The sequence below is a fragment of the Heterodontus francisci genome, chromosome 39, assembly GCF_036365525.1.
Source record: "Heterodontus francisci isolate sHetFra1 chromosome 39, sHetFra1.hap1, whole genome shotgun sequence".
Lineage (NCBI taxonomy): Eukaryota > Metazoa > Chordata > Chondrichthyes > Heterodontiformes > Heterodontidae > Heterodontus > Heterodontus francisci.
This window is the reverse complement of record NC_090409.1, coordinates 27,027,001-27,099,089: the sequence shown is the minus strand read 5'-3', so window position 1 is coordinate 27,099,089 and position 72,089 is coordinate 27,027,001.

The window sequence follows — 72,089 nt, the reverse complement described above, 5'->3', positions numbered from 1 at the left end:
ACTCTCCACTTGCCTGGATGGGTGCAGCTCCAACAACACTCAACAAGCTTGACACCATCCAGGACAAAGCAGCCCGCTTGATTGGCACCCCATCTACAAACATTCACTCCCTCTACAACCGACGCACAGTGGCAGCAGTTTGTACCATCTACAAGATGCACTGCAGCAATGCACCAAGGCTCCTTAGACAGCACCTTCCAGACCCGCGATCTCTACCAACTAGAAGGACAAGGGCAGAAAATGCATGGGAACACCATCACCTGCAAGTTCCCCTCCAAGTCACACACCATTCTGACTTGGAATTATATCGCCGTTCCTTAACTGTCACTGGGTCAAAATCCTATAACTCCCTTCCTAACAGCACTGTGGGTATACCTACTCCAAATGGACTGCAGCGATTCAAGAAGGCAGCTCTCCACCACCTTCTCAATGGCAATTAGTGATGGAGAATAAATGCTGGCCTGGCCTGCGACGCCCACATCCGATGAATGATTAAAAAAGATACAATTCCACTTGCAGCAGAAGGCTTACAATTTCCTGGTGTACCTTGCGTGTTATTGCATGTTCAGAAAAGGCAGAAACTTCACGCCCTTTCATGACTTTCAATTCTGAGGCAATCAAATTCTGGATGATAGGTGTTATCCCCAATAGTGAATTCTGGATTTCTAACGCTAAACTGCAACAGTGCGGTCACCAGAGGATGCTGTGTGATATATTCCATAATGGCCTTAATTTTATGACAAAATAAAGCTGTATGTTTTTGTCTCACTACTTCACATGACATTCCTGTCTACTCATGTCTGTATATTTCTGTCCATCAACATATATACTTCTGCATCGCTGTCTGTTTAAATACATATCTCTCTGTCTAACAGCTTATCGATGTGTGTGCTTTTGTCCCTCTGGATCCCTGTCTCTCTTCTTATTGGCCTATGCATACGTCTGCCTCTCTTCATTTCATATTAGATATCACACTGATTCTTTGTTCCTCGTATTATGCCTGTCTTTTTTTCTGTCTCTCGAATTTTGTATCTCCCTGACTGATATCATGGTCATACTTGAGTTACTCCATCCTGTTTGTGAAATCCAGAAAAGAGCTGGACAGAAGGAGGGGTCAACCAAGTCGGTTACATGGAATTCTGATCTAGATACTGGCTGGGAAGATTGATGGTGCCGGAATTCGGTGCAATGGGTTTGCAAAGGGGGTCGGGGGGAATCCGTTTGGGCGACCAATGGTGGAAAATGAGGGAGGAGGCCGCCTCACTATGTTTTTGTGGGATGCCGGTGGCTCCCGGACGGTCCTGAACCAATCTAAAGGACTGGACGACACTGCTTATGCTTTTGTTTTGAGAACGAAATTGTAATTGCACAAGTGTACTACCTAAGAGTGCGATCCCTTGGGAATAGCCCTGCAGAATCAACAGCGGGACTGTAGACCCAGTAAAAAACACATATAGCAAAAACACATAAAAACTTAGTTAAAACAAAGAGGCTAGTCACACAACGATAAATAATACGTTCAAGCATAGGGAGGAGGAGTAGAAAGGGGGCCACAGCACACGGATGGCCGAGGAATTGTAAACAGTAGAGATAAGACATATTGATGATACCAGACCCTGTCTTTGCAAGTAGCAGATAAAGGGGGTCGTCAAAGATACTAGATAATATTTGATTCATAGTAGATAATGGGAAACTGTGAACTTTTGAATAGGTTCTTACTGAGCCAAATAAGGAATTATCATTATGTCAGTATCACAGACCTCTATGAGTATGTAAGTGGGGAGGGTCTTGGAAGCAACATTTAACTCCTGACTGAAACTGAGGAAGGTACTAGAACCCCAGCGAAGAACACTCGAGAAGATACCCTGAGGCAGGTGCTCAGAGAACAGAAGAGCAGCCGCAAGTCCGAGACTGATCACCTTGTGTCTTGAAGGGTAGTATACTGTACAAGCAGTGAGAGCTTGTACTTTGATGAGTTTTGATACTGTACAAGTAGTGAGAGCATGTATTTGATGATATAGTGTGTGAATAAAATATCGATATACCTTTCACTAATCGGATTCTTTAATAGGAAGTGTGTATTAGGCACAACACATCTCCCTATCTCATCGTCTGTTGTCATACATTAAGGAGTGTCTTGAAGGATTAGAGAGAGGTAGAGAGGTCGAGGGATTTAAGGATGTAAGATGTAATTCCAGAGTTATGTCCAAAGCAGCTAAAGACACGACCAGCAATAGTGGAGTAATTAAAAAGGGGAATGCTCAAGAGACCAGAAGTAGAACAACACTGCTATCTCGGATAGTTGTGGAAGTACAGGATATTATTGACAGGAACTGTCAAAGCCAGGGAAGGATTTGAAAACAAGGCTGAGAACCTTAAACTCCTGACATTATTGACCCGGAGCAAATGCAGGTTGGCGCACACAAGGAGGGGGTGAAAGGGACTTGGTGCAAATAAGGACACGTGCAGCAAAGTTTTCCTTCACCTCAATTTTACTCAGAGTTCTGATGAAAGGTCATAGACCTGAGGCGATAACGCTGTATCTGTCCCCACTGATGCTGACAAACCTGATGAGTTTTAGCAGAATTTTCCAGTTTTATGGCCCAAACTGGCATTGGTACTTTTGCTTTAGCCAGTACCGTTATAGTGGAATTAAAGATGCTGGCCGTGAATGTGGGTTGGTTATTTTACTTTGATGGAAAGATTAAAAGAAGATAAGAGGCCAGTGAAACCAATGGAGAGAGAGCATGATGATCACACTAAATAACACCCCACCAGAAATGGTCTGCAAATACTGCTGCCGTGTATATACTGTCCACGGTGACAGACAACCTGTCCCTTGATTCAGAGCTTTATACACGCATAGGGAAAGCATCGACCACCTTTGGCCAACCTGCGAAGCGTCCATAGGATAATATTAAGCTGACCCTTAATACCAAGCTAATGGTCTGTGTTGTCAGAACCTTGCTGTTTGGCTGTGAAATATGGGAGACTCGCAGGTACCATGAAAAGAAGCTTAATAATTTCCATAATAAAAACAAGAAATGCTGGAACCACTCAGCAGCTCTGGCAGCATCTGTGGAAAGAGAAGCAGAGTTAACGTGTCGGGTCAGTGACCCTCCTTCTAGTTCTGAAGAAGGGTCACTGACCCGAAACGTTAACTCTGCTTCGAAGGAGAGTCACTGACCCGAAACTTTAACTCTGATTCTCATTCCACAGATGCTGCCAGACCTGCTGAGTGGTTCCAGCATTTCTTGTTTTAATTTCAGATTTCCAGCATCCGCAGTATTTTGCTTTTATTTTAATAATTTCCATCTTCGATCTCTCTGGCACATTATGTGTATATTCTTAGCAGGACAAAACCACAAATTCAGCTTTCCTCTCAATGGCAGACCTCGCAAGTGTGTTATCACTAATCAAACAGAAGTGGCTTCCATGGATCAGACACATTCGGGGGATGGAAGACAGTGGCATACCCAAGGACCTTCTCTGTCGTGAGGTAACCAGGATCAGACGCCCAGTGAGGCGCACAAAGCTCCACTTTAAGGATGCTTGCATGTGCTGTCCAAGGCTCAGTACACATTTGAGAGTGGCACCGACCCCGAAGACGCCTGCACTTCCTACAGTTCCTACCTCTTGCCACTCTTCCGGATAGCCACCCATTTGCAATGCGAAATCTTTCTTCATTTTGTTTTCTTTCATGGGATGTGGGCGCCAATGGCTCAAGCTGCCTTCTTGAATTGCTACAGTCCATCTGGTGCGGATATTCCCACACTGTTGCTATCGAGGTAGTTCCACGACAGTGATAGAAATGCGATATATGCCCAAATCAAGATGATGTTTAAATTGGAGAGGAACTTGCAGGTATTTCTATTCCCATGCATCTTCTCACCTTGTCTTTCAAGGTGGTAGAGGTCCTCTGTGATGTGACCTCTTCTTGGTAGGTACAGTCCTGGAAATTCATCATCCCTGATGCTTTGTAGTGACTCCAGTTGCCGTTCATGTTTCAAACTCTTGAACTCGAGGTCAAGCAGCTGGAGATATCCCTACACACATGGTCAGCTAAGGCACATGAAGTGTCCTGAAGTTCCCACATAGTGGAGGAATTGCAAGCAACATGTCTCAGCTGCCCATTCATGATCGAAAGACCTCTATTCCCTCTCTTCGAAACTAGTTAGTGCCATATTTAAACTGTTAACTTAACTTAATGTCCCTAGACCAGCTCTGTGCTAATGCCCTAATTATAACTGCACTTATTGTTGTTCCTATCCTAATTGAAACATTTTATTTTCTTTCTCCTTGTTCAATGAATAATAAGGCACAGTGATAGAAATGGAGAAATACATACCCATCAATTACTTAGCTGCTTTCTTGTGACAGAACACTTTGATTTAAATTGTTGTACTGGCTCTCAGCTTTCTTTCTTTGTATATCTCCGTTTCTGAATCGTTGTATCTGTATATGTCTATTGATATAGTGGATAGTGTTGCCAGCTATCTGCCTCTCAATGTAATTGTGTCTATGCTTCTTGGTCTACTGAAGTATTTTTCTATATCTGATTCAAAGCCCTGATTCTATGTTAATAATAGCGTTGGGTTTATCAACGTTCATCATTAATGGCCAGTAAAAGAATTGTTATCGCCTTTCACTTTACTTACAGACTTCTTATGGATATTTCAGTCGCAACGGTTCACACACAAACCTACCAACACATGCTCGCCCAGTTTCACAAAAAAGAAAACAAAAAAATATGATTGCCCTTACCGTCTTGGCTCTTCTTAAGTTCTGTCAGGCACAGTTTATCATAATTTAACAGAGGCTAATGGCAGCAAACTCAACTTCAGAAGTCAGCTTTCACAAAAGTTCCGGTCATGTCATCAGAAGTGGATCAAGCAGAACCAGACCTTCAGGTAACATGGTACAAATTAGCTTTGAGTGCCTCCCATGCATTTCTCAATCTCTCTCTCTCTCTCTCTCTCACGCACCTATCCTATCTCTCTACCTCTGTCTAAGCTCCCCAAAACTTCAGGATAACGGAACATGAGAATACAGTCTGCATTATTGTAGGCCAAGGAATCTTCAGTGCCACCATAGACGTTACTGTCTAGCCATTCCTTTTATTTCCAACCTGACATTGGAGACGAGATAATAAGATCCGTCCCAAGGTACGCACTTGATTTTCTTTCTTTCCATTTGTTTTTAAGCTGTAGACCATACTGGACTCATGAAAATCGTGGCTAATGATCAAACCGAATCAACAAAGGCCATACATTAATTTCCATTCATCCTTATTTTTCCTTGTAATTGTAAATCGAACTCCACACGACTCAGAAGCTACAGTTACCAACTCGGTTAATCCTTGTCGACAATGCTGCATCACCCGATCTCCTTCTATTTTGTGAAGTCTGCCAATCCATGGCCCCACTCAACACACGGATAACATCAACAAGTTATCCTTGTTATTGTATTTACCTCAAGATTTGAAATTGTATGGCCCACATTTGTAAGCCACTTCTATACTCTTCCCAGTTTTTTTCAACGACAACCTTGCTCCCTAGAATTTGACCAGCAGGTGTTCCAATCCTAGATTTCCTGATCCGGGATGGAATATCTTGCCGACAATGCTCCATTAGCAGTAACGCCAGGTTCCTTGCAGTAAACTAAGTGTCAGACTCGATGCATTACCTGCCCAACATTAATGAGTCAATATTTGATTCTGCATCATAATGTTCTCGTAGCAGGAGCAGGCGTTGACCATCTCAATCCATAGTGTTAAGGTGCCATCAACACTTCCATGGATCACTGCTTTCAAAAGCAGGTAGTTATCCGCCACCTATGACTCCATCTCAAAGCCTGCCTTTTGAGTGTCGCACATTAGAAGTGTGCGTTAATGACAGGAAAGTGGCCTTATAGCTACCTCTGGCGCTTTGCAAGTCTTTCAAAGGCCAGAGCTTTGGTTCCACGTCGGAATCTCGAATCATTTTCAGCCGAGTTTGACATATTAGGAAAGGTCTGATGTGTAATACCTGAATCTCTTGTCTGCCGCAATTCTGTCTCAAATCAACAGTTTACTGACTGACACTTTGCAATCGTGTTGAATTGTGATTATAAGGTCTCCTGCTTGGCATAAATTATCTGAGGGTTCCTCCCTTTTGAATAGCTCTATTGTCAGGCCGAGATGTTTTTTTCCTCCATTTGGCCTCCTGCCTTTTCAACGCTTCCTATCTCCATTAGAAATATGGATCCCATTCCTTGCACCACAAGATATATGGTCCTACAGTTTTGGGGCCTCCTTTTCTCCTTGAAACAGTAGTCCACGAGCAAATCCAAGTTTGTTTCATTGAATAAATTTCACAAGGCAAACAAAAGACTTCACAATACATCCTTCATCGACTGTTTTCCTGATATATACTAATAACATAGACTTGGGTGTGCCGGTCCACTTTTTAAAATTTGCAGATGACATAAAACTTCGAGGCATTGAGATGTGGGAGCAGGATAGTGATCGAATTCAAGAGGACAGAAACAGGCTGATGAAATAGGCAGACACGAGCAAGTTCAATCTTAATACTGGGAAGTGTGAAGTGATACGTTTTGGTAGGTAGAACAAACGAATGCAATATATAACAAATTATACTGTTAAACAGCCGACAAGAATAAAGAGTTCTGGGGGTATTTGTGCCCAGAGTATTGAACATGGCAGAGCAGGTTGAAAAAGCTGTCAATAAGCGATGCTGAGTTTTATAAAGAAGGGAAATACTAGGTATTTATGGCAGCATCTGTAGTGAGAGAAACATAATCTCAGCTTCAGGTCTGCTCTCTGAAAAGGTCACAGACCTGAAACGTTATCTCCTTTTCTCCCTCGGCAGCTGCTTCTCGAGATGCTGAGTATTTCCAACATTTTCATTTTTTTGTTGTTGTTGAAATTTCCAGGATCCACGGTATTCTGCTTTTCCTTTTTTTTTATAAAGAGAAGGATAGCGTACAGAAGCTCTAAAATTTCTGAGATGCTGTCTGGTCCTGAACTGGAGCATTATGTCCAATTCTGGACACCACACTTCAGGCAGGATGCGAAGGCATCGGAGAGGTTGCAGAAAAGATTTACGAGAATGGTTTTGAGGATGAGAGGCTTCAGTTATGAGGGCAGATTGGTCAGCTGGGCCTATTGTTTTTAGAGAGGACAAGTATCAGAAGATATTAAATATAGTTCTTCAAAATCATGTGTAGTATGGACAGAGTAGGTGGAGAGAAACCGTTTCCATTGGGGAAAGGATGGAGAACCACATGCCTTGAATTTAAACGGATTGACAAAAGAAGCAACAGCGACAGCAGAAAAAAATATATAACACATGGCGTCGTTATGATATGTGGTGCATTGCTTTGGATTATGGTGGCGACAGAGGCAATCTTGGTTTTCTAAAGTTAATTTGGATAATTATCTAAACAGAAAAATATACAGGGCTACGGGGAAAAGGAGAGGGATTGGGACTGTCTGAGTAGCTCTTACAGAGAGGTGGCTCAGACATGACGGGTTGAATGGCCACCATTGTTGATGTAACCATTGTACGATTCTCTGATTCCATGATTCTTACGGACATTTCAGCAGGGATGGTTCCCAGCATCACTCATGGCATCACAATCTCTCCTAGTTTCAGAGAGGAAGATAATGGTTTTGCGACTATCCTTACCGTCTTGTTCCTTCTTAACATCTGTAGGGCACAGTAGACCATAATTAGACATTCTCGCCAAGATATGTATGCAGGGGCATTTAAGGCAGCCGAAAATTAGCGAAACCAAAAACAGGACTCAGTTTTGACAGGAAGTCGGGCCATCTCACTTGAAATGAATGATTCAGCGACACAATTGCAAGAAGTGTTCATCTAACGGCAAAGAAGGGTAATCATTCAGTGCGAGGCGTTTAAAAGGCAGGAAGCAACACCTAAGAGAAACGGCCACAAACATGTTGCAGCTTATAAGCAGTATTATTACAGTATTTATTTACGAAAGGAATAGATTTTTCGCATATGCAGAGCTTGATACTTGCCAAATTTTGGATGTATTTATCCATGATGTCATTATCACTGCTCATACGTTTCAGTACCTTGGTGTCATATTAGACTCCTGGAAGACATTCCGCCCACATGTCCCGACCATAACAATGCCCACATATTTCTAGCTATGTAGCATTTCTCGATTCGAAACCTGCCTCAGCACAGGTACCAGAGGCATTGGTAAAGATGTTTACAAAATCCTTGAATTCTCAGAGGGGAGGTGCGCAGCTCAAGAATTTCCTGTATTTACGCAGGGGAACAAAACACACTCTGGAAATTATAGGCACGTTAGCTTAGTATCAATAGTAGGAAAAATTGAATTTCTCTAAAAGAGGAAATAGAGAATATATATATATATATATATATATATATATATAATGAATGGCCAGCTAAGATTTCAGAAGGGAAACTGTTGCATGACCAACCTTACTGAATTGTATCAGTAAATAATAGCTGTAGTAGTCAATGATAAAGCACGAGTTGCAATTTATCTGGATTTTCAGAAGGTGCCCCGAGATAGTAACGAAAAAATGCTGAGATTGCGGAGTCGGAGAATACTTGGCAGAATGGAAGGCATAAAGCAAGGAGTGGCAGTAAAGGTTTGTTTCTCAGAGCTGGCAGAATGTGGAAAGTGGTGTTCCACCAAAATCAGTGCTGGGACAATGTCTATTCACAATTTACATTAACAATTAGGGCTGTGGAATCAAAACAAAATGTCTAAATTTACGGATTACACCAAATTTCCAGGGGACAGCTCATTAAGTCAATACTCAGAACAATAGCAATGTGTTACAGGAGGACATTAATAAACGTTCAGAACCGGCAAACAATTGGCAAATGTAGTTCAGCACAGATAAATGTGTGGTACGGCATTTTGGTGGAAAGATTAGGGGGGGTCAATTATTACTTGTAAGGTGTCAAATTCGGTGGGATAGAACAACAAAGGAATCTCGGAGTACAAACACAGCACTCACTGAAAGTTGCTCCACAGGTTAGCAAGACGTTAAAGAAGCAAACCACGCCCACGTTTTAATTCTGTGAAGTATATAATGGGAATAAGTGAAGTTATGGTAAACTAGTATTGAACCCTGATTCGACTGCGGGTAATTCTGACCTGCATGTGACTCCAGACCCGCAGCAATGTGGGTGACCCTTAGTGTCCTTTAAAATGGCTTAGCAAGCCATTCAGTTCAAGGGCAATTAGGGATGGGCAATAAATGTTAACCCAGCCAGCGACACCTTCATCCCACAAACGAATAATAATAATAAAAAAAAAGTCGCTAAGGCTCTGCCACACCGACCTGGAGAGAGAAAAAAAGTTAACGTTTCAGGCCAGTAACCCGTCATCTGAGCGATGAAAAGTTAGAAATGTAATTATTTTAAGCAGCTGCAATAGAAACGCACGGAGAAAAAAAGAACACAGTGAAGGGCTGTACTAAGGTAGGAGGCAGGAGAGATTAAATACCAAAAGCATTGGTAGTTTACTTGCAAAGGGAGTCATATGGGGCAATTGTCCTGGTTTGGGCACTGTTTCACTCCATGGCCCCACTCATCATAACGGTAATGCCTGTAACTTTCCCGTTGTGTTTTTGATCTTATGATTTGCTGTTACATGACGTGCTTATATAAACAGCATTCACGAACCTGCCCTCTCTTCAGTGAACACCTGCTCCCTAAAATTGTATCATCTTTCAAGTTATCAACTATGGCTGCTTGGCAGTCACATTGGGCACCTGGGTAACGAAGCACATTGGAGATTTGTCCACTAAGAAGCAGACCACAATGACAGTGCATTGCTCTTGGATCCAACTCTGTTGCTCTGCACATCTATGACAGGTCAAACATTAAGACTCAAAGTTATGCTGTGGAGTCATTTTTCTGCTGAATTAGCTTGGTTAAGACACTTGATGCGGTGGTTGCTTGAGCCTCCATTCTGCCTCACTGCATTTTTAATTCAACTATTTCTGACGACTCTCTGCGACCTCATTAAATTGTGGTTCGAAGGTATGTAGGTGGACCTAAATTTTCGGAGTGCTGCTATCGTCCACAGAATTCTAGCTCTCTGGGCGGCTTCTCTGTACATTTCCTCTATGAGGCATGCCTTCTTACTGTCTCTTGCTATCTCCAGTAGAGACACGGATCTCACTCTATCAGCAGGTACTTGAGTACTGCAGAGCCTCTGAACCTTACACGCAATAATGCGAAAAAAATTTAAAAATCGATGTGTTGTTTTAAATTACATGCCAGGAGAAAGAGACACACAATGCATCTTGCTTTTCTTCATCTAGACAACTTCATTATGCAATGCTCCACTGACTTGGCAGCCATTATGGTAACACGCGGTACACATATCTTATAACTATGAGGTTTCCAAATGATCCCAATATTTGCTCTGAACTCTCAGGGAACTTAAAGAAACCATCAGCCTGCTCTTGATGATGAGTGCTTTGAGCATGTTTTATGCCGAGCTAAATGGATGAGCCCTCATGAACAACTGGCTGATTTAGCAACCCTTAACCATCCTGCATCCGTCTGTTATTCTGACCTGATTTCTCTCCCTCTCTATCAATGTCTTATACTAATAGATAGCCAATCATTCCTGTCTATATATCATCCTTCTTTCTACATTTGTGTATGTGTCTGTGTACGCACCAAAACATTTGTGTCTCTGTGTCTCTGACTTTCGATGTCCCTGTTTCTTTCTATCTCTCCACATATTTGTGCCTCCGTGGCTCTCGATGCTTGCGTTAGTCTCTCGCCTTGGCTATTTTTCTATCCATCTATATGTTTTTTTGTAACTCCTATTCCCTGTCCCTGTCTGCCAATTGACTCGTGTTTATAAATCTGTGCCTTTACAGTCAGTGGCAAAGCTATGGTGTTCGTCGTTCATTATGCTTACACTTAACACACAGATTTGTTTCTGACATGTCAGTGACAGCAGCCCCTAGCATCAGTCCCAACATCAAATAGTCTTGCACAGTTTGAAATAGAAGTACAATAAATTTGGTAAGGCACTTACCTTCTTGGCACTTCTTAAGAACTGTAGAACACAATAGAAAACCAAAAAACGTTCAGTCCAAATGGCTTTTCGTATGGGCATGTAACACAACCTCATGGCAGCTAATACAAGCTCTGGTGTCTGCGTCAATGAAAGGTCGGTATATCTCATCTCAAACGGATTATGCAGACAAAGCTTTCAAGTCCAATTTGCTCATTACTGAGTGAGCACTCAAAGACGGTCCTCCTTCATTAAGCGGGCCTGTCTCTGGATATTACATTATTGAATAGGGCTTTATAGTATTAAAGGCTGTGGAGGTGTGCTGTCACCATGGCGTTTGCTTCCTGCACATCTCCATTCACCTCCATTTTGTTCCAAGTGATGGGATAACAAATTGCAATCCAAAGCACATAGGTGATTCCCATTTTGTCAATTTATCTTGACCTGAAAGTCACGGAGGTGTCAGGAAAACTCTAATCACTCAACAAGTCGAGACAATAATCATCGTTTCATTTGTATTAACGGTTTTTATTACTGCAAATTAGAAACCTTTCTCCACAGGTCTCCCAAACTCGAGTAGCCAATATGGTTCTTCCCTCGTAAGTTCTGCGATTGGCAATGCTGCATGATTCATATTTCTCTTGGTCTCATCCTCGAATATGTTCCTTATATTCATGCAATCACTAAGATCATCTATTTCTACTCTCTTAACATCACCAGCCTTCAGCCATCTCTCAGATCATTTGCTGCGGAATCCCTCTTCATGCCTACGCTACTTCTAGGTTTGACAATCCCAAACCACGCCTGGATGGTCTCCCACATCAGCTCTCTGTAAATTTGAGGTCATCCAAAACTCTACTGTGTGCGTCTTATTTCACAGCAAGTCACGTTCCCCTATTGAACCTCCACTCGCTGAGCTACTTCGGCTCCCGGTCAAGCAACATCTTGCTTTAAACTTCTCATCCTTGTTGTCAAATCCATCCATGGTCACGCCATCCCTATCTCTGTAATCTGCTCCATGCCCACACCCCACAAGATATCTGCGCTTCTCTAATTCTGGCCTCTTGTGCATTACTGATTTTAATTGCTCCATCATTGATGACCGCACCTTCAGTTACCTACGCCCCAAGCTCTGGATATCCAGCCTCAATCTCTCTGGCTCTCCAGCTCGCTTTCCTCCTTTAAGGCACTCCTTAAAACCTACTTCTTTGACAAAGCTTTTGGTAATCTGACCGAATGTCTCCTTTTGTGGTTCTTTGTCACACTTTCTTTTATAATGCTCTTGTGAACTTCGCTGGGACTTTTTATTAGGTTACAGGTGCTGCACAAATCGAGGTGGCTGTGCCTATTTCTGTGTGGACAGCGTGTCACCCCATGGCCCCAACCATCGACCGGTGGCACTGGTACATGTTCCCTGGTTTCTTATTTACGCCACGATTTGCAGTTGTTTCGCCTGCAGCATAAAGCCTCCACGTTCGGCTCATCCGACATTTCACTCTCTAAAATGTTATCAGGCACTGATTCAGTGTTATTCTTTTGTCTCTGGTATAACCCAGATATTGGTGGCATGAGGAATATCAGACTAGTTTCCTTTGCAGCGAGTTGCCTTTCCACAAGTTCGATCTAAATGTAGCCATGTACTCCGTCCCGTGACTTACTGAATTATTGATCTGTGGTGAGAAGGCAGGCAGACAGTGGTCTATCATAAGAAATTCAACATCAATTGCAGTGAAGCAATTTCCAGGTTGAAGTCAGCCATATTTAATAATTCAAGCATTTGAACTAAGGGTGTGATATCGTTGTGGTTCGATGAGAAGTTCAACCACTAAAGTTATGGTGATGTCAACCCTTGCATGTATCTCTGCGTTCAAGTGCGGGAATTCAGCTTCCTCTTGTGGTTCAAGTGCAATGTGGAACTTTTGAGAATCGCCCGTTATGAAGGGCGCCAAAGTTCAGTGCACCGGTCACCTCTGCCTCACTGCATATCTGTTAAGGTCGAAGAGATATGGCTCCATGTCATTCAGTGGAGCCATTTACTGTTGAATTAGACGTTTAGGGTAAGTATAATCAGACTTTCCTGAACGTCCCTCCTACCCAACTTCTGCCTGAAATAAACAATCCCTGACTGACTCTGGCCAGCCCTGTTTAAGTGTGCTTAGGAGATCTGCTGCGGGTCCTTAATTATCCGAGTGTTCCTATTTTTCACAGAGCACTCTTTGTCTGGGCCAACTCTCGGAATCTTTACTCCACTGGGCTTGTTGTCTTTAACATTCTTACCATCTCCAGCTGAGACATGTACTCCACTCTTCACCTCACGTGCTGTATGATCCTATAGCCTCTCAACTTTATTTTCTCCTGTGAGCAGTAGTCCTCAACAAACCGAATTTGTTTTCATCAATCACACAAGACAAGAAAACGAACACAGATGCATCCTGCAAGTTATCTTTTTTTTTTCTTGAACATTATCCTCCATAGCGCTGCTGGGTGTTTTGAGAACCACTTCAGCTGTAAATAGCTTTTAAATGTTGATGATCCTAAAGAATGTATAAAATTCCTCGAAACCGTTTGGCTTCTTAAAGTGGCCATCAGATTTCTATGAAGATGATGTTCATTAAACTGCAATACCTGTACGCGCTTGGATCCAAGACCACATGAGCATGTAATTAATAGAACAGCCCTTGACGACCTTGCATCCGTCTGTCTGTCTCCCCTGTTTTCTCTATGTTTATCAATGGCCATAACTTATTGGCAATCAATAATCTCCGGATAATGCGCCGTAATCAATCTGCCAATTAATGCATCTATGTCCGTATATCTCTCTATCAATACATATGTGCCTCTGTCTCTGCGGCTATCGACGTTCCTGATTCTGTCTCTCAACGTCCCCATGCCTCCTTGTCTCTCGATGTTGACATGTGTCTCTTCTCCAAGTATTTCTGTCCATCGAATTGCGCCTGTATCTGTGTTTCTCGACTCCCTCTGTCTCTGTCATTTCACACTTCTCTGTGTCCCTGCCTTTGTTCCTTTACCTCTCTGTCGATGTATGTAAGCAGATTTGTCCCTCTTTCTCTCTGTCTTTCAATATTCTCTGTTCCTCTGTTCAGTGACAAATATTTTTCTCTGTCATTCTCTCCATCGATATGGGTATATTTTTTAGCTCTTTGTTACTGCATCTGCCTATTGATATATTTGATATATTTCTGTGTGTCAACATATGTGTCTGTCTGTCATTCTGTCTACCGACGTATCTCACTATCTGTCATGAATAGATGAGAACCTTCTGTAAACTATGTTTTACGCATTGGCATAGTAATGTAAACCTGTATTTTCATGCATCATGCTAGATTTTAGCTACATTCCACTTGATAAAATGATGGATCATGGGACAGCGACTTGAAAGTCTCTCGTTTTAGGACCCAGGAGACCCCTATCCAACCTGCCTGGACTTGAAACTGTAACAGTTTGAGAGTACAGCCTGTTTTCAATCAATTGCTGTCTTTTTGTCAGATTAGCACCAGTTACCTGAAGCGGCAAAGCTCTCTGTAAGACACAGTCTGCAAGAAGCCAGAAAAATTAAAGAAGCCAGACTACAAACAGCAAAGAAAATTAAAGACACAGTCTGCAAAAATAACAAGAAAGCCTGCCTTCTGCCAGCTTCCTCTCCATCTAAGAAAAAGGTGACTTCATTAAAATTAAACTACCCCATTTATATCTGAAAGTGCAAAAAAGAAAATATTTGTAAGAGAAGAGATATTTCCGACAGCTCCTACCCAATTCGACATTTCCAGTCGGTGACCTCCAATCTTTGGACTTTTTTTGATAATCTAAATGGACACTGGTTTAAACTGAAATTCATGTTAGTTTATAGATCTATTTAGTAAATGCTCTTGCCTTATTATACTTTTTACCTTACCCTGAATGTTTGTAAGTGTGCGTGGCGAAGTTAAGCCCCTTCCCAAGTTTAAGAGTCTGTAAATAAACCCTAAGTATTTGATTTATTCTTTAACAAAATTGTTCTTGTGGTCATTTATTATCAGGTTTCAAGAGAGGGAGAAATTCAGTCACTAATGTATTTACAGACATGGTGGTGGAAAAAAACAGAGACATTTGTTCAGAAAAAAAGATTAACTGCCTGTTTGTTACAGTCTCGCTGGCTCATGGCCCGGCTTCAGCTTTAGCGATAATGGTCAAGTTATCAACCCTCGTCATTCATAGCTGTATTTGTTGTAGCAGCAAAGGATGGGTGCTCACCATTCATTATTCTTGCAGTTGTCCACAGGCGTCTTGTGGACAATTCAACAGTAAAGGTTTTTGTGCATCAATGCTGCCATCGCATTCTCACCCAGTTTCACTCAGAAATACACCTATCTTCAGATACACTGTCCTCAGATACTTGGTCCTTCTTCAGACCTTCCAGTCAAAATGCATAATCCTTAAACATTCTGTCATGTTTCTCATCTGGTCTATTAACAGAGCTCAATGACAGATAACACTAACCCATTACTCAGCATTGATGAGGAGTCAGCCAGTTGATGTCAGCGATATCATTCGGAGAATCAACACAAGCCAAGCGGTGCACAGGGTCACACATAACGGCAAGGGTGGGCAATAGTTCAGCCTACGTCAGGCAGGAAACAGCAATAAGAAGCAACACAGCAGTAATATATGCTACCGTTTGTGCTATTTTAAGCACAGTATTAATTTTCAGAATAAATATGCTTCCTGCTGTCTGCAGAGCTTGGTATTTCACATGCTTTGTAACGGTTTAGCTTTGGTAATATTCATGACATTTTTCAAAACGTGCGACAACAAGCACCTACGTTGCGTATTTTGGTAGTGAAATATCCCAAGAAAGTATTCAGCCCACGCGTTTTAGGTTACTAATCCAGTAACATTACCACTATTGTGCAGTCTCCCAGGAACCGTGACATGAGATTTTGCTTGCTAATGCACACACGAACTGCCTTGGGGCGTTTTACTATGTTAGAAGAGCCACAGACATTATTTTCCCCGTTTTTGTTTGTTCTAAGTTTTCACATTGGGTCCATTAGGCTTCATCATAATGTGAATCTCTAACTATATTGTAAACTGGCGCAGCCTGGCCTGCTCAGGGCAGATCGTGAATGCAAGGTGGATCTGCCTGCATTTACATTCAGTCTTTTCACTGGGGAGGTGATTTTATCTTACTTTGTTGACAACGACAGTGCCCCCTGGCGGTTCCTCCATCAGTATAAGGACACCCATCACTCTCGACCTGTCCCCAAGACCATATATTTCCTGATCTTGGATGGAAGGGCATGTCGACGCTTGTCTAACACGAGAAACTGAATACATCTTGCAAAGGATTTAGTGAATGCTCCAAGCCACTGACTGGCCTGATTTAATAGGTCAACAATTTGAAGGAGGGTGCAATGTATAAACAGACATTAAGCCTCAAATGACGTGCCAATTTCTCACTGTTACACAATGCATACGCATTTTTTTCTCTTGTCACGCGGATAACTCAGTGTATTGCGATGTTTGTATGCTTCTGTATCTCATTCAAACCTTGTCAATCGGCCTGCATGCATTTCCATGCTTCTCCTGCTCCTGCTGTCATATCATTTGATTTCTTCTCTATGTCTTTCCGTCTCTCTTCGTATGCTTGTACATTTGTCTCTCTGCCTTTCAACCTATCAACTTCTGTCTCGAAGCAGTCCATCTGTCACTCAACATGTATCTCTTGGTTTCTCTCTCCCGCTCTCGCTTTCACTGTAGGACATATTAGTCTTTCACTCTCTCCCTGTTTATTAGGATATACGCAACAATGTGGAAAAAATGACCAAATATGCATGTCCACAAAACGTAGGATAAATCCAATAGGACAATTGCCACATCATCAGTCTACTATCGATCACCAGCAAATTTATGGAAGGTGTGGTTGACGGTGCAATGCATTAGCAGTTGCTCAGCAATAAGCTGCTTAGTGATGCTTAGTTTGTTTTTCTTCAGTGACCCTCAGCTTCAAACCTCATTTCAGCCTTGTTCCAAACAAGGAAAAAAAGGTGCGAACAACAGATGAGGTGAGCGTGACTACCCTTGGCTATCCAGGTAGCACTTGACCGAGTGTGGCATAACGGTGCCCTAGCAGCAGTGAAATCAATAAGAATCAGAGGGAGTCCGCAGGTTGGCGTCATAGCTACCCTATCATCTCAGTCCCATTATATCACTGCATGCATTCCACAGTGTAGTAACCTATGGTCAACATCTTCACCAACATCATCAATAATCTTACCTCCAACATAAGGTCACAAGTGGAGTTGTTCGCTATTGATTGCATAGTGTTCCACACCATTCGTGACTCTGACTCCTGATATGATGAATGAATGTCTCTGGTTCTCTGATTATCAGTATTCTTGCAAATGTTTCTCTCTATAACTTTCTCTCTCTCCACAAAGGTATGTCTCCATGTCTCTCGAAGTCTGTAAGTCTCTCTCTCTCTCATTGACGTTCTCTCTGATCAAAGTTCATCATTGAGATTCTCTTATACCTTTTCTACCTGCCTATTGAACCTTGTCTATGTTTTGGGTCTCCATTACTCCGTTTCATTGTCTGTAGACATATGCCTGCACATTTGACTCTCTGTCTTTCTGTTGAGCAACTTCAGTCTGTGACTAGTCCCCTGTCTCTCATCATTCCTGCATTTGTTTCTCCCTCTCAATCGATGTATATCATACTTCTCTCTTTCTCTCTCGAACAATGTAAGGACACATATTTTTCTAACTGGCTCTGTTTCTGTTTACTGACGTGTTTATATTCTCATCTCTCTAGCTGCGAACGTATGAGTATTTCTGACTACAGACTTATCTTTCTCCCTCTCTCTCTCTCGCTCTCCAACTCAAAGCCGGATTTTGCATTAAGAATATTGTTGAGGCTTTCAATAGTAATTAATCGCTGGTATTTTGCGGATAGCAGTGAAGGAATGTTGCTGGGCGTTCATGCTACTTGCACCTGCGGACAGACTTATTGTGAATATTTAAGTGGGAACGGTTCTTTGCATCAGTCCGACCATCATGTAGTCACGCCCTGTTTCACATAGAAATGCAACCATTTTGTTACAGCGCCCACATTATTTGCTATTTTGTAAGATCTGCAGGAAACAATAGAAAATCTATAAAATACTTTGTCCTAATTACTGCTCATATGGCCAATTAACAAAACCCAATGCTGGAAAACCAAACTCACGGACTCAGCTTTGACTAGATATTGAATAATCTTATATCAAGCGGATCATACAGACGAATAGCTTCAAGAAGCAAAATGAATGGGTCGGGCCGAGCACCCCCCCAAAGCACCTCCGTCACAGTGAAGGTCTTTCAATATCTCGGATTCTAGGACTTCATATCATTGTGGCGTGCGAAATTGCTCCATATTATTACTAGCCGATGCTGAGACATAACCTGTATTTTCTGGCTACCGATCTTCATCGCCAACATAACCTAGGCATTGGTGTAATGAAATGCAATCCAACTTCCGAGCTTGATTTCCACTTCGTGTATGTTGACTTGACTTACAGGCCCTAATTGGAAACGTTGAACCTGGAGTTTCTGAACAACCCACGTCATTATGGGCTGTAACCTCCTTTCCATTTCCCTTCATTATTCCTATGTAGGGGAAAGCGCCATCAGCAGTGCTCACAAACTACAGTACTGAACTCGGTTTTTTAGAATTAGAATTAGAATTAGAACATTACAGCGCAGTACAGGCCCTTCGGCCCTCGATGTTGCGCCGAACTGTGAAACCATCTGACCTACACGATTCCATTTTCATCCATATGTCTATCCAATGACCACTTAAATGCCCTTAAAGTTGGCGAATCTACTACTGCTGCAGGCAGGGCGTTCCACGCCCTTACTACTCTCTGAGTAAAGAAACTACCTCTCACATCTGTCCTATATCTATCACCCCTCAACTTGAAGCTATGTCCCCTCGTGTTTGCCATCAGCATCCGAGGAAAAAGACGCTCACTATCCACCCTATCTAACCCTCTGATCATCTTATATGTCTCTATTAAGTCACCTCTCCTCCTCCTTCTCTCCAACGAAAACAACCTCAAGTCCCTCAGCCTTTCCTCATAAGACCTTCCCTCCATACCAGGCAACATCCTAGTAAATCTCCTCTGCACCCCTTCCATAGCTTCCACATCCTTCCTATAATGCGGTAACCAGAACTGCACGCAATACTCCAGGTGCGGTCTCACCAGAGTTTTGTACAGCTGCCGCATGACCTCGTGGCTCCGAAACTCGATCCCCCTACTAATAAAAGCTAACACACCATATGCCTTCTTAACAGCCCTATTAACCTGGGTAGCAACCTTCAGGGATTTATGCACCTGGACACCAAGATCTCTCTGTTCATCTACACTACCAAGAATCTTCCCATTAGCCCAGTACTCTGCATTCCTGTTACTCCTTCCAAAGTGAATCACCTCACACTTTTCCGCATTAAACTCCATTTGCCATCTCTCAGCCCAGCTCTGCAGCCTATCTATGTCCCTCTGTACCCTACAACACCTTAGGCACTATCCACAACTCCACCGATCTTAGTGTCATCTGCAAATTTACTAACCCACCCTTCTACACCCTCTTCCAGGTCATTGATAAAAATGACAAACAGCAGTGGCCCCAAAACAGAACCTTGCGGTACACCACTAGTAACTAAACTCCAGGATGAACATTTGCCATCAACCACCACCCTCTGTCTTCTTTCAGCTAGCCAATTTCTGATCCAAAGCTCTAAATCACCTTTAACCCCATACTTCCGAATTTTCTGCAATAGCCTACCATGGGGAACCTTATCAAATGCATTACTGAAATCCATATACACCACATCCACTGCTTTACCCTCATCCACCTGTTTGGTCACCTTCTCGAAAAATTCAATAAGGTTTGTGAGGCACGACCGACCCGTCACAAAACCGTGCTGACTATCTCTAATGAACTTATTCTTTTCAAGATGATTATAAATCCTGTCGCTTATAACCTTTTCCAACATTTTACCCACAACCGAAGTAAGGCTCACAGGTCTATAATTACCAAGGCTGTCTCTACTCCCCTTCTTGAACAAGGGGACAACATTTGCTATCCTCCAGTCTTCCGGCACTATTCCTGTCGACAATGACGACATAAAGATCAAGGACAAAGGCTCTGCAATCTCCTCCCTAGCTTCCCAGAGAATCCTAGGATAAATCCCATCTGGCCCAGGGGACATATCTATTTTCACACTTTCCAAAATTGATAACACCTCCTCCTTGTGAACCTCAATCCCATCTAGCCTAGTAGCCTGAATCTCAGTATTCTCAACAACATTTTCTTTCTCTACTGTAAATACTGACGCAAAATATTCATTTAACACTTCCCCTATCTCCTCTGATTCCACACACAACTTCCCACTACTATCCTTAATTGGCCCTAATCTAACTCTAGTCATTCTTTTATTCCTGATATACCTATAGAAAGCCTTAGGGTTTTCCCTGATCCTATCCACCAATGACTTCTCGTGTCCTCTCCTTGCTCTTCTTCGCTCTCCCTTTAGATCCTTCCTGGCTAGCTTGTAGCTCTCAAGCGCCCTAACTGAGCGTTCACGTCTCATCCTAACATAAGCCGCCTTCTTCCTCTTCACAAGCGCTTCAACTTCTTTAGTAAACCACGGCTCCCTCGCTCGACAACTTCCTCCCTGCCTCACAGGTACATACTTATCAAGGACACACAGTAGCTGCTCCTTGAATAAGCTCCACATTTTGATTGTTCCCATCCCCTGCAGTTTCCTTCCCCATCCTACGCATCCTAAATCTTGTCTAATCGCATCATAATTTCCTTTCGCCCAGCTATAATTCTTGCCCTGCGGTATATGCCTGTCCCTGCCCATCGCTAAGGTAAACCTAAGCGAATTGTGATCACTATCACCAAAGTGCTCACCTACATCTAAATCTAACACCTGGCCGGGTTCATTTCCCAGTACCAAATCCAATGTGGCATCGCCCCTGGTTGGCCTGTCTACATACTGTGTCAGAAAACCCTCCTGCACACACTGGACAAAAACTGACCCATCTAAAGTACTCGAACTATAGTATTTCCAGTCGATATTTGGAAAGTTAAAGTCCCCCATAACAACTACCCTGTTACTCTCGCCCCTGTCGAGAATCATCTTCGCTATCCTTTCCTCTACATCTCTGGAACTATTCGGAGGTCTATAAAAGAATCCCAACAGGGTAACCTCACCTCTCCTGTTTCTAACCTCGGCCCATACTCCCTCAGTAGACGAGTCCTCAAACGTCCTTTCTGTCGCTGTAATACTCTCCTTGATTAACAATGCCACACCCCCCCCCCTCTTTTACCATCTTCTCTGTTCTTACTGAAACATCTAAATCCCGGAATCTGCAACATCCATTCCTGCCCCTGCTCTACCCATGTCTCCGAAATGGCCACTGCATCGAGATCCCAGGCTGCAAGCTCACCCACCTTATTCCGGATGCTCCTGGCGTTGAGGTAGACACACTTTAAACCAGTTTCTTGCTTGCCAGTGCCCTCTTGCGTCCTTGTAACCATATCCCTGACCTCACTACTCTCAACATCCTGTACACTGGCACTACAATTTAGGTTCCCATTCCCCTGCTGAATTAGTTTAAACCCCCCCGAAGAGCACTAGCAAATCTCCCCCCCAGGATATTGGTACCCCTCTGGTTCAGGTGAAGACCATCCTGTTTGTAGAGGTCCCACCTACCCCAGAAAGAGCCACAATTATCCAGGAAACCAAAACCCTCCCTCCTGCACCATCCCTGCAGCCACGTGTTCAACTCCTCTCTCTCCCTATTCCTCGCTTCGCTATCACTTGGTTGATCCATGTGGGCATTTCCATCTTCATCAATGCTGCATTACAGATCTCATCCTGGTGTCGGCAGTTTGCCACTCCATGGAAGACTTATCAGACCATTAATACTGTGTCCTTTCCCTGGTTTATTGTTCACCACAAGATCTGTCCGTACATGACTCGCAGCAAAGAAAAAAACACTTTCATGGCTTTTCCCGCTCTTCAGTGTCACCTTGCGCCCTATAATTTAATTAGCCCGGATTTCAGTTCTGTTCTTTTGACTAGGAAATGCAGGACATCTGATTTGTCATGCTCTTATGCAGTGATTTTCCTTTTTGCATACCGATCAACTCTTCGACATTGGGCCTGTCCCCATGGACTATAATACCCATGAGCTGGGATGGAAGGCCACGTAGACCATGGTCCACAGCAGAAACTGAACAATAATTGCATCACACTGGCTGTCAGATTGAAGCCATTCCTACACATTTTGCAATAAGTCAAACATTTCAAAACGAGGTGCAATGTCCACGTGATGGGACTATGCATTGAACTTAGAAACCCATAAAATTGTGTTGGTATTATCCCTTGCGTGATTTGCTGCATTCAACTGAGGGTACTTGGCTGACAATATAGGTCCAAGGCAACTTAGGCCTTTTGAATATCGCTTACTAAATAAGGTGACACAATGGCATCGCATTGGTCTTTTAGCTAGCTCTAATTTTCCTCTTGCTGTTTTACGTCTATGACCACATCTGTTGCTAAAAACCTTTGAAGTTGAGGTTCCTGAACGATCCATGCATTTACTCACGAACGTGAGGTTTTAGAAAGGAGACATCAGCTTCTCAGTGAAGTTTAGGTTTCTTAAGGTAACGGATGCTTATTCAGTTAGTTCATAATTGTCATTAACTTACACATGACAGAAAAATACTGAACCACCCTACGTCTAACTTTACCTCAGCCTGACTACCAATGTTTGGAAGTACAATTTATTAATAATTTCCATCTAGATATCCGTCTGTTCTTCGATGTACCCATGCATGTGTGACTCCTTCTCTGTCTCTCTGACTAGGAATACCCCCATTTTTGTTTGTCTAGATGTGGGGGTGCCACATATCCTCTCTCTCTTCTTGCATGTTTCTCTGTCGATTTGGCTCCCTGTACGCCGACATATATGTGTCTCCCTGCTTCTATACTGACTGTCTTTCTGCCCATCTACCCTTCCCTGTGCCTTTGTTTCTCCGTGGGTTTCTCTCTTTCTGTCGACTTTCAACTGTGCATTAATCTCCCTGTCTCTCTGAGTTTCATCTTTAACGTCTCGATCACTATTTCTATCGATGTGTGCATATTTCCCTCGCGCTCTCTTTTCCTGTTTTACGAACTATGAACACATTTTCTCTCTATATATACTCGTGTGTATTTCCATGGTGTTCTGTCTATCGATATATTGTATTCGCCTTTCTCTGCTTATCAATGTCTCTCTGCCTCTCAGATTATCGACTTATCTCTCTCTCCATCTGACACAAAGGCTGGATTCTGATTATGGATACTTTTGAGGTTATCAGCGCTCATCATCAACAGCTGGAATTTTGCAATCACAAAGGAAGGAATGGAGCATGCTGTTTTTTAAACTTACAGTTGTTCAAAGAATTGGTAAGGACCTTTCAGCGCCAACTGTTCCCAGCGTTGCTCTTACTATGACAATCTGGCCCAGTTCCACATGGTAATCGAACTATTTTCTTGTCGTCCTTACCATCCTGCTCCTTCTTAAGATCTGTAGTGCACAACAGAAAGAAAAATATTTTAAAAAATCTAATTCCTTTTTTTGGACAATTTACAGAAGCCAATAACAGCAAACCTAAACTCAGAACTTAGTTTGACTACAGTTTGGAACATCCAAGCGGATGACTCAGAAATACAGCTGCACGCCTCATAAAGCATCAATGCCACTGATATTACCCTGGGTTGGTCAAGCGTTCGGTCTCAGTCTTGAAAACAGCAGGGATGAGCAATGCAAATAAGCATGACATTTAAAAGGTGTACAATTTATGGCATTTTAATTATAGTGTTAATTTATTGCAAATCTTGATATTAGTCAAGCGTTATAAGGGTTTCGGTATGATGATAAACGAGTGCTGCAGAAGCTTGCAACGACAACAATAAGAAAATGAATGTATGCGACGCCTGTAACGTGGTAAAACTTCCAGAGGCTTCACAGTAGCCTTATCAACCAATTTTTGACATCGAACCAAATTCGTGATTTTTACCTATTTTTTGGGAAAGAGAAGCGGAAATGACAGGGAGGAAAGTCAGCGCCCGGGGCCTTGGCAGCAGAAGGCACGGACTCCAATACAGAGCTTTTAAAATCGGGAATGTGCAAATGACCAGATTTGGAGTAGCCATGTATCCTGGAGGATTGTAAGTTTGGAACATTTTAGAGGTTTGGAACATAGTCATGGAGGAATTTGTCAAAAATAATAATTTTTAGATTGATGCATTATCTAACTTCAGGCTTTTAATGTAGGTCAGCGAGTACAAGCACAGCAGAAGGACATTCACAACTCTATGTCTGTGCTAGCACTTTATAGGAGCTAATTAGCCCTACTGTCCTGCTATATCAACATATTGCGACGTTTATGTCCTTCGATACTTATCAAATTTATTTTGGAAAGAATGTATTGAGTCTGTATCTACTATCCTAAAAGCCAATGCATTCCGTATCGGAATAATTCACCACATTAAAAAGAATGAAATCATAGTCTCACTTCTGGATCTTATACCGATGGTCACAAATGCGTTTAATTTGTCAGGAGAATTTCCACCTGATAAAGACGTCTCGTAATGACATCTCTATAGCTTCCATTTCATTTAGTTGAGTCTTCAGCAAACACAATCCTACAGTTTATCCTAGATGTCTGGCCCCTAATATATCAATGTGGCATTCCTCTCATTTTGGCAGAGATCAAATATGCTTCGATGGTATACAACAGCCTCTAATTTGTACAACTGTGAAATGTTCTAGCATGTGCAACAGACGAAGCCATCATCCAAGTACGCTGCTGCATATCGGATATTTGGTGACAATACTTAGTGCATGTGTTTTTGGATGATAGTGAGACCCCTCATCATTGAAAAAGCATGGAGGTGTGATGGAAGACCGCCTCAAGATGTTCGAAGCATTATTCTGTATCATCCACTATTTTCAAGGGAATTTTAAAGGGAAATGCAATCTCATTTATTAACATCTAAAGTCCAAACGTGCCAGACGTTCCCTCTTCTCTCAACCAAGTAATGCACATAGTGCGTCAGGTCAGCATTGAACATGGATGTCTAATTTTGTTTCTGAAAGATGTCCTGGAAACGCCAGTTTCTGTCACAAAGACTTCCAACCTGTCACTCGACCCAATCCTGACAGACTTACTGAGCATGCAACTTTCCTTCCTGGTTTCCGTACTTCCTGATTAGGTGACATCCTTATCTCCCTTCAGGTGCTTTCCCACTCTCCAATACTGGCATCAGCATCATCATTCGCCCAAAAAGAAACAATTTACTTTTCTGTCCTTCCGAACTGCCACCATATGCCCAAGCTGCTCTTGCTCCCCAACACCCTTCAAGGTGTTATTGTTCCTTACAATCGTGTACATCTTTCTGCCACCCCATCTTTGAGTACTTTTGATCATGTTACTATGCCTGCCTCGGTATCAAGAGGTCTCTTTACAGACGCACAAATAATATCTTACATCACTGTGACAAAGGCAAACTATTCTTCTTAGCCTTTGAAGACCTATCTGCAGACTTTGAAACGATTGACCACACCATATTCTCCATCATTGTTTAATTGGCCTGGACAACACTCGCCTGATACCATTCTTATCTATCCCATCATAGTCAAAGAATAACCTCCAATGCCTTCTCTTTCACATCCTGTATCCTAAACTATAATGCCGGCATTGGTCTAATTTTGTTTCTCCCCTTCTATTTTTCATCTTGATGCTGCCCCTTGGAGACATCACTAAAAAAAATACAGCGTTATTTTCCAAATGTACACTGGGGACACAGAGATTCTCCTCACCTCAAACTATCTCGCAAAATTATAGATTCATGGAATTTTTAAGGGCAGAACAATGCCATTCTACCCGTCAGATCTGTACAGGCTCTCTGCAAGAGTAACTGACTAAATCACACTCTTCGGTTCTTCTCCCATAGCTCTGTAAGTTTAATCTCTTCAGGTGTTTATGCAATTCCCTTTTGAACGTCACGATGAAATCTCCATAAACCATAATCTCAAGCTGTGCTTTCCAGATCCTAACCGCTCGTAAAAAAGATGTATTCCTCAATCGCCGTTGTTTCTTTTGGCAGTCAACATATTTCATTGTCCTCTGGTTCTCCAGAATAACGGCAATGGGACCAGTTGTTTTTGCTGTATAAATTTTGTCTATGCATTCATGATTTTGAGAACTAGATTCGTGTCAGCTATGATTCTATCGAATGACAGAGCAGGTTCGAGGAGACGAATGGCCAACTCCTGCTCCTAATTCTTGTTTTCTCGTATTCATGTGATGTAAAGATCCTCTCAACCTTGTTTTCTCTAAGGAAATTTTCAAATCAATTATTTTAAAGTATGGTGCCCAACATTTAACACATTCTTCCAATTGAGGTCGAAACAATGACTTTTAAAAGTTCATCATATCTCCCACACCTGCATGCTCTATTCATCTAATTATAACGCCTAGGTTCCTGTCTACATGTTTATCCATTTCCTCAACCTTCCTTGCCATATTCAACGATTTTTGAAGGTATGCATCCAGTCCGATCTGTTTCTGCAACCCATTTAGAATTTCAACCTGTTTTACATTGTTTCTCCTCGTTCTTCCTACCAAAATGTATTATTTCAGATTTCTCCACAATAAATCTCATCTGCCAATTATCTGTCCATTACAAAAGCCTGCCAATGTCCTCTTGAGATCTATTACTATCCTCTTCAGAGTTCGCATCAAATAAAGTTTTATGTCATGTCTAAAGTTCGAAATGTTGCCAGGTCGAGGTCATTAATATAGATCAGGAAATGCAATGGCTCCAGTACCAATACCTTTGAACTGAACTACATATCTCATTTTAGTCGTCGACACTGGTACTCTGAGTTGCCTGTCACTCAGCCAACTTTGTATCCATGCTGTTGCCTTTCCTGTTATTCCATAGGCTTTATTTTGTTATAGTTTAGTTTAGAGATACAGCACTGAAACAGGCCCTTCGGCCCACCGAGTCTGTGCCGACCATCAACCACCCATTTATACTAATCCTACACTAATCCCATATTCCTATCACATCCCCACCTGTCCCTATATATTTCCCTACCACCTACCTATACTAGGGGAAATTTATAATGGCCAATTAACCTATCAACCTGCAAGTCTTTGGCATGTGGGAGGAAACCGGAGCACCCGGAGGAAACCCACGCAGACACAGGGAGAACTTGCAAACTTCACACAGGTAGTACCCAGAATCGAACCCGGGTCCCTGGAGCTGTGAGGCTGCGGTGCTAACCACTGCACCACTGTGCCGCCCCTTTAACAAGTGCCTTATGCAATTTCATTTATACCAGATCAACTATATTGCCGTCATCAACATTCTCTGATTCCTCAACAAAATTGAAATCAAGAACTTTAAACACGATTAACTCTTTAATAAATCCGTGTTGACTTGTCTTAATTGATCCAAACTTGTCTTGGCAACTATTAATTTTATCTTACGCTTTCCTTTCTAAATTTTTCCACACCGCTGAACTTAAATTGAATGCCCTGCTGCTGCTCGAATAATCCTTGCATACGTTTTGGACAATGGTGTAAAATTTTCAGTTCGCCAGTCCTCTGCCACCACCCCTGCATGTAATAGGAATTAGAAGATTGTAGGGAACATATTATCTGCATCTACCCAGTCCATCCCTTTAAGTATTCTGTAGCTTATAATGAGATCACCTCTCATTCTATGAAACTCTAGAGAATACAGGTCCAGTACCCCCAATCTGTCCTCAGAGGACACTTCCACCATCCCAGGAAGATGTCTGGTGAAATTTCGTTGCACTACATCTATGTCAATAATATCCTTCCGAAGGTAAGGGGACTAAAACACACACTCCAGGAGCGTTCCAATCAAGGTTCTATACAATTGAAGCAAGACATCAGTACTCCTGTACTCAAACCCTCTTTCGTTAAAGGCTAACATACAATTAGCCTTCTTAATTGCTTGCTGCACCTGCATGTTAGCGTTCAATGCCTTATTGCCAAGGACACCCAGGTCCCTTTGTACATTTACACTTTCTAATGTCTTAGCATTAAGAAGTACCCTGCAAATCTGTTCCTCCTGCCAAAGTAGATAACATCACAGTTTCCAACACTATATCCCATCTGCCACGTTCTTGCCGACTCACTGAGATTGGCAAAATCCCCATGAAGCCGCCTTGCATCATCCTCACAACACACATTCCCACCAAGTTTTGTGACAGCTGCGAACCTGGAAATACTACATTTTGGCCGACACATCCAAATCATTGACACATATTGTGAACAGTTGGGGCCTAGCACTGATTCCTGTGGTATCCCACATTTTCAAAGTCTGCAAACGCGAGATGATTCGTTTATTCTGACTTTCTTCTTTATGCCTGCTAATTAATCCTTAATCCATGCCAGTATAGAACCTCCTATTCCATGGTCTTTAATTATGCTAAACAACCACCTGTGGGGGACTTTATAACAGTCTTAAGAAAATACAAATATACCATGTCTACCAACACAGCTTTCTCAACTCTTGTTAATAACATCCTCAAACAACTCCAACAGATTCGTCAAAAATGATTTCCCATTCATAAGTCCATGTTGACTATGCCAATCACATCATTTATTGACGTGTCCATTTATCACAACATTTTGAATAGATTCTAGCATTTTTACAACGTCTGATGTAAGGCTTACAGGTCTGTAATTCCCTGTTTTCTCTCTCCCTCCCTTCTTAAAAAGTGGGGTGACATTTGTGACCTTCCAATCTGCAGGAACCGCTCCAAAATCTATAGCATTTTGGAGTATGATCACCAATGCATCCATTATCTCCTAGTTACTTATTTCAACACGCTGTGATGAAGAATATCAGGTCCTGGTGACTTATCAACCTTCAGCCCCATAGATTTCCCCAATGCCACCTTCTTACATATACTCATTTCCTTCAATTCCTCATTCTTCCTAATCCCTTGGATCTCTAATTCTGGATGATTGATTTTATGGTCCTCAGTGAAGACAGAGACAAAGTAATCATTTAGCTTCTCTGCCATTTCTCTATTCCCCATGATAGATTATGCTGATTCTGCATGTATTGAATCCACATTTTTCTCAGCCAAACGTTTCATTGTTTTACATACATGTGGAAGCTTTTACATTCCGTTTTTATACGTAGCCAAGAATGTGGAGTTAAGGTTACAATCAGATCAGCCATGATTTTGTTGAATGGTGGAGTAGGCTCGACGGGCCAAGTGGCCTACTCCTGTTCCTAATACATATGTTCACAACTAATACCACTACTGGTGTACTGCACCAGATGGACATTAATCGTTCAAATAGGGAGCTCACCACCAGCTTCTCAAGGGAAATTATGGATGGGCAACAAATTCTGGAATTGATAGCGACGTTCACATCCCTTGAAACAAATAAATAAAATGAATGGAGAATTGTCTAAGTGTTATTTGGGTATATAGACTAAAAGACATTGTGTTAAATAGACAGTGGTAAAGAATAAAGAATAAAATCAAAATGTTCAACATATATGCATTGCATTTAAAAACAAAAGCTCAGCAAAAATATATATCTATGGCTTATTCAGTAAGTTAAGAAGAGTATTACATTAAAAGAATAGGCTTAAAATGTGGCAAAGACTAGCAATGAATCTGAGGATTAAGAGTGATTTGGAAACTGGAAAAGACTGGCCAAAAAGTTGTTAAATTAAAAAAAAGATACAAGTGCAAACAAGCCAAAATATTAAAACAGATTGTAAGAGCTTTAAGACGTCTTAAAAAGGAAAACAGCTAACGTGAATGTTAGTCTCTTAGAGACAGAGTGCGGAGAATTAGCTTGAGGAATGACGAAATGGCAGAAATCCTGTACATATAATTTATGTCTGAATTTGACAGCAGATTGGGTACCAGAAATAGGGTAACCATAGGCCAATAAAATTAAGGAGCTTAAGATAATTAATATGAGCAGAGACACAGTACTGATGAAACTTAAAGGACGAAACTCCAACAAATGCTGTGATGACCTACATTTTATAAATAACAGGTGGCTAAAGGACTGTTGTGTGAAAGAGGTGTAACTTTAAATGGAACACTAGCACCAGGTCTGTGGCAGGGAGGAGTTGTATCAATTGGACAGGAAACACTTGAATCGAAATGGGACAAGTACAAGAGTGGAAAGGGTAAACAGGAAGTTGGAAAGGACAGGAAAGATAGGGTAAGTGATCTAAAAGAGACCTAACTTATTAACTGTCTTAAAAATAGGGAAAGAATGTGTAGGGAAAAATAAAGTGTTGGAGGGCATTGACTGCAAAGGAATAAATAGAGTTACACATAAGAGTGTGCAGGATAGAAAACAGAAAGTGAGAGGAAATCGTATTAAAATGAATCGAAGTGTCTGTACAGCCACATATTCAGTGTCCATAATCAAACAGAGGATCTGGAGCTAATCATGCTTTGGGAGGAATCAGACACAGTAAGGATTACTGAAACAAAAACAAGAAATGCTGGATTCACTCAGCAGGTCTGGCAGCATCTGTGGAAAGAGAAGCAGAGTTAACGTTTCGGGTCAGTGACCCTTCCGAAGAAGGGTCACTGACCCGAAACGTTAACTCTGCTTCTCTTTCCACAGATGCTGCCAGACCTGCTGAGTGAATCCAGCATTTCTTGTTTTTGTTTCAGATTTCCAGCATCCGCAGTATTTTGCTTTTATTTTAAGGATTACTGAAATATGGCTACAGAAAGAAAGGAGCTGCGAATTAAACTTTGCGGGGTAAATTATTCATTTAAATAAAACAGAAAGGAGAAAGGGGAGGTGGACGAGCTGTGCTTAGTAGCCATAACATGATTGCAGTAGAAACAAAAGGAGGCAAACGTCAGCAAGCCAAAACAGAATCCATATGGATAGAGATAAAGCATAATATAGGATCAATCACACTAATATTTTACAGACCACCTAATAGTGTGAGGAAGGTGGTGGGAGTATTATGTAGAATATTAATTTTATTAGAATAAATTGCTGAGTAAAGGGGAAAGTGAATGGAGTTCCTACAATTTGTGGAAGACCCCTTTCTAATCGAATATGTAAACCAAAAGCCCACCAAGAGAAGATTCACTATTGGATTTAGCAATGGGGAGTGAACCAGGAATAAAGCGAGGTAATGTAGGGAAACATCTGGGGAATAGTAACCAAAATAAAATGCACATTAAAGTGATAATACAGAAGGCCATATGTAAGTACCGAACTGCGTTAACAGGTCGTAATAAATCTGATTTTCAGTAGCTTTGAATAGAACTTGGGAAAATAAAATTTTCACTGAATGATGTAGAACACTGATGGGAAGCAGCTACAACAGTGTACAACAGTGTGCAGAAAATGCAAATTCTGTAAATAAAAGAACGCATTGATACTAGTCAGAATCCATGGATGACTGAAGGTGTGAGGGAAGTATTGAGAGTGAAGAAAGTCACATACATTAAGTTTATATATCATCGAGGATTGCATGTTAAGAGAAATTGTGAGGAGATTACCAGACAATTAAATAAAGAAAAAAAATCTTGAAAGGCAAAGAGGAATTAGCAAATGGAATTATCATGGAGCAGAAAACAAAACATAAACATATTTTACAGGCACATCAATGGAAAAATAATGTTAGTTTGTGCAAGGACCATCAAGGGATAGGTAGGATAATATCACGGGTAATCATAGAGATGTGGCGGAAATACTAAATAATTATTTTGCTTCAGTATTTACCAGGGAGATAGAACAAGTAGATTTGGCTTATGTGATGAGTAATAAGATAAGTGCATTTCAAATAAAAACGTGCTGTGTTGAATACGCTAAGCGAATTCAAAATGGCTAAAGCCACCTGTTAGGCTGGATTGCATCCAGGCATTCTGCCGACGACATTGCAGAAGTATTATTACACACATTTAATAAATGATTAGAAAAAAACAATGAAGTGCCAGTGGATTGCTGGATAACTAACATAATTTATATATTTGGGAAACGGTAGAACATACTCAAAGTATTATAGAACAGCCATATTTAATCGCTGGTCGGAAACAAAATTGAATCCCAACTAAAGTAGAGAATGAAGAAGATCTAGAAAAAAGAACATAAGATAATGCACAATTAACATGAATTTCAAAAATGAAAACTTGCCTGACCAACCTTACAGATTTTTTTGAGGACGTAGTGGAGAGAGTAGGCAATGCTAATGCAATCGATATAATTTATCTGTATTCACAATCTGCCTTCAATAAGGCGCTAAGTAATAAACTAATAAATGAGTACAGACAATATGAAGTGAGGGGACTACTGATAGAATGGATTGCTAATTGGTTTCAGGTGAAAGAGCAGAAAGTGGGAATGAAGTGTTCCTACAATTTGTAGAGGAGTTATTCAGAGAGGCAGAAGATAGGAAGTGGTGCTCCATAAGGATCAGGACAGGGACAACTGTTGTTCACTGTTTTTATTTACGATATCTACTATGAATCAAAAATTCAATTTATAAATTTCCAGATCATGCAACTTGTGCTTAGGAGGAAGTAAACCGGTGGCGGTGGCGGGATTGTCAATTTTCAGGAGTATTGCAACAAATTGGGCCCAATGGCCTGCTTCTGCATTGTATATAATATGTATTCCTACATGAATTAAACTATTTAGGCAAGATTTCCTGAGTCTCCATCCTGCCTCACTGCTGGCTATCAATCCATGCATGAATCTCTGTCTTTGATGTTCATATATTTCCTGTCTCTCTAATTATTTATATATCTTCCTGTATATATGTATCCCTGTCTCACGATGTTAGTATGCTTCTCTGTCCCCATGGCTCTCCATCCACCGACGTATATCACGCTGCTTCTCCTATTTCCTGTCGCTGTGCCTATTGACTCCTATCGATATTTCTGCCCCTCTGTTGCTCTGTCTCTCGACGTATGTCATACAATTTTCCCATTGCCTGTCAACGTCTACGTGTTTCTTGTTGGTCCCTCTATCAGCATCCGCCTCTGCCTCTCAGTCTATCAATGTATGTCAGATTTTTTTCTCGCTCTTTCCCTGATTACGCATCGATATTTTGATTTCTCTATGATTGCATCTGATTTGATTTTCTGTCTGTCAGTCCTTCAACATGTGTGTCTATCTGTGTAGCGATGTATTTTGACCGAAAGCCCTGAGGCTGTCAAAATCATCATTAATGGCTGGTATATCGTAATCAGCGGTGAAGGCATTGTATTCACTATTTATTATATTTACAGATATCACAGACTTTTTACGGACATTTCATTGGCGGTGGATCCCAGCATCATTCCAACCATCATACAGTCTCTGCACAGTGGCGTAGTGGTTAGCACCGCAGCCTCACAGCTCAAGCGACCCGGGTTCAATTCTGGGTACTGCCTCTGTGGAGTTTGCAAGTTCCCCCTGTGTCTGCGTGGGTTTCCTCCGGGTGCTCCGGTTTCCTCCCACAGCCAAAAGACTTGCAGGTTGATCGGCAAATTGGCCATTATAAATTGCCCCTAGTATAGGTAGGTGGTAGGGAAATATAGGGACAGGTGAGGATGTTGTCGGAATATGGGATTAGTGTAGAATTAGTATAAATGGGTGGTTAATGGTTGGCACAGACTCGGTGGGCCGAAGGGCCTGTTTCAGTGCTGTATATCTAAATCGATTCTCAAATAGAAATACTCCATTGTAATACTGTCCTTACCGTCCTTGCATTTGTTAAGATCTGTGGGGCACAATGGAAATAGTTCAATGCTCCATCTACATTCTTTTCGCATGGATAATAAACACAATCCAAGGATACAAATCCAACTTTAGGATGCAGTTTTGGTGAACCACCGAACGATCTCATGTCAAGCAGATCCTGCAGAAACACAGTGTCAAGCCACATGGTACACACATAGGGGCGACAGCCACCCAGCAGTTACTCCATTACTGTGAGAGCATCTTCTTCTCTGCAGAATTTCAGGAGATTAAACTGCGGTATATAGTGCCACAGTGTTAACGGTGGAGTAAACTTTGTTACTGATAGGATCATTACTTTCTAGGCACCTCGAATTTCTTCCAACTTGATCCTGCTGATGGGGATACGAAATGGAATCCAAAGTAAAAAAAAAACTCAGTTTGCTTTTTCTCTGCAGCTGATCTTGAGTTGAATGCCGCACTATAGTCCTGAAAACTGCGGTTACAGAGCAACCCGAGTCAATAAGAACATTCACCTTTTTATCATTATGTTTTATAATTTTTTTTGGAATGGAAAAGCGGTATCCACACGGCTGCCAAGCTACAGTACCAGACCCCATTAATCCTTGTTGGCATCCCTGCATTCTGCAATATTGCAATACCCGAGCTCCACCTACCTTGAGCAGTATGTCACTGTCGCCCACTCACATCGGCATCACATGTACCTTTTTCTCTCATGTATTGATTATCCTATGACTTGTACTTACATACGCCACCGCTATGAGTCCATCACGGCTCTTGCAAGAGACTGCAGGTACTGTCTCTGTTCCTCTGCCTCTCTGTCTATTGATGTTTGCATATCTCTATCTCTGTCTTCGTGTTTAACCAGGCAGAAAAGTCCTCGTCTCACTGTCTGTCAACTTATGCATATTTCTCCCTTTCGTCTGTTCACAAATGTATTGTTTTTCCTCTGTATCTTTCCCTGTCTACCCATATATGTAGATTCCTATCTCTGTATATTAAAATATGTGTGCCTCTCTCTCTCGGTCTACCGACTTATCTCAAAGCCCAAGTTCAATATCAAGTACATTAGTGAGCCTACCAAAGCTGAACATTAATGACTGTTGTTTTGCAATCTGCAGCGAAGGAATCATGCTCGTCATGCATTGCACCTTCAGCTCCTCAGAGACTTCTGATGGACATTTCAGTGGCACTGTTGCCTAGCACAGGTCGTACTATCACAGATTATTCATTTTCCCACAGGACTACAAAGATTTTATGAGTGCACTTACCGTCTTGTTCCTTCTTAAGATCTGTAGTTCACAAAAGAAAATCAACATGCATTCTTTCCAAAATGATTTGCATATGGAAAATTAACACAACCCAAGAACAGCAAACCCTAAATTAGGGCTCAGATGTAACTAGCGGTCAGATCATGCCATGTCAAGCGGGCCATTCACAAATGCATCTTCCATTCATGTGCTACAACATACCATTCATATCTTGCCAATAAAGTGCAATGGTCTAGAAGTAAGCTTTCAAGTGGCAGGAAAAGACAATAAGAAGGAATATAGCAGTAGCAAGCTGTAGAATTGGTGATGCTATAAATGCATTATTATTTTATGGCATTAATATATTGCTCATATTTCAGAGCTTGATATTGGCTATGTTTTGGAAGCTTTTAGCTATGGCGACATTAATAAAAGTTACAAACGCATACAGCAATAAAAACAAAGTGCATTTATATGACACTATGAACATGGTGAAATGTCCAAAGACGCTACATATGAAAGTTGCAAAACGAAATTCAGCAACCAACCAGTAAGTAAGATGTCAGATTTAAAAAAAAACATTGGTCAAGACCTGTTTTCATCGTCTTACCTAGCAAATGAGAGATAGAGAGGCAGGCATGTTCATGGAGGGAATTTCATAGCTGCGAGGCACAGCAGCTGATGGCACCGATATCAAAACCGGAGAAATTAAAATCAAACATGTAAGAGGCCAGAATTGGATTTGCCTGATATTTCGGTGGCCATCCATGTCAGCGTCGCTGGCTAGGCCAGCTTTTGCAGCCGATCGTTAACTGTAAATATCAGAGCTGTGACAGCATTATAGACAGGTTATATTGGGGGACTTTAATTACCTATATTCCGATTGGGATAATTTTAGACTAAAGGGAAAGGATGCATTAGAATTTCTGGATTGTATTAAGGAGAACTTCCTTGATCAGTATGTTCTCAGGCCTACTGGAAAGGTGGCATTGCTGGATCTGGTGCTATGAAATAAGGTGGGCTACGTGGACAAAATATCCATGCGGGAGAACTGGGGTATGAGTGATCATGGTATCCTACAGTAATGCAGAAAAACAAGGAACGATGTAACGTAGAAAAGCCAGTTTGAAAAAGGGTTAATTTCGGTGCAATGAGAACTGATCTGGACAGGATAAAATGGAACCAACGACGGACAGGCAGATCTACAACGGAATGATGGGTTATATTTAAGGAGGGGATGCTTCAGGTACCAGCTAGGTACATTCTAACAAAGGTGGAAGTTAGGGAACCAAAAACAGGGCTCCTTGGATGACGAGGGAAATAGAGATTATGTTGAACCAAAAAGAGTTTTAGGATGCATGCCAGGTGACCTCTTCAAGTGAGAACCAGGCCAAAAACAATTTGAGAAGGGCGGTGAAGGGGAAAACGAGATTGGCAAAGAGAGAGCATAAGAATAGAATGGCAGTCAACACAAAAGGTAACCCAAATATCATCTGCTGGCAATCAAATTGTAAGCGGTATTAACAGGTGGAATGGATCTATTAGGGCCAAAGAAGGCAATGTATGCTGAGAGGCACACAACAAGGCTAGAATACTTAATGAATACCTTTTATGTATGTTTACTAAGGAAGAAGAATCCGTCAGAATATCAGTAGAAGTGGAGAGTGTGGGAGAAATAGACTGGGAAACATTGAGAGGGAGAGCTGCTGGTAAGTCTGACGATGCTTCGGTTAGATATGTTCGCTGGTCTGGACCGCTTGCATCTCAGGTTACTAAAGAGGATGGGAGCTCAAAGAGTAGAAAGGCTGTCATAATCTTCAAATCTTCCCCGGAAACGTCAGAGGTGCCCAGCGATATGCAGAGTAGAAAATGTGGCACTCTTATTCAAAGAAGGGTGTAAGGAAATCCTAGCAGAGATAAGGCCTTTATTTCAATATCAATGGTGGTAAGGTTTTCGAAAGTATATTTAGGGGCAAAAATCAGCAGGCACATGGAGATGTTTGTGTTAATCCACGATAGCAAGCATGGATTTGTGTGACTAATCCAATTGAACTTTTTGGTGAAGTAACATAGAAGGTTGATGAAGGGTCAGTGACCTGAAACGTTAACTCTGCTTCTCTCTACAAAGATTCTGCCAGACCTGCTGACTATTTCCAGCATTTCTTGTTTTTATTTCAGCTTTCCACCATCTGCAGCCATTTGCTTTTATAAGTAGGTTGATGAATGGAATGCGGTAGATGTTGTAGACATGGATTTTACGATAGTGTTTGATGAATTATTACATACACGGGCGGTTAACGAACTTCAGGTTCATGGATAGGAGGATTAATGTACAACTGGAAATAAATGCTCAAGGACAGAAAACAGAACGTCGTGGTAATTGCTTTTTGCTTTGGGACTTGAAGGATGCTATACAGTGGCGTTCCCAAAGTCAGTAACAGGGCCTGTTGTTTTGCTATATATAAACGACATGGATCTAGGATTACAGAGCAGAATTTAAAACATTTCCAATGATACCAAACTTAGAGGAGTAGCAAACAGTAAGAATGATACCAACCGCCTGTAATAGGACTTATATAAGCTATCTAAATGGGTAGACAACTGGCAGATGGAATTTAGTGCAGCCAAGGCTGTGGTGATGTAGTTTGGTGAAAGGGATAGGATGAGACATTATAACCTTAATTGAGAAATTCAAGATGGAGTGCAAGAACAGAGTGACCTGTGGGTGCAAATTCACTGATTTTTGAAGGTGTAACTTCATATTGCGGTAGTTGTCAGCAAACCATAAGGGATCTTGGACTTCATAAATAGAGGCAAGGAGTTAAATCACACGCAAGTTATGCTGAAGCTTTGAGAAGCCTCGGTTAGACCCGAATTAGACTATTGTATCTAGGTCAGTGCACTGCTCTTTTGGAAGGATGTGAGTGTCCTTGACAGAGTGCAGATCAGATTTAACTGACAGTTTCCACGGATGGGGGGTTTAATTCACAAGGTTAGGCTCTAAAAGTGTTTTTTTTTCCTCCATAGAGTGAAGGCGATAGAGGATGGATTTGATAGAGGTGTGCAAGATTATAACAGGCTCAAATAAGTTAGACGAGGAAAAGCCGTTCTCATTAACTGATCGTACAAGGACTCGGGGACACAGGTTGAAGTTTGGTGGCAAGAGATGCGGAGAATGTTTGGAAGATCTTTTTTGACATATCGAGTGGCAAAAACATGGAACCCACTTCCCATGAGCATGGTGGAAGTGAAGGCAATCAATGATTTCGGAAGAAAATTGTATGTGCATTGAAGTAAATGATCTGGCACAGCTACGGAGATCCAGTCCGGGATTGGGTCTGACTGGATTTCCCTGTGAAGAGCTGGCATGGACTCGTTAGAAGTAATAGTCTCCTTCTATGCCGAAAATGAATCTAATGTATCGAAACTGGTTGATAATACAATGCTCGGTGGGAATGAACGCTCTGAGAAGGAAACATGAGGCATTCCAAGAGATAAAGACAGGTTATTTGATGGGTCAACAAAGTGGCAGATTTAATATAGACGGGAAGTGTGAGGGATTAGAATGGCAAATATCACCACAAAAGGCTGAATTTTGTCCCATTGTTAGACACATCCACTACAGGATAAAGCAACGCCTCAGAATGCACTCTTTCTCTAATGTAGCATAACACTGCTCCAAAGGCAACAGATTTATTTTCAAACAGAGCAAGTAATATTCTATCCTTTCAACTATTTCCGACTTTACAGCTTCCAACAGCACTTCTGAAGTGCTAGTTTTGCAGAACAAATGCTTGACTAACGGAAAAGCAAAATACTGCGGATGCTGGAAATCTGAAATAAAAACAAGAAATGCTGGAACCACTCAGCAGGTCTGGCAGCATCTGTGGAAAGAGAAGCAGAGTTAACGTTTCGGGTCAGTGACCCTTCATCGGAACTGACAAATATTAGAAAAGTCACAGGTTATAAGCAAGTGAGGTGGGGGTGGGGCAAGAGGTAACAAATGAAGTCTAGATTGGAACAGGCCGCATAGCTGACCAAAAGGTCACGGAGCAAAGGCAAACAATATGTTAATGGTGTGTTGAAAGACAAAGCATTAGTACAAATTAGGTGTTAATACACTGAATATTGAACAGCAGCAAGTGCAAATCTGAAAAAAACAGTGAGTAAGCAAACTGAACAAACTAAGATGAAATGAAATAAATGCAAAACAAAAGATTGTAAAAAATATAAAAAAGAATGTAAAAAGAAAGAAAAAAAATCACTAAAAATGAAAGTAAAATGGGGGGCTGTCATGCTCTGAAATTATTGAACTCAATGTTCAGTCCGGCAGGCTGCAGTGTGCTTAATCGGTGGATGAGATGCTGTTCCTCGAGCTTGCGTTGATGTTCACTGGAACACTGCAGCAATCCCAGGACAGAGATGTGAGCATGAGAGCAAGGGGGAGTGTTGAAATGGCAAGCAACCGGAAGCTCAGGGTCCTGCTTGCGAACTGAGCGGAGATGTTCCGCAAAGCAGTCACCCAGTCTGCGCTTGGTCTCCCCAATGTAGTGGAGACCACACTGTGAGCAGAGAATGCAGTATAGTACATTGAAAGATGTACAAGCAAATCGCTGCTTCACCTGAAAGTAATGTTTGGGGCCTAGGATGGTGAGGCGAGAGGAGGTAAATGGGCAGGTATTACACGTCCTGCGATTGCAGGGGAAGGTGCCATGGGAAGGGGACGAGGTGGTGGGGGTAATGGAGGAGTGGACCAGGGTGTTGCGGAGGGAACAATCCCTTCGGAATGCTGACAGGGGAAGGTAGGGGAAGATGCGACTGGTAGTGGCATCACGCTGGAGGTGGCGGAAATGGTGGATGATGACCCTTTGGATATGGAGGCTGGTGGGGTGAAAAGTGAGGACAAGGGGAACCCTGTCACGGTTCTGGGAGGGAGGGGAAGGGGTGAGGGTAGAGGTGCGGGGAATGGGTCGGACACGGTTGAGGGCCCTGTCAACCACAGTGGGGGGGGAATCCTTGGTTGAGTAAAAGGGAGGTCATATCAGAAGCACCGTCATGGAAGGTAGCATCATCAGAGCAGATGCGTCGGAGACGGAGAAACTGGGAGAATGGAATGGAGTCCTTACAGGAGGTAGGGTGTGAAGAAGTGTAGTCGAGGTAGCTGTGGGAGTCGGTGGGCTTATACTGGATATTAGTAGACAACGTATCCCCAGAGATGGAGACAGAGAAGTCGATGAAGGGAAGGGAAGTGTCAGAGATAGACCATGTAAAGGTGAGAGAAGGGTGGAAATTGGAAGCTAAGTTGATAAAGTTTTCCAGTTCGGGGTGGGGGCAGGAACAGGAAACGGCACCGATACAGTCATCAATGTACCGGAAAAAGAGTTGGGGGAGGTGGCCTGAGTAGGACTGGAACAAAGAATGCTCGACATATCCCACAAAAAGACAGGCATAACTAGGACCCATGCGGGTACCCACAGCGACACTTTTTTCTTGAAGGAAGTGCGTGGAGTTGAAGGAGAAGTTGTTCAATGTGAGAACAAGTTCAACCAGGCGGAGGAGGGTGGTGGTGGATGGGGACTGGTTGGGCCTCTGTTCTAACGTGTTGTTCACGAGCAGGTCCAAGAAGGACGCCTCCGCTGCATCGTACTAGTGTTGTTGCATTTGCCCACTTGAGGACGGTGGAAATGACGGCTCAATTAGCAATTTCGGAGAGAAATAGCTGATAGCAACCAATGATACCTAAAAAGGCCACAAAATTCTATTGAATCCGTAGTAGTGGTCAGTTGTGTTGTGATTAGCACTATGGCCTTCGATATTGCAAGCTAGCGATTTGATTCCTGAAGAATGTTCACTCAGATATGCAGATTCTAAACCAGGACACAGAAATTAAAGTATTGAAACCCCATATTTTCTTGTCATTAACAGAATGCGAACCAAATGTAACATTGCTGTCGCTCTCCCAGCATTAATTAAGGACATTGCATGTTGGAAAGTTTACTTGCAGCAGAATGTTTTAGCCATATCATTTCTGGCGTTGCTTGGAGCAGGTTAAGAACAGCTACATAATGTTTTCATATGTAATATATAATTTTAAAAATCGAAACAAATATATTTCAATTTTGCTGTCAGATAAAAATGTATCACTCCGTCTGACAGTCTATCTAGGGATGCACATTTGTCACTCTGGATCACCATATTTCTTTCTATTGGCCTATGCAGCCGTCTGTCTCTCTGTTCTAAATTAGGTAGCTCTCTGATTCTCTGTTTATCGACATATGCATATGTCTTTCTTGCCATCTCTCGAATTTTGTATCTCCCTGTCTAATGGCCTATGCATATTTCAGTCTCTGCTTCTCCCTGTCTCATCGTGTGATGGCTTGTGGTAAGGAGCGTCTTTTATTTATTTATTTAGAGATACAGCACTGAAACAGGCCCGTCGGCCCACCGAGACTGTGCTGACCAACAACCACCCATTTATACTAACCCTGCAGTAATCCCATATGCCCTACCACCTACCTGCACTAGGGGCAATTTTTATCGCAGCCAATTTACCTATCGTCTTTTGGCGGTGGGAGGAAACCAGAGCACCCGGTGGAGTCTGCTCCATCATTCAATAAGATCATGGGTGATCTGTTTGCACTCTCGACTCCACATTCCTGCCTACACACAATAACATTTCCATCCCTTTCTTATCATGAATTTATCGACCTCTGCCTAAAAAGGAAGGCTCTTCTTTCACTGCCTGTTGGGGAAGAGAGTTCTAAAGATGCACGACCTTCTGAGAGAGAAAAAAAAATCCTCATCTCTATCTTAAATGGGCAATACATCATTTTTAAACAGTGAATACTAGTTGTAGATCAGCCCACAAGGGGAAACATCATTTCCACATCCACCTTGCTAAGATTCCTCAAGTCGCCTCTTACTCTTCTAAACTCCAGCAGATACAAGCCTAGCCTGTCTTACTTTCCCTCAAAGACAACCCGCAAATTCCAGTAATTATCCATTAAACCTTGTCTGAACTGCTTCAAAAGCATATTCATGCTTCCTTAAAAAAAGCGAACTCTACTGTACACAATATTCCAGCCTAGGTCTCACCAATGCCCTGTATAACTGAAGCATACCCTCCCTACTTTCGTATTCAATTCCCCTCGCAGTAACCAATAACATTCTATTAGATTTCCGAATTAGTTGCTGAACCTACATACTAACCTTGGCGGCTCATACACAAGGTTACCCAGATTCATCTGCAGCTCAAAGTTCTGCAATTTCTATCACGTATTAAATAGGCTGTTTGCACTTAAAATGAATAAGGTACCACGACTGGATAAGATGCATCCAAGGATATGAGGGAAGTCAGGTTGAAAATCGCACAGGCAGTCGCAATCGTTTTTCAGTTTAGCTTAGGATCAAGGGTCGTGCCAGAGTACAGGAGAATTACAAAAGTTACACCCTTGTTCAAAAAAGCAACTTAATGCCAGTCAATTTCATTTCGGTGGTGGGGAGTCTTCTGGAACAAATATGTAGACCTGAAAGGTAAATCTGTTTCTCTCTGCACTGATGGTGCCAGACCTGCTAAATTTCTCCAGCATTTTCTGTATGGCTGCCAGATTGGCAGCTTTCCAACTCTTCAATAGTGATTTAAGTATTTATTTGGCAGCTGTCAGGGAGCAAATGCTGGGGCGCTTTAAATATGGCCCCAATATGTGCTACACAGCTGAGCCAACGTTCTTTGCGGCGCCGGATGTCCCGCCCCCCGCCACGTATTATGGGGTGGTGGGGGGGAGCGGGGGCGGGGGCGGGGGGAGGGTTGGCAGCCGTGATGCTAATGAGCTGGTGTACTGAATATAACGGGGATTCAACTTTGGCTGTCCGCGCAGGTGAAAAGCGTGCCGCCATGATCCATGATGCGCTTGTAAAATTCAGCCTGGAGTTTCAGGAAAACTCGGCATGAACCAGGGAGGAGACTACAGGTTCCAGTGTTTTGGATGCGAATGAAGCCTGGCGATAGGCTGTATTTTGCAAGGGCGGAGTTGTCAATTCCTTTTCTTTGAAAAGAGTGGCGACAAAGGCTGATTTTTTGGAGATAGAAACGATATCAGAGGAGGTAGAGGCATCAACAATGTCAACTGACATGCGGCCTTGGAAGGGAAGTTGGATGATCAGCAGCTTCGTGCAATTGAATTGAGAGAGAAGGATGTGGGTCCAATGAAGAAGATGCATTCCGAGAGGGAATGAGGGGAGATAGGACAGCAACCAGAGGATGATACAAGTTCAATCTTATGGGGGGTTTTGATCTATGGGCGAGGAAAAAGAAGGGAGTGTGGCCGCTCCTGATTAAATTATCCCAAACTTAATGATTTGGAAAACTATGAGCTTCTTTTACATATTGTTGGAGGTGAGGGTGAACGGGACAGTGGACAGGCATTTTGGAAAACTTCTTGCAGTAAAGAATGGTAGCTGGCGATAATTTTTGCATCTAGAATTATTCCAGTATAGTGAGCAGTTTTTAATGGAGGAGTGCAAGACCTTATAGTGTTTTTATTGGTTCAGCAGAATGGCAGTGAATGGCTAAAGCAGTTTCCCACCATATTACTTCCATCAGCAGAGATCAGAGACATGCCAGAGAGAACGGCAAGTGTGAGAGAGACTACTGGTTTTAATGTGGCAAGAGCCATCTTAGGTGAGAGTGAGGGTATGATTGAGTAGATCTTTAGCTGCAAACATATAATGCTTAACGGATGAGCAAGGGCTAGACTGTTGATTGATATTTTGAGAGTGCTTTTGTAAGTGAATTAGGGGCATGTTGCTTCCAAGAGTGGATATAGAAGGAAATAGTTTTTGGGGTGTGAACTGGAATATGGGTAGAGTGTGATAAAAATAAGTAGTCAGAGATGGCCTTAACTGTAATTGATGGGGGCGGTAGGGTGGTGGGGCAGGGGGGTGGGGGTAGTGAGGGGTGTGGTGAGGGTGGTGGAGAGTTCTAGAATCATTGATCCAATGACAGTGAAGGAACTACAAGCATATCTTGCCATCTCTAACTGTAAAGCCCTGATTCTACATTAAGAATAGTTTTGACTTTATCAAAGCTCATCATGGATGGCTGCCGGTTGACTGGTTCTCGACACGCAGATTTCTTTAGGATATTTCAGCGCCAACGGTTCACCGGAGATGCAGGCCAACACAGGCTTGCGCAGTTTCACAAAAGGATATAAGAATTTGTAAATGCCCTTACCATCTTGGCTCTTCTTAACTTCTGTAAAACAGAGAAGATTATTATTTAACAGGTGAATCGCAGCAAACCCCTCCTCAGGAGACTGTTTTCACAAGAATTCAGGACATGCCATGAGATGCGGATAGAATGACTGCATATCAGCATCTGGAATCATGTTTGGCCGAATTTGACGTGTTAAGAAAGGTAGGAAAGGTGGTGTATGTGTTACCTGTGCGACTATCCTGCCTCAATTCAGTCTTAAATCAACATTTTTTTTCCTGATTTACACTCCACGACATGGTTAAATTCTGATTAGAAGGTCTCCTGCTGGGTCTCAATTATCTGAGTGTTTCTCCCATTTGCATAGCTCTTATTGTTTGAACGAGTTCTTCTACCTCATTTCCAATTAGGATTGATCTTTTTCTATCTCGTTCTATTTGAAGTAGAGATATGGATCCCATTCATGACCACAAGATACACCATTCCACAATTTCTGAGCCTGCCTTTTTATTAGAAGCAATACAAGTTTATTTGATTTAATAACTAACACAATAGGGGAAAAAGTCTCACAATGCATCTTTCAAAATTTTCTACTTTTCATGAAGGTACTTCTCCATAGTTTCACTGGCTGTTGAATGTTTGTGATAAGAACGGGTGAAAATGACTTTCTAACATTAAGTCGTTAAGGGATCCACAAACTTACTCTTCGTTGTGCGTTATCTTCAGTGACTCATCAAATTATTCTGAGGTTAATTAAAATGCAATACGTTTACTCACTTGGATGAAACCTCTCAAAAGCATATATTTGCTGTAAGAGCCTTGGATGACACTGTGGATTTATTTTAGTCTGTCCGTCTTTCACGATGCTTATCAATTGATAATTCTGTTTATCTGTCTATCATCTGTCTGTCTGTAGACTCTGGCCTTGCCTCAGCTCTTCTGCTGCTGAACCCACCCCCCCATGCCGTCTCCATTCTGCCCAGCCCTACAACACACTCACATGTCAGTGCTCCTCATATATATAACCCTCTCTTTCTCTCTTTCCGTTTAAATATGTCTGACTATATAAGCCTTTCAGTCGTCATATGTGCTTACCGATCGTTCTGTCCATCCAAAGTGTATAGTTTTTCTCTTTGTATCGGTATCTGGAATCAATGCAGGTAAATTGCCATCGAAGAGCCGAATGGACTACTTTTGCTCCTATTTCTTATGTTTTTTGAAATATTTTTCTGTCCCTGTCTCAATGTCTGTCCCTGTTTCAGTGTCTGTGGCTGTCTGCCTGTGGCATATTTTCCATCACTCTGATTCAAAGTCCTGCTTCAATGTTAAGAATAACGATGAGGGCATGAACACCCATCATGAAAAAGACATACATTTATGATGAACAGCATACAAGTAGCGTACACAGTTCATTCTCCTCACATCTGTCCACAGCGAGTAGCATTATAATGTATAGGTTAGATATGGAAAAAGTCAAAGAGAAATCCAATGTGCAACTAATTAATAGTGTACCACAAATTTCAATGCGATGACAACAGATCTGGCCCAAGGGGAAAAATGAGACGAAGGAGGCTCAAACTGCCTGAATGACAAAAGATGTACAGACAAAGCTGAAGCAGAAAATACTAGCGTATGACAGATTTCAGGTCAATAATGCACATGAGAGACAAGCTGAGTGTAGCATGTTCAGAAGTGAAATAAAAAAAATATATATATAAGAGACAGCAAGCGAAGAGACTGGCTGGCCATCAACATAAAAAAGGGTAGAAATGTCGTCTGTAGGTATCTTAACAAAAGAAAAAGTTTGTAAAAGTAGTAGGGTGAATTTCGGACCCAAATGTGTATTTATGCATGAAGACAGCGGGCATGGCTGAAGTTTTCAATGTGCACTTTGCACCTGTTCTTGCCAACAAGAAGACGCTACAAAGTCATAGTGAATGAAGAGGTAGTTGAGACACTGAATGTGCTGTAAAATTATGAAGAGGAGGTATTACAAAGTCTCGTTCTACTTGAATCTGATAAATCTCCGAGATTGTATCGGATGCATTCGAGGATACAGAAGGAGGTAAATGTGTAAATTGCAGAGGCATTAGCAATAATTCTCCAATTATCCATATGTACAGGGGTGAAGTCAGAGGACAAGAGAATTACAAATGTTACACACTTTTCCATAAAGTGCGTTTGGATAATCCCAGCACAGCCACGGGCCATTAAGATAAACCTTGGAGGTGGGAAATCTTTAAGAAATGTTATTCCAGGACCAGATTATCAGTCACTTGGACAAATGTGGATTAAATATGTGAAGGCAGTATTCCAATGAGGTAAAGAAAAAGTGTTGATGAGGATAACACAGTTGACGTTGTGTGCACGGATTTCAAACGAGGTTAAATAAAGTGCCATATAACAGGCCTGTAAGCAAATTTGAGCTCATGGAAGAAGACACAGTGCAAGCATGGATGCAATGTTGGCAGAGTGACAGCGAACTAAGGGTAGTGATGAGTGTTTGATTTTCGGACTTGTGGAGGGATATTGATGGACAACAGTTTTCCTGATCCATATAAATGACCTAGACATGGGTATGAAGGGCACAGTTTCAAAATTTGCAGATGAGCCAAAACTTTAAAGCATTGAGACAAGTCATGAGGATAGTTAAAACTTCAGGAGGACCATAATGGTCTACTGGAATGGGCGGATACATGGCTGATCCAAATTCATGCAGGGAATTGTGATGTGATACATGTTATTAGGAAAACAAATTAAGTACGGCAATGAGAAATAAAGGATACTCTTCTAAAGTTGGTGCAGGTGCAGACTGACTTCGAAGTGTATGTGCTCAGATCGTTGAACATGGCAGGGCATATTAAGAATGCGGCTAATAAATTATATGGAATCCTGGGCTCTATAAACAGAAGAATAACTCAACAGGTCTTGCAACATCTGCGGAGAGGGTAACAGAGTTCTTGTTTCAGGTCTGTGTTCCGAAAGATCACTGATCTGAAACGTTATCTGTGCTTCTCCCACCACATATGTTTCCAGAGCTGCTGCGTAGTTCCAGCATTTTCTATTTTATTTCAGATTTCCAGCATCTGCAGCAGTTTGATTCTGCTTTTTATAAATGGATGCAGAGAGTAGAGAGGCATCGATGTTATGGTGAATATTAATATGACACTGGCTGTGCCTCAACTGGAGTATTGTATCCAATTCTGGACACCACACTTTAGACAGGACGTGAAGGCATTGGAGAGGTTTCAGGGGGGAAAAAAGCAATACGAGAATGGTTTCAGGAATGAGAGACATCAGTTACGAGAACAGATAGGTTAGTTGAGTCTGTTCTTGTCAGAGAAGGTAAGTTTCATATGAAATTAATTAAAGTTCTTCAAATTCGTGAGGATGTGGACAGAGGACATAGGGAGAAATTGTTCCCATTGGAGGAAGGACAGAGAACCAAAGGTCTCGAATTTAAGCTGATTGGGAAAGGACCAACGCAAAATGAGGAAAACATTTTCGTTTTATGCAGCAAGTGGCAATGATTTGTACTGCACTGGCAGAGAGTGCGGTGGGATATAGAGTCAATCTTAGCTTTCAAAAGACAATTTGGATAATTGTCTGAGGCAAAAAGAATACAGGATTACGGGGAAAAGGCAGACGATTGTGAACATTTGAGTAGCTCTTACTGAGAGCCGGCTCAGGCATGATGGGCTGAGTGGCCTCCTCCAGCAATGCAACCAAAGTATGATTCCATAATTCTATGACCCGATGATTCTAACTAAGATTTAAGCAGGAACGTGTCGCAGCATCATTCCTACCATTACAATCACTATGTGTTTCACAGTGGTGCACAATGATATTGTTACAACCCTCACCGCCTTGTTCTTTCTTCAGATATGAAGGACAAAACAGACCATCGTTAGACTTTCTCTCTAAGATCTTTATGTAGGGAGAATTAAGGCGAACCCAAATTCAGGACAGACATTTGACAGGAAGTTATTTCGGATTGGTCATTGACAGGGATGGTTTCAACACACATGGCACACAAGGGCTGGCTATATCACAGCAATGACGGGGAATAGTTCAGTGCCAAGGATTCAAACGGCAGAAAACATTAGTTAAGGAAAACTGCCACAACATGCTCCAACTTATGAGATGTGACTGGTACGGTATTCATTTACGTAAGAAATCAATTGTGCATTTATTCAGAACTAGTTATCTGCCAAATGTGGGAAGAATTTATCCATGGTGCCATTAATGACTGCTCATACAAGTACAAAAACAACATAATGTGTCCAGGCATAGCTCTGGAGGGATACAAGATGGCCAGGAAGGATCTGAAGAAAGGGATTAGGAGAGCTAAGAGAGGGCATGAAAAATGCTTGGCGGGTAGGATAAAAGAAAACCCCAAGGCCTTTTACGCGTATGTCAGAAATATGAGGATGACTAGGGGGACCGTAGGTCCGGTCAAGGACAATAGCGGGAGACTGTGTGTTGAGCCGGAAGAGATAAGTGAGGTTTTGAATGAGTACTTCTCTTCGGTATTTACGAATGAGAAGGGGTGTATTACTGAAGAGGACGGTGGGAAGCAGACTGGTAAGCTCGAGGAAGTGCTCGTTAGGAGGGAAGATGTGTTGGGGTTTTTGAATAACTTGAAGATAGACAAGTCTCCCGGGCCTGACGGGGTATATCCAAGGATGTTATGGGAAGCAAGGGATGAAATTGCAGAGCCGCTGGCAATGATCTTTTCATCTTCTCTGCTGACGGGGGTGGTACCAGGTGATTGGAGGGTGGCAAATGTTGTGCCCCTGTTCAAGAAAGGGAATAGGAACAACCCTGGGAATTACAGGCCAGTTAGTCTTACTTCGGTGGTAGGCAAGTTGATGGAAAAGGTGCTGAGGGATAGGATTTCTGAGCATCTGGAAAGACACTGCTTGATTCGGGACAGTCAGCACGGTTTTGTGAGGGGTAGGTCTTGCCTCACAAGCCTGATTGAATTCTTTGAGCAGGTGACCAAGCAAGTGGATGAGGGTAAACCAGTGGATGTGGTGTACATGGATTTTAGTAAGGCATTTGATAAGGTCCCCCATGGTAGACTTATGGAGAAAGTCAGGAGGCATGGGATAGTGGGGAATGTGGCCAGTTGGATTAAGAATTGGCTAACTGATAGAAGGCAGAGAGTGGTCTTAGATGGTAAATACTCAGCCTGGAGCCCAGTTACCAGTGGCGTGCCGCAGGGATCAGTTCTGGGTCCTCTCCTGTTTGTGATTTTTATTAACGACTTGGATGAGGAAGTCGAAGGGTGGGTCAGTAAATTTGCAGATGATACAAAGGTTGGTGGAGTTGTGGATACCGAGGAGGGCTATTGTCGTCTGCAAAGGGACTTGGATAGGTTGCAGTGCTGGGCTGAAAAGTGGCAGATGGAGTTTAACCCTGAAAAGTGTGAGGTCGTCCATTTTGGAAGGACAAACATGAATGCAAAATACTGGGTTAACGGTAGGGTTCTTGGGCATGTGGAGGAGCAGAGAGACCTTGGGGTCTATGTGCATAGATCATTGAAAGTTGCAACTCAAGTGGATAGGGCTGTGAAGAAGGCATATGGGGTGTTAGCGTTCATTAGCAGAGGGATTGAATTTAAGAGCCGTGAGGTGATGATGCAGCTGTACAGGACCTTGGTAAGGCCTCATTTGGAGTACTGTGTGCAGTTCTGGTCGCCTCACTTTAGGAAGGATGTGGAAGCCTTGGAGAGGGTGCAGAGGAGATTTACCAGGATGTTGCCTGGAATGGAGAATAAGTCTTACGAGGAAAGGCTGAACATTCTAGGCCTCTTCTCATTAGAACGGAGAAGGATGAGGGGTGACATGATAGAGGTTTATAAGATGATCAGGGGAATAGATAGGGTAGACAGTCAGAAACTTTTTCCCCGGGTGGAGCAAAGCGTTACAAGGGGTCATAAATTTAAGGTGAAGGGTGGGAGATATAAGGGGGATGTCAGGGGAAGGTTCTTTACCCAGAGAGTGGTCGAGGCATGGAATGCCTTGCCCGGGGAAGTTGTTGAGTCAGAAACTTTAGGGACTTTCAAAAGGCTTTTGGATAGGTATATGGATAAAGGAGAATGATGGGGTATAGATTAAATTGTCCTTGACAGAGGACAAAGTATCGGCACAACATTGTGGGCCGAAGGGCCTGTTCTGTGCTGTATGTTCTATGTTCTATGTTCTATGTATAATGCGCGCGCAATATAGCTAAACGTCCCAAGATGCTTCATATGAAATTTTTCAAACCTAATTCGATATCGAGACATACAAATGGATGACATCAAGCTTGTTCATAGAAGTTGATTTCTTTTTCGCATCCATGCTACGGACAGCTAGTTAGAGAGGACGAAATGTTTATGGAGTGAATTCCAGAGCTGAGGGCCTGGAAAGTTGAAGGCATGGTCATCAATTTTGGAGCAGTAAAATCGAGGATGCACTGTCGGGCAGAAATGAAGTAGCCAGATATCTCGGAGGGTTGAAGGGTAGGAGTTTCTAGATATTAGTACTGACACCACAGAACAATTTGAATACAAGAATGATAATAGTTAAAATAGAGTTGTTAGTTTACCAAGCAACGAAGTTCTTTCACGAGTACTGGCAGAGAATGAGACTATTCCTACAGATTTGGTCAGTGACAACTCAGTGTGGTATTTCTATGTGTTTGCCTAGAGCCCATATAACATTTGGCCATCAATACAGCCTTTACATTGCATAAATACAAAATGTGCTATAGTGCGTTATTGATGATATTGTCATCCAAGTATGCTGTTATATATTGGCTATGATGTCTGAAAAATTCGAACGATGGTTGAGGTCGCATGCCATCGAAGTAGCATGGAGGTGTACTGATATTGCCTCAGAATGCGCAGATATTTGTTCTATCTTGCAGTCTGTTAATCATATATCATATATAATATATCAGCAGCATTTGTTCAGATGTTAAAGGTAAAATGACAGGCAATCCCAACTCTATCAATAAACTCACTCGCATGCAGCTTCAGGTAAACATTGCATTTTGATACATTTTTGAGTTTCCTTCGTCATTATAGAATCGCCTGCTCCAGTCCATAAATCCCAAATACTACTCCATAGACACTAACCCCACTCATTTGCTGCCTTTCATCTTCGCTGGTTTGTTTGTTACCGACTCACTGTCATTACATATTTCCCCCTCTCCCTCAAATCTGGCATCATCACTGATCACCCCACAAAAAAGGTGCTTAACCCCCCCGCCATTTTACCTACCAATTCCTTTGGCCTGCAAAGTTCTTAAAACTGTAAGACTCCCAAATAGGGTCCAATGGCGTGGAACTCAGTGACATAATATTGAAACGGCTCTTCACAAAGTTACAAATGATATATTAATTGGTTGTAACAAAGGTAATTTATCCATCCTTGTCCTTGCTGAACTGTCTGCAGCCTTTGGCTTATTTAGTCATACCATCCTCCTCCATTGTAGGTCAGGTGAATGGGCAGCACTCCCCTGTTTCCGTTCTCACCTGTCTCGTCATAGCTTCAGCATCATATGCAAAAGCTTCTCATCCAGCTCCCAGGTTACTAGTCGTGGGCATCAATTATGAACGTTGAAGATAACCAGCTCCATCTTTCAAATACTCCACTGCTTATAAATTATGATACCGTTTGTCCGATCTCCAGGATTCGACGAGCAGACATTTCAACTGATTAAATATTATAAAGCCAAAAGCAATCGTTTGCGTTTCCCACCACAAGCTACATTCCTCAACCACCGGTCACATCCCCACACCTTGGAAATGCTTGAGTAGGGACCAGATTGTACAGTACCTTTGTGTCATAGTGGACTCTAGGAAGAACTTCCCACTGCATTTGCCGGCCATGACTATGACTGCCTATTTCCACTTTGTAGCCTTGTTCGAATCCAAACCTGCCTCAGCTCCGATACCAGAGGCATTGGCATACATATTTAAACATTCCTGCAAAATGTTAGGTCCCAGAGGATAGTTGAAGCATTCCGTATATTTAAGAAGTGCAACAATGCATGCCAAGGGAATTACCGACAAGTTAACTTAACAACAGTGGTCGGAAAAATATTGAATCACCACTAAAAGAGAGAATAGAAGAACATGTCGGAAAGAGAAGCCCGTTAAGTCAATGCTCAACAAGACTGTGATATATTATCGGAAGACAGTAATAAACTTGCAGAATCGACAAACAATCGGTAAATGAAGTTCAAGACAGATAAATGTTTAGTTTAGTTTAGTTTAGAGATACAGCACTGAAACAGGCCCTTCGGCCCACCGAGTCTGTGCCGACCATCAACCACCCATTTATACTAATCCTACACGAATCCCATATTCCAATAACATCCCCACCGGTCCCTATATATTTCCCTACCACCTACCTGTACTAGGGGCAATTTATAATGGCCAATTAACCTACCAACCTGCAAGTCTTTGGCATGTGGGAGGAAACCGGAGCACCCGGAGGAAACCCACGCAGACACAGGGAGAACTTGCAAACTCCGCACAGGTAGTACCCAGAATTGAACCCGGGTCCCTGGAGCTGTGAGGCTGCGGTGCTAACCACTGCGCCACTGTGCCGCATTTAAATGTGTTAAATGTGTGGTAATACATTTTGTTAGGAAGATTAGGGAGATCACTTATCACTAGTGAAGTGCGAAATTAGCTGGTGTCAAACGAAACGTAAATCCCGAATACAAATACACAGGTGAGCAAGGCCTGACAGAAGCAAACCAAGTACGAGGTTTTATTTATAGAAGAGTAGAATTGGAAATTAGGGATGTTAAGTTAAGGTGTACGTGGAAAAGCATATACGGGGGAAAGGAATTCAGGATTATGTTGAGAGATTTGAATGAGGAACCATGAGGAGTCTGGAGCAGAACATAAACACTCACCTGGACGGGATGGACCGAATGGCCTGTATCTGTGCCACTTAACCTACGCAACCATATCCTGTATAATCGATGGATAAAACCCTCATACGTGTTTGTTTGTTTTTTACCTTTCGGCTTGTCTATTCAAATTCATTCAAATGTACCGTCCAAAAAAATGAGAGCATTCATAATTCTGTGGATCATGTAACTAAACTTCAGCGCACTGTTCAGCCAACAACCTTCTGCTTACATTAGCCCCTGGTTAAGCAGCGTATCCACCAAGGTTGACACTCTTTTTGTTTTGTTAATTCCGCCAAAACCACAGCCCACCACTTCAATCCCTCAACATGGTTGCCCATGGCCTCAGCTGCCAAGGCCCTTCCGTTCTCTCCCTCGCTTCTATTTAAATAAGTGCTAATAGATTTGGTGAGAGAGAAACATATTTAACGTTTCAGATCAATAGCCTTTCATATGAACTACGAAATTTAGAAATGTAATCGTTTTTAAGCAGTTGCAATGGGAGTGCTTGGAAAAAGAACTAAGTGATGGATTCTGATAGGGTGGGAGGCAGTAGAGTTTAAATATAAAAAAAAGTTGGTAGTTCAGGCACATAGGGAATATTATTGGGACAAGTCTCTGGAGGTATTGTGAATGGCTAATGCACAAACAAAAGCTAAGCAACACCGAAATGTGCAGATGTAAGGAAAATATTCATGGGGCAGAGATTACAGTCTGAAATTGTTGAATTTAATGTTGTATCGTTACTTCTTTAAAGTTCCTAATCGAAAGACGAGGTACTGTTTCGCGAGCTTAGGTCCAGTTTTGGTTTTGCTTTGGGACTGTAGCTGTTCATCATTTAGTTTCTTACTCAACATGGCTGATACATGCTTCCACTACAGGAGTCAACTATCTTCTATTACAGGAGCTCTTCCTGGATTTGACAGTGTGCGACTCAATGGCCTCACTCATAAGAACGGTAACATCTTTTTCCTTGTGTTTTCTTAAAAATCCTTTGATTTGTTGTTACTTGTTGTGCAACTATAAAAACCTTCGTGAAACTCTCTTCTCTTCAGCAAAACCCTGCTCCCTAAAATTTTTATCAGCTTTTACTTTCTCATCTGGTTGTCAACTGCGGCTCCGGGGTAGCAAAGTACTTTGGAGATTTCTCCACAGAAAGTGTACCACAATGACAGCGCATTGTTCTTGTATCCAACTCTGTCGCACTGCTCATCTATGAAAGGCCAAGAGCTATGGCTCAACGTCATGCTGTGGAGTCATTTTATGCTGAATTAGACAGCTACTAATGCTTGTGTGGGTGTTCCCCGAGCCACCATCCTGCCTCACTGCTGTCTTAATTCAAATATTTCAGTCGATTCTCTGCAAGCTAGTTAAATTGTGATTGGAAGGTACGCTGATGGTCATCAATTATCCGACTTCTCATTTCTTCCACAAAATTCTAGCTGTCTGGGTCAGTCCTTTATACATTTGCTTCACTGGCTATGGCTTCTTACTGTCTCTTTCTATTTTCCGTATAAACATTGACCCCACTGCTGGCACAAAGTGTTTGATTGCTCCAGCTTCCATGAGCCTTGTTTTCTTTTACAAGCAGTAATCCTGGAACAATCAATGCGGTTTTATTATTTAAACAACACGAGCAAATGATCAACAATTTCAGACCGTAACCTCTGCCCCGTGAATATTTTCCATACATCTGCACATTTCGGTCTTCCTTAGCTATTGTTTGTGCATTAGCCATTCACTATTCCTCCAGAGACTTGTCCCAATAATATTCCCTATGTGCCTGAAATACCAATTTTTTTGTATTTAAACTCTACTGTCTCCCCCCCTATCAGAAACCATCACTTTTTTTTATTCGTTCATAGGATGTGGGCGTAACTGGCCAAGCCAGCATTTATTGCCCATCCCTAATTGCCTTGACTTAGTGCCTTGCTCGGCCATTTCAGAGGGCATGTAAGAGTCAACCACATTGCTGTCGGTCTGGAGTCACATGTCGACCAGACCAGGTAAGTACAGCAGATTTCCTTCCCTAAAGGACATTAGTGAACTGGATGGGTTTTTGCAACAATCGACAATGGTTTCATGGTCATCACTCGACTAGCTTTTTTAAAAATTCCAGATTTATTAATTAAATTCGAATTACACCTCCTGCGGTGGGATCCGAACCCATGTCCAGAACAATACCCTGGATATCCGGGCTACCAGGCCAGTAACAGTACCACTATGCCACCGCCTCCCCTTCTATAGCTGCATCGTCCCTTTGTAACTCCTGCTCTCTGCCTCTCGCTGCCCATTAACTCTTTGCGATGTGTCTGTATTTCTGTTGCTTCATCTCTATGAATGTTGATGTATGCCTGTACATTTGTCTCCTTTCTCTCTGTCCATCAACATGACTGTACCTATGACGGTCGATGTGCGCATATTGCACTAAGTATCTCTTTCTGTTTAAACGAAGTATGAATATTTTTACTACATGTATATATTTTGTCTCATTGTATTTGTTTCTGTCTATTTATGTTCCTGTTTTTATGTCGACCAAAGTATGCGTCTGAATGTTCTGAATGTGCCCAGATTTATCTCTCCATCTCTCTGTGTCGAAGCTTGTACTGAACTTTAAGATTAATGGTGAGGCAGTTCAGTGGAAACGGTTCCAGACAACGCAACCACCATCACAGTGTCGAACAGTTCAGCTTAGGAATACAACTATTTTGTAACTGCCCTAACAGTCGTGTTCCTGAGTAAGATAAGTGGTGCAATTCCATAATCATTAAAGAATCTGTTCAAAGCCTTTATAATATGGACAAGTAGAACAGACAAATGGCATCAAGGTCAGAGCCAGTACGTAAACCTGTTGAGAATTCGGGCCATCTCACGTCAAGCAATTCTTCAGATACATTTCAAGCCATATCGTGAAATATTTAATGCCCAGGACGGACAATAGCTCAGCCACAGTCCTGTGACTGGTAGAAACCACAGATAGAGCAAAACATATGCAGGGGGATGCTGTGGAATTTGTGGCATTATAACCACAGAATTAATTTAATGTCGCACTATATTTCTGGAGTATGCAGTGCTTGGCATATAACAGAAAATAAACATATAACAAAAGCGAAATTTCATATGGTTCCTTTAACGTGGTGAAATGTTCCAGAGCATTTCACAGGAGTGTTGTCATCAAGATTTAACAAGGACATACAAAACAGAATAAACGGAAAAGCAAACAGAAGCCTATTTAAAGAGATCGTTTTCAGTGTCTTAGATCAGGAATGAGAGGAAGAGAGCTGTAAATGCTTGGAAGAGATTTCCCAAGCTCGGCACTTCAGCCGCTGAAGGTGTAGACATGAATATCAGAGCGATTAATTTCGAGGATGCCTAAGAGGCCAGAATTGGAGTTTTCTGTTATCTCCGAGGTTTGTACAGTTGGCGATATTCACAGATATTGGGAGCAAGGCGCTAGAGGCACTTGAATGCAAAATCATATTTTTAAGTTCCAGAAATTCCTTAACCGAGACCCAAATAGCTCAGTGGGCACAGGTGCAGAATGAGGCAACATCACCTCGTACGATGCTGAATCATTGACAGTGCTGTCAATTTATCTTATACACCCTTGTTCTTTCACCGTAGCCATGCAATATTTGACCAAACATTGATTGTCAAATTCATTTTTGGAAAGTGGTATTGAATCTACTTCGACCACGCTTGCTGGCACACTTTGTTCCAGGTTAATAACTCACTGTGCTAAAAAGAATCATCACCTATTGTTTTACCAATTCAATTAAGTCTGCGCCCCACATTTGCAACTTGTGGCTCATTATCGTTAGGTGCTCTGGTATACCATACACCTGGTTCTATAGTTACTTATCTGTTTGTAGCCAAAGAAACTTGTGCAAAGCTTTGCTTCCTGCTCCCGTGCCCTAATATCTGGACCCCCCAAGGATGTAACCCAGTCTTCCCATTTTTCTGGCCTACAGTCTGTCTCTACACCAAAATCCCAGCATCATCTTACAGAAACACCGCATCAATACACACATGGACGTTGACAATACCCACCTGACTCAAATCCTCCACTGTCAGACAGCATGGCTAACATCGACAATTTGATGAGCAGAAAGCCCCAATAACTAAATTTTCTGAAGACCAAAACAATGTTCTTTTATCATCGCGACAATCTCCATTCCCCAACCACCTAATACATCTCTCCCCTGGTAACAGCCTGAATCTGAAATAGGCTATCAATAAGCTTGGTGTCATATTTGACTCTCGGAAAAACATCAGACGATATTTTCCATGCCATGGTAAATCCCGCTGTTTACACAACCTTCCATCATCCGTTTCCCTCCCAGCCTTAGCTCACCTGCTGCTGAAAACCTTGCCCATGCTATTGCTACCTTTATGCTTGACAATTGGAAGGCACTCATATCCGCATTCGCATATTCGTCATCCAGTAAACGTGATGTCAAAAAATTCCCGGCTTGTTGTGTACGGAATCAGACCCATCACACTCACTAGCCTTTTTTGTTCTCGCTGGGATGCATTGGCTTCGATTTACGAAACATCTCGAGTTTTACATTTGCACTCTTATTTTCAACTTCCTTAATGACCTGGTACTTCCATATCAATGACATCTTACCCAGCCTTAGAATCCTTCGAGATATCAAGGCATTGACAATTTTGGCGTCTTGAGCAACCTCAATTATAATCATTCCACCAACTTATGAAATACCCTCACTAATCTTCTCGACTTCTCTAATCTTCATTCATCCTTTGACACACCCGTTCAAACTAGTATATTCAGCATTTCCTTTTGCAGGGCCATGTCTGATGTTGTTTGATAAAGCTCTTGCGAAGCAACATGGGGCATTTCATTAAGGAAGAAGCGCGATAAGAAAACATTTTGTTTTTGCTGTTGATTTCTTCGAATATTAAAATGCAGGTTATTCCATTGTCGATGAGATTCTTTCTTAAAATTTGCTTATAGCTCCTGATTATTCCATTGGTTAATCTCCACGCATTTGCCTCTGGCATCCTTCAAATTGTTAACTTCATTAAAATGCTGGCATACGTCACCAGGATATTGCAAAATGTCATGGCTCTCCCGAACTGCGATATGAATGCATCGATGTTCTGAATTACTATTTAATGAGACCACCAATAGTTATACCCAGACTGTTCATTTGAGAGATATTTGGTTCTTCGTAGCTAAGGGGCAGCGTCGCCTTGCCGTTCATTCTTCACTTCAAGTGCCTCTCTCTGTCTCTCTCCTCTAGGTAAACTCCCATGACTTCCTAAGTTGGGGCACAAGGGATCTTAGACAGTGGTCAATTAGAAGAGCTCCACGATCTTTGCAGCAGACTAGCTGTCAGTTTGAAGTCTGGTCATAGTTATGAAGTCAAATATTTGAAGGTGCAGTGCAATACCCTCGTGGGAGAAACAGGTGTTGAAGTTCAAAGCATATATAATTAAGGAAACGACAGGTCTAGCTTGGATTTAGGTCTTCAACTGCATGAAGGTGGACAACTTCTGCGGTTCCAGGGCAACATATACCCTGTGGGCATCGCCGAGCAAGAATGGTGGTACAATAGCTGGGCATTGTTCTGGTAACGACCTCAGCTGCTCTACGTATCCATCAAAAGCGTCCTCTGAGATCAGTTTCTACTGAACGGGACTGGCTACAGAATGTTGGTTGAGGGTCTCCTGAGTTTCCATCCTGTTTTATTGGTGTCATGTGTGACTCTGGGTTCCTTTTTCACTGTCTATCAAATTAAGTGTAACTTCATCTCTATCAAACTGTGTATATCTACCTGTCTCTCGATGCGTGTAAGGCATTCTGTTTGTCTGTGCTTTTGCCTTTCTGCCTTTCAAGTCCATTTGAGTCTTATCGGTCTGCTATCAACATATCTGTTTCTGTCTCTGTCGATTGATGCATGTCATATTTTTCTCCTTTTCTCTTCTCGATTTCTAAAGTATGAACATTTGTGGCTCTTTGTCTTTTTTTCTTGTTTTTATTCCTGTCTTGCTGTTAGTGAAGGTTTTTCCTCGGAAGTACGTCTCCCTCTGTGAATCAAGTTCCCGATTTTGCAGTAAGATCAACAATGGTGAGGTCGTAACTCTCATCATCATGGCCTGGTGCTTTACAGTCAGTGGCGAAGCTATGGTGGCAGCTGTTCATTATATTTATACATAAGCAATGATTTTTCCTGACATTTCAGTGACAACAATTCCTAGCATCAATGCAAACATCACATAGTCTCGCTCGGTGTGAAACAGAAAAAATATATATTTGGTACAGCCCTTACCTTCCTGGCACTTCTTGAGATCTGCAGGGTACAATAGAAGACCAGTACACGTTCAGTCCAAATTCCTTTTTCTACAGGTATGTAACACAGTCCTACAGCAGCTAATACAAATTCAGGTTTCCACATTGACAAGAGGTCGGTACATTTCATCTCAAGTAGATCAAGCAGACAAACAATTTTAAATCCATGCTGCTCAAGACTGAGTAAGTACCACATTGCAGCTCCTACGTCATTAAGTGGACCTCTCTCTGCATATTACACCAAGGCATATGGCTCTGCAGTATGAAAGTCTGAGGAAGCTTGCTGTCACCGTGGCGTCTGCTTTATTGACATCTCCATTCACCCCTATTTTGATCCAAGCGATGGCATAACAAATTGCATTCCAAACGGGACACTTGATTTAAGTTTTGCCAAGTTGATCATGATCTGAACTCCACACTCGAGGCTTTGAAACTATGAGTGCTCAACAGCGCAAGTCAAAAGTATTTTTTTCATTAGTATTCACCATTATTGTTGTTAGGAATGGGGAAATCTCTCCCCATAGGGCTCACAGTCCAGAGTACCCAACTCTGCTATTCCCTCATGCATCCCACGATTGGCTATGTTGCATTACATGAGTTCCTGCTGATCCTCGAACATGTTCCCCATATTCACGCAATAATGAAGACCCTCTATTATCACCTCCGTAATATCACCAGCCTTCGTCCATCTCTCAGCGTGTCTGCGCTTGCAGAAATCTTCATTCATGTCTTCGTTATTTCCAGGCTTGGGAATGCCAAACCACTGTGGCTAATCACCAACTTTCTGCTCTCTGTCAATTTCAGGTCATCCAAAACTCTGCTGAGCTTGCGTTAGCTCGCATCAAGGCCTATTCGCTTTTCACCACTCTGCTCGCTAACCTACATTTGCTCCTCAACAAGCAACATCTTGCTTTCAAAAGTCTCATCTCTCTTGCCAAATCCCTCCAAGACCTCACCCATCCCTATTTCTGTAATCTGAGTCAGCACCACAACACTCCAAGATAACTTGCTAGTGCCACACGCTAGTGACTACAGAAGTAGAAGGTTAAGACAGATGAATGTGTAACTGGAAATATGGTGCAGGAGGGAGGGCGTCAGATTCCTGGGACATTGGTAATGACTCTGGGGGAGATAGGACTCGTAATGGCCAGACGGGTTGTACCTGAACAGGGCCAGGACTGAGTTGCTTTTGGGACGTTTTGCTAGTGCCGTTGGGGATAGCTTAAATTAGTTTGGCAGGGGGGGTGGGGATCGGAGGGTAGACTCAACTGGATCAAAATCAGAATTAAAATGGAACGTGAAAAATGAATGAATGAGTCTGGAAGACAGAGGAAACTAGGGTTAGAAAATAGAAAAAAAAGAGCTTGGTAGTGCTCATGGGTATCTATTTCAATGCAGGGAGTATAGCAAATAAAGCAGAAGAGCTGAGCGCACAGATAGACACGTGGAACTATGATATCATAGCTATTTCAGAAACATGGCTTAAGGAGGACAGGAATGGCAGCTCAACGATCCAGTTTTCTTTTAGTCGCAATAAGGAGGGGTTAAGAATGGAAGTGGAGTGGCAATTTTGGCCAAGGCATCGATTACAGCTGTGAGGAGGGATGATATGTTGGAACGTTCAGCAAATGAGGCCATATGAATTGAGTTAAGGAACAAAAAAGTGTGAACCACATTGCTGGGCGTGTGCTATACACCCCTAAACAGTCAGAGTGAGATAGAAGAGCAGATATGTCGGCAAGTCTCTGCGAAGTGCAAGACGAATAAGGCAGTAAGAGTAGGGGATTTTAAATGCCTCTATATTAACTGGGATAGCTTTAGTGAGAAAGGAATTGAAGGAGCAGTATTCTTGTGGTACATTCAGGACAACCTTTTCGTCAGTATGTAGCAACTCCAACAAGAGAGGGCGCAGTTTTATACTTTGTTTTAACAAATGAAGATGGGCAGATAGAAGGAGTGGTCGTGGAGATCATTCTGGTCGCAGTGATCATAATTCAGCCAGTTTCAACATGATTACAAAAAAGGACAGCGATAGTATGGGAGTTAGAGTTCAAAATTGTGGCAAGGCCAACGTAACTAAACTGCGCAGTGACTTAGTGAAAGTGGACTGGAAACAGCTACTTGAAGGTAAATCAGTGTTAGAACAGTGGGAGGCATTCAAAGTGGAGATTCAAGTGGTTCAAGTTAAACATGTTCCCACAAAGAAAAAGGATGAAGCGGCCAAATCTTGAGCTCCTTGCATGTCAAGGAGACTACAGGGTAAGTTAGGGTTGAAAAGAAAAGCTTATGTTCGACACCAAAAACTCACGACTACAGAAAGCCGAGAGGAGTATAGAAAGAGGAAGGGTAAAATCAAAAAGTAAATCAAGAAATAAAAGAGTGTGCATGAAATAATATTGGCAAGCAAAATCAAGGTGAACCCAAAGATGTTTTTTCAATATATTAAGAAAAATAGGATAAGTAAGGAAAGAGTCGGGCCGATAAAGGACCAAAAAGGTAACCTGTGTGTAGGAGTGGAAGATATTGGTATGGTTGGTAATGAATACTTTGTGTCAGTCTTCGCAGAAGAGGAATACGATGCATATATTGTAGTTAAGGATTAAGAGTGTGAACCATTGGATGTGATAAACATAGGGGTAGATGAAGTATTAATGAGATTAGCATCCTTGAAAGTTGATAAATCACCAGGGTCGGGTGAAATGTATCCTAGGCAGTTAAAAGAAGCGACAGAGGCAATAGCAGAGGGTCTAACTATCATTTTCCAGTCCTCACTGGATGCAGGTATGGTGGCAGAGGATTGGAGAATTGCTAGCGTTATACTTATGTTTTAAAAGGGAGAGAAGGATAGTGTGAATCATTCAAGGCCAGTCAGTCAAACCTCAGTAATGGGCAAATAATCTGAATCTATTCTGAGAGAAAGGATAAACTGTCACTTAGAAAGGCACAGGTTAATCAAAGATATGAATTTGTTAAGGGAAGAAATTATCTGATGATCTTGATTGAAATGTTTGAAGAGGTAACAAGGAAGTTAGATGAGGGTAGTGTCGCTGATGTGGTTTGCATGGATTTTAGCAAGGCTTTTGACAAGGTCCCACATGTCAGACTGGTTAAAAAAAATCCCATGGGATCCAGGGAAATGCAGCAAGGTGGACACAAAATTGGCTCAGTGCCAGGAAACAAAGGGTAATTGTTGTCAATTGATTTGCCACTGGAGGGCTGCTTTCAGTGGCGTGCTGCAGGGCTCAGTACTGGGACCCCTGCTTTTTGTGGTGTTTATTTACGATTTGTACGTAAATATAGGGGACATGATCAATAGGTTTGTGGAAACACAAAGATTGGTCGTGTGGCTGACAGCGAGGAGAATAGTTGTAAGCTGCAGCAAGCTATTGATGGTCTGGTCAGATGGGCAGAAAAGTGGCAAAAGTAATTCAACCGGAAAAGTTTGAGGTGACGTATTTGGGGTGGTCAAACAAGGCAAAGGTTACACGATTAATGGGAAAATACTGAGAACTGTAGAAGAAGTAAGGGACCTTGGAGTGAATGTCCACAGATCCCTGAAGGTAGCAGGCCAGGTCGATAAGATTAAGAAGGCATTATGGAATCCCTTCCTTTATTGCCAACGTATAGAATACAAGAGCATGGAAGTTATGCTGGAACTGTATAACTTATTTGTTAGGCCACAACTTGAGTACTGTGTGCAGTTCTGGTCACCTCATCACAGAAAGGATGAATTACACTAGAGAGGGTACAGAGGAGATTTGCAACGATGTTGCCAGGACTGCGAAACTGCAGTTCTGAGGAAATATTGCATAGGCTGAGGATGATCTCCTAGGAACAGAGAAGGCTGACTGGAGCTTTGATTGAAATGCACACATTTTGAGGGGCCTGAATAGAGTGGAGGTGAAGGGTCTATTTACCTTAGCAGAGAGGTCCGTCACGAGAGGGAATTGATTTAAAGTGATTGGTCGAAACATTAGAGGTGAGATGAGGAAAATCTTTTTTCACCCACAGGGTTGTGATGGTCTGGAACTCACTGCCTGAGAGGGTAGTTGAGGCAGAGACCCTCAACTCATTCAAAAGACTTCTGGATATGCACCTCAAATGTTGTAAGATGCAGGGCTGCTGTCCAAATGCTGGAAGGTGTGATTAGAATAGGTGGATTGCTTTTCAGCAGGCACAGACACGATGGGCCAAGTGGCCCCTTTCTGCACCTTAAGCTTTCTATGATTCTATGAACATCACGGCTCTAGTTCTAATGTAATAAAACAAGAAACGCTGGAAATACTCAGCAGGTCTGGTAGCATCGGTAGAGCGAGAAGCAGAGTTAACGTTTCAACCCGTCTTCAGAACAGGCAGATATTAGAAGTGTAAAAGATTTCAAGCAAGTAAAGCGACGGTAGGGCAAGAGAAAACAAAAGAGAAGGTGTTGATAGGGCAGGGTCACAGAATAGCTGACCACAAGTTCGTAGAGTAAAGGCAAACAATACGATTATAGCTTGCTGAAAGGCAAAGCATTAGTACAGATTGGGTGTTAATGGATTGAAACTGAACAGTCACAAGCATAAACATGAAAAAAGCACAGTGGGTAGGCACAGTAGAAACAAATTGAACAAACTAAAATTAAATAAACACAAAAAAGAAAAAATTAAAATAAATAAATAAAAATAAAAGTCAAATGTGGGGCCCATCATGCTCTGAATTTATTGAACTCAACGTTCACTCCGGTAGTCTGTAGCGTGCCTAATCGGTAAATGAGATGCTGTTCCACGAGCTTACATTGATGTTCACTGGAACACTGCAGCAATTCCAGGACAGAGATATGAGCATGAGAGCAGGATGGTGTGTTGAAATGGTCAGCAACGAGAAGCTCGGGGTAATGCTTTCGGACTGAGTGGAGGTGTTCCGAAACGCTGTCACCCAGTCTGCGTTTGTTCTCACCAATGTAGAGGAGACCACATTGTGAGCAGCGACTACAGTATACATTGAAAGAAGTACAAGGAAATCGCTGCTTGACCTGAAAGGAGTGTTTGGGGCCTGGGTTAGTGAGGAGAGAGGAGGTAAATGTACAGATATCACACCTCCTGCGATTGCAGAGGAAGATGCTTTGGTCAGGGGACGAGGTGGTGGGGATAATGGAGGAAAATGACAATAAATAAATAAAAATAAAAGTAAAATGGGTGGCTTGTCATAATCCTGAGCTTCCGGTTGCTTGCCATTTCAACACACCATCCTGCTTTCATGCTCACATCTCTGCCCTGGGATTGCTGCACTGTTCCAGCGAACATCAACACAAGCTCAAGGAACAGCATCTCATTTACAGATTAGGCACGCTGCAGCCTGATGGACTGAACATTGAGTTTACTAATTTCAGAGCATGACGGGCCCCCCAGTTTATTTTTATTTTTAGTTTTTATTTCATTTTTCTTTGTTTTTTATTTTTTGTATTTATTTTATTTTAGTTTGTTCAGTTTATTTCTACTATGCCTGCTCACTGTTTTTTATGTTTGTGCTTGTGGCTGTTCAGTTTTCTGTCCATTAAGATCCTATCTGTACTAATGCTTTTTCTTTCAACACACCATTAACATATTGATTGCCTTTGCTCCATGACCTTCTATAGAACATAGAACATAGAACAGTGCAGCACAGTACAGGCCCTTCGGCCCACGATGTTGTGCCGACCCTTTAACCTACTCTAGGATCAAACTACCGACATACCCTTCATTCTACTGTCATCCATGTACCTATCTAAGAGTCGCTTAAATGCCCCTAACGTATCTGCTTCTACTACCACCGCTGGCAGCGCATTCCACGCATCCACCATACTCTGTGTAAAGAACCTACCTCTGACATCTCCCCGAAACCTTCCTCTAATCACCTTAAAATGATGCCCCCTGGTGATAGCCCTTTCCACCCTGGGAAAAAGTCTCTGACTATCCACTCTATCTATGCCTTTCATCATCTTGTACCCCTCTATCAAGTCACCTCTCATCCTTCTTCACTCCAATGAGAAAAGCCCTAGCTCCCTCAATCTTTCCTCGTAGGACATGCCCTCCAGTCCAGGCAGCATCCTGGTAAATCTCCTCTGCACCCTCTCTAAAGCTTCCACATCCTTCCTGTAATGAGGCGATCAGAACTGAACACAATATGCTAAGTGTGGTCGAACCAGGGCCTTATAGAGCTGCAGCTTAACCTTTGCAGCTCTTAAACTCAATCCCCCTGTTAATGAAAGCCAACACACCATACGCCTTCTTAACGACCCTATCAACTTGGGTGGCAAATTTGAGCGATCTATGGACATGGACCCCAAGATCCCTCTGTTCCTCCACACTACCAAGAATCCTGTTAACCTTCTGGTCAGTTATTCTCTGTGACCTTGTCCTATCAACACCTTCTTTTTTGTTATTTCTTGCCCCATCCCCGCTTTACTTGCTTAAAATATTTTACATTTCTTATATCTGCCAGTTTTGAAGAAGGGTCACTGACCTGAAACATTAACTCTACTTCCATCTCTCCAGATGCTGCTAGACCTGCTGAGTATTTCCAACATTTCTTGTTTTTATTTCAGATTTCCAGCATCCACAGTATTTTGTTTTTATCTAATTCTTATGTCTTGTGCATCACTGATTTTAATCACTCCATCATTGGTGGCTGCACGTTCAATTGCCTTATCACAGATCTGGAATATCCTCCCTAAATCTCTTTGTCTATTCATCTCCCTTTCCTCCTTTCAGACAGCCCTTAGGCTCTACACCTTTAACCAAGATTTTCAGCCTCTGACCTAAAATCTCCTTCTGTATGGGATATCATATTATGTTTTAGAATGCTTTTGTGAAGTGCTTTGGGACATTTTATTAGGTTTTATTTGTATAACAGAAGTCGTTGGTGTTATTGCTTTGTCTAAATTGATCTCTCTTTTTAGGCAGCCCATTGTCGTGTAACAATTTTGTAAGCCAGTCTCCGATTCCAAATTAAAATGGTTTAGATTATTTCTCACCCCATTGAAATTGGGCCTCCCACAAACAAATATTTTCCACACTGGATTCCTCCTTCTTTTCCATAGCTAACCAAAACCATTTGATACTCTGATTACTGTCCCTAAATAGAATTGAAACATACTTATGCAGAAAATTCTCTTGAACACAGATTAGAAATTCTTCCCCATCTCTACATGTTACACTATTAGTTCTCAGCATATATTAGGATAATTAAAGCCTGGCATTACTACGACTCTATGGTTCCTGGCAAATGCGGTTCCCTGTATCTTTCCCGTTCGTTGCTGTCCTATTGAAGGCACCCAGTCGTGCAACAGTATCGCTATTTTTACTAGCTGCAAGCAAATACATTCTGTCCTTGACCCCTCTCAGACATCCTCTCTACAGCACTGTAGTATTATCTGCAATCAATACTTTCACGTTTCCTCCTTTGTTTGTTTTTTCAATTGCTTTCTAGAATGCCTTGTATATAGAAATATTTAGTGCCTAGCTCTGCCCTTTCTGAGCCAAGTCTTTGTTATCGCCCCAGGACATCAAATTCTGAAGTGCCTACTTGTACCTACAGTGCACCAAACTGGTTTGCCATATTACGTACATTCATATACATGCATAGTGAACTCAAGTTTGGCCGTTTTGCAATCCATGTCATCCTGGCCCCACCTAATATCTGACCCTTTTTCGAGGTACTATTTTTCGACTGCTATCTGTCTCTCCCAATTCTTTGCCCACCTGGATTCTGCTCTCTAATGGAACTTCTTCTTTCCCCTCTCCCTGCCAAGTTAATTTGAACGCTTCCAAGTAGCTCTGGAAGAGCGTCCCACAAGGACATTTTTCCTGGCTCTGTTGAGGTGCAGCCCACCTGGCCTGCACAAGTGCCAGCTGTGCCAGAAGAGGCCCCAATGTCCTATTAATCTAAACCCTTTCCACCCCACCAACCTTTGCACCAACTCTCCAGCCACACATTCATATTCCCTATCTTCCAGTTCTATACTGCCTAGTAAGTGGCACAGGGAGTAATCCAGAGATTACTACTTTGAGATCGTGCTTTTAGTTTCTTTCCGAGCCTTCTGATATCTGCCTCCAGGATCTCGACCCTCAATTTCTACATATGCCATTGGTATGGATATAGACCACGGCTCTTCGGCCTTCCTCCTCAGAGAGTTCTGAAACTGATCATTGACGTCATTGATCCTGGCACTTGAAAGGCCACATACCACCTGGATTCGCGTCTGCAGATGGATAACTGACTTTCTCCTCCCCAGACGAAAGCATCTCCAAAGAATTTTGCTTTACGAATATCTCTCTACCTGATACAGACGCTTTGGAATGGGTCTGACTGCAATTCCCAGAGGAACCATCATGCTCACCAGTAGTCATAATTTGATATTGACTGGGGAGCGATATGCACTCAAAGGAGTCGTGCACTACCTGCCTTATCTTCTTTGACTGTCTGGCCACCACACCCTCCCTCTCTGCCTGCATTACCTTAAGCTGTGGGGTAACCACATCCAGGAACTAACTATTCATGTAGCTGTCCACCTCACGGATCCTTTGTTGTGATTCTATCTGCTGCTTAAACTGCAAACACGGAGTTATGGTTCTTCCAGCTGATGATACTTCCTCCACATATGGTTGCCCAGTAGATGAAAACCATCCTGGATTTCCCACTGGTTACCAAATGCCCAATCTAGTGGACTGAGGATACCTGCCATGCCTCTATTTAATAGAATAAATACGCTTCAAATTAATAAACTAAAGTCTTAGGAAAGGCATTTCAATAAAATAAATTCAAAATTTTGCACCTTGCCTAGTGCTTACACTGCACTTATATATTTTTTTCATTTTGTCCTTGTTGCCTGATGCCCAGACCCAGTCAACCTTGCTGCTCTCTCTTCAACGTCCCTCCAGCAATGACTTCCATACCTCGGCACTCTGTAAACCAGTTATCCAATTGCTGTCCTGTGGCTTCAATCTTTTTTGTTGCTGTTGTTGTTTTACCCACCCAGTGGTCTCCCTAATATCTAGTTACGACCGCTGTCCATTTTTCTGTTGGTCTGCAGAACTGTTTTCTCTCATGTTTTCCCTCCTTTAGTGCCACTGACTCGCTACTTTTATGTTTGTAAATCGGGCACATTTCTCTCACGCATGCTCACACTTTGGGATTCCAGCTGACTTCTTGCCTCTACGTGTACCTGTTCATCTCTTGAACTATTTAGACTCAGGCTCGCTCGCTCGCTCTGATCTCGCTTGCTCTGTTCCCCGTTTGCGCCTCGGCAATGCTTTAAGCTATTGCTCTCCGGCATTATTTTCCATCAAGCTTGCTCTCTCTGAAGGGTGTCACTGCTTGCACATTATGCGCTTTCATCAAAATGTGAAATTATGCCCTGCACAGCCAAGGCTAGTTCATTAATCTAGATTTAGCAACGCAGTGGTCGCACTACCAATCCTTGTGAACCCCCAGGGTTCCAAAACAGTGAATGGATGAACCGCACAACTACAGGCCAGTCAATTCAAGCTCGGTGGTGAAAATAAAACATTTTTAAAAAGAGAATCCTCGCCAAAATTAACAGTCACTCAGACTAACGTTGATTAATTAAGTAACGCCAACACAGAGTTCTGAAGAGCAAATCGAGTGTGGATTTCAACTACACGAAATTAATTGGATAGAGGAGCGAGGTAAGGGGAGAAGGGGATCGGTGTTCCTATAATTTGCAGAGTACACCTTTCTAACTGAATATAGAAAAAAGTCCTGTAAGGGACGAATCAGTATTGGATCTAGTAATGGGGAAACTACCAGAGCAGAAAACTAAGTAAAAGTAATGGATAATCTCATCAACAGTTACGAAAATGAAAGACATTTTAAGATAATAAAAGAGAAGGCCATAACCATGATGAAAAACGCGTTAATAGATTGGAGTAAAGCGGATTTTGAGGGGCTGAGGCTAGCACCTGGCAAAATAAAATTGGTCAAAAAACAATGTCGAACATCAGTGGAAACAGTTACAATGGCATCCAACACAGTTAATGAAACGTATATTCCGCCAAAAGAAAGGAAACGAAATACCAGACAGAACCCATGATTGAATAAAGACATGGGCGAAACATTGTGGGTAAGGAAAAAGGCTGCATTAAGTGCATAGATAGCAGAACATTGCAGGATTGTGTTCCTCAGGGTAGCGTTCGAGGCGCAACCAGCTTCAGCTGCTTGATCAATAACCTTCCATCGATCATAAGGTCAGAAGTGAGGATGTTCACTGATGATTGCACAATGTTCAGCTCAATTCACGATTCCTCAGATACTGAAGCAATCCGAGTAGAAATGCAACAAGACCTGGACAATATCCAGGCTTGGGCTGATAAGTGGCAAGTAGCATTCACTACCCACAAGTGTCAGGCAATGACCATTTCCAACAAAAGAGAATCGAACCATCTCCCCTTGACACTCAATTGCATTACCATCGCTGAATCCCCCTATCAACATCGTGGGGGTGACCATTAACCAGAAATTGAACTGTAGTGGCCATATAATTTTGGTGATGATTCTCTTTTTAAAAATGTTTTATTTTCACCATCGAGGCTACAAGAGCAGGTCAGAGGTTAGGAATCCTGTGGTGAGTAAGTCACCTCCTGATTGCCCAAAGCCTGTCCAGCATCTACAAGACGCAAGTCAGGAGTGTGATGGAATACTTTTCACTTCTCTGGATGGGTGCAGCTCCAACAACACTCAAGAATCTCGACACCATGCAGGGCAAAGCAGCCCACTGGATTAGCACTGCATTCACAAACATTCACTCCCTCCACCACCGACGTACAGTGGCAGCAGTGCGTACCATCTATAAGATGCACGTAGCAACGCACCAAGGCTCCTTGGACAGCACCTTCCAAACCCGCAATGTCTACCACCTAGAAGGACAAGGGCAGAAAATGCGTGGGAACACTACCAGCACCTGCAAGTTCCCCTCCAAGGCACACACCATCCTGACTTGGAACTATATCACCTCCCTTCAGTGTCGCTGGAACTCCCTTCCTAATAGCACAGTGGGTGTACCTGCCCCACATGGACTGCAGCGACTGAAGATAGCAGTTCACCACCACATTTTCAAGGGAAATTATGGTTGGATAATAAATGCTAGCCTCGTCAGCGACGCCCACATCCCATGAATGAATAACAATAATTAGAAAAGAATAGAAGGAAGTTAACAGTGAAGTAAAGAACTAAAACTAGGATGGCAAAGACGAACTATCAAATTAAATTATCAAGGAAAATAAAGCAAAATATTAAACTATTTTACAGGCACACCAATGGCAAAGAAAGATCAGTTAGAATAGAACCATTAAGGGATAGACGAGATAATATCACAGGTAATGATAAAAATAGTGGCAGAAAACAACTAAACAATTATATTGCTTCAGTATTTGCCATCCATACAGAACAAGTAGATGTATCATTGATTATTGAGATGAGTAATGAGATAAGTGCATTTCAAATAAGAAAACGGGTTATGTTGAATATGTAATTAAACTCAATGAGATTAAAGCCCCTTGTCAGGTTGGATTGCATCCACGCATTTTGAAGGAATTTAGAGAAGAGATAGCAGAGGCATCACTGCACGCACTTAACAAATCTTTAGAAAAAAGCTGTAGTGCCAGTGGACTGGCAAATAGCTAATCCAGTTCACAAATTAAGGAATGGGACAGAACGTGATCAGGAAAAGACAGATCAGTCAGTTCAACATCGCTGGAAGAGAAAAAAGAATTCCTATTAAAAGAAAGAATAAACAACGTCTTAAAAAAGCAAAATAAAACAATACATAGTCAGTATGTATTCAAAAATGAAAAATTGGTTGTTCAACCTGATTTTTTTAGAGGACGTAGCAGAGAGAGTAGGCAATGGCAGTTAGAGCATGGCTACCCGACTGGACCGTGACAACATGTGCCGGGTTGCAGTTGGGTGGGGTTGCTCTTCCAGGTTAGCATTCAGGTCGGATGGGACACACTCTATCACCACCTCAAGTACGTGGCTCCAAACTTAACGTGCCTTTTAAACAACCTTTCAAGTCCAGTTACAGTTTTTGTTGCTTATCTACACAAGCTTAAAAAGTGAAAAAAAACAAATCTGCATTAACTGAATATGCTGGTGGTCAGGTCGGGTCGGCTGTGGGAAAAAGGAAAGGACTCGGGCCTGGTCGGGCTCGGGTCGGATGTGTTCTGTCGGGCTCCGGTTGGGTTGCATTTGCAGACCCGAGCCGGCTTTTAATGACAATGCAGTAGATGCAGTATCTGGATTTTGAAAAGGCCCTCGTTAAGATCCCACATAACAGACTAATGAATGAGATAAAAAATGTGGAATCGGGGGACTGCTAGCAGAATGGATTGCTAATCTGCTTCAATAGAAAGAGCAGGAAGTGGGAATACAGTGCAGTTATTTACAATGGCAGACGATGGGAAATGATTTTCCACAAGGATCATTTCAGGGACAAATACTGTTCACTGCTTACATTAGCAACATCAAGCTCGAAT